This window comes from Poeciliopsis prolifica, unplaced genomic scaffold (assembly GCF_027474105.1).
Source record: "Poeciliopsis prolifica strain line A6 unplaced genomic scaffold, Auburn_PproV2 SCAFFOLD017, whole genome shotgun sequence".
In the NCBI taxonomy this organism is placed as follows: Eukaryota; Metazoa; Chordata; class Actinopteri; order Cyprinodontiformes; family Poeciliidae; genus Poeciliopsis; species Poeciliopsis prolifica.
This window is the reverse complement of record NW_026562392.1, coordinates 1,821,412-1,893,500: the sequence shown is the minus strand read 5'-3', so window position 1 is coordinate 1,893,500 and position 72,089 is coordinate 1,821,412. Positions and strand designations below refer to the sequence as shown.

Sequence of the window (72,089 nt, the reverse complement as noted above, 5' to 3'; positions counted from 1 at the left end):
TGTTTATATTGTTGTTAATGAGCCCAAAGGCAAGCGAGCTGCACTCATCCAAATTACACTCATGAGGCACGGAGCCAAGAAAAGGTCCAAACCGGAGCGCCTCCTGCTAAATATTCCCCGGGTCTTCCTGGTGAAGAGACAACTGAGAAACTGCCGGTGTTGCACTCCAAACTTCCCATTTCCCACAGAATGCGTCTGTCTCATTAACGCGTGTAATTAGATTTTAAGGAACTCATTTTAAACCATTTGTTTTGAAAAGAGAGAGAGAGAAATAAGGGCCTCTTCTGAACTCTGAACAAGCTGGAGTTTAGTGGGGGAACACAGAGAGTCTTCAGATCCCGGTCCCTCTCCTGATTTTATTTAGTCAGGAATCCTGTCTCAGCTTTTACCTTCCTGTCCGTCAAAATTTGCTCTGACATTTTCTGGCTGCATCCCGCCAGTGTTCCTGCATTTCATCGGGCGCTACAGTTATCTGAAGCACAATGGCCGCGCTGCTATAATAGAAAGGTCTCATTGTAAATATGATAATTCCATCAGTCGGGGTAATCAGGTTGGGATTGAGTGACATGCGCGCAAATCACAGCCTGAGGAACGCCTTGTCCTTTTGTTTTGTTTTTATGAGTGAAAATGTCAAAGCGGTTGAAATGAAACGGTGGAAAACTTTGGCTTCAAAATTCTTTTATTATCCATACGCTTTGGTACTTGCTGAAACATTAACCTTGAAATTTACTGGAATTTTTAAAACTCTGTTTCTGTGTTTGTTGACATTTTAGTTCAGAGCTACAACTAAACAGTGTTATTCTTGGATGATTCAAAGAATTACCGTAAACCCCATGTAAAGCAAATGTCATCACATAAAGTTAATATGCTTAACCTCTGGCATAGCACTGTGACCTTTAATTGAACCCCAGAAGGAGCGCTATCTGTGCAGAGTTTGCATGATCTCCTTGTACATGCATGGGTTCTCTGGCTTCCTCCCCCAGTCCAAAGACATGACTGTGAATTGATTTATTGGTTACTCTTCATTGTCTTTATGTGTGTGTGTGTGTGTGTGTGATTTGTATTTTTTTTATCTTATAAGGACAATGTAAAACCTAGTATATCATGAGAACTTATAGAGTTCAAAACCCAGACTGTTTTTGGGGTTAGGGATTAAGTTCAGGACTAAGGTGTCAGTTGAGTTTATGTCAGGTTTAAGATCAGGCTTGTACTGGTAATGGTTAAGTTTATGGAAAGGGTCAACATGAATGAAATGAATGAAAAATGCATGAATGTAAGTCAGTTCAAAGCCCATGTGTGTGTGTATATTTGTCTACATTTGTGGCATATTTTCTATCCTTCTGAAGGCCAAAGAGCCTTATAGGGTCCCTACTATGGTTGTGCTGGGCGAGGGGTTGAGTTCAAAGGTCTGGTGTGAATTCGGTTTGGGTTTAGGTTCAGTATAGCAAGGGATAAGGTCAGATAAAACAGCTGGGTTAGCCATAAATGCAATTACTGTGATAAATAGAACACAATACAAAATCCTAATATGGGTAGAAATACAAACTTGTGTGAGCGTGTGTTGCCCTGTGATATTTTATTTCAGCAGCAAAGCAGTGCTTTACATGGTGTTCAAATTTTAAAGATGATGCTTTATAAAAGGAGGTGAATATCTGGTTTATTTCTCTTTGAAAATCTTTATCTTTATTTCTTTAAATAAAACCAGATGATGTATAAATGCCGTGTTCATTCTGCACCTAAAAGGGTGAAAGGACCACATTAGGTCACTGGAAAACAAATTTAGTCTCGGACGGCTGTAAAATGAGTCATTTGCTTTCGCTGCTCCTGCTACGCCATGTTGGAATGAAAAGCATGGAATCCAAAGGCAGGATGATTCCTGGGAGCAAATATATTCAACAAAGCCAGACAAAGATCTGCAGAGAAGGGGAAGTGGGAAGCATCAGGAGACTCAAACAGACTGGCTCCACATCTTGTATCTTTTGTTTCTGCAGCAGAGAGACAGAATAATGTTCCACCTGAGTTTGCAGGGGGTCATCTAGCATTTATCAATTCTCTCAGTTTTTTTCTTTTTCTCTGGAAAAAAAAAACATAGAAAGGAAAAAAAAAAGGTTTCTGTTGCCTTGGTTACCATTATGCTACCCCCTACCTGCAACACACACAGACACACGCGAACACTTCCGAACTTGTCTTGTTCTCTGGCTGCCGACGGTTTCTCTGGGGAGGAACCAGTTCAGAATCTGCTTTAAAGCAACAACGCTAATTATACAGAGCAGGGTATGTTTATTGGCACCCCTGGTAAAAGATGTGTACAAATAAAAAAAAACCCTGCGGATCAAGTCCCATTTATTATTAAAATAGTATGTCGCCCTGAAAATACTAGAATAATCCATTTCTTGATTTGAGAAAATGTTTTAGGAATTAATATCTCAAATTTTTTAAACAAAAACACAGAATGCATTTTAATACAACGTGTCTGTTAGGTGTTTGAGTCTGAGTCGCAGAAGCACACCAGAGAAACATCTTAGGATCATGCGTCTCTACAACAACCACTAGGGTAAACATTGCTAAGTCCTTTATTGGTGATTAAGAAAAAAAAAAAGAGAGTGTTTTCTGTTCAGCCATCACAATCATAAACCTGTAGAGTTTATCTATTCGCAACATATCCAATCTACTGGAATTTTAATTGGAAACTCAGGCATTTGTGAGATAAGACGAAGATTGAGACAAACATTCAAGCGACAAACAGCCAAGGTTTGCCCTGATATCGAACAAAGGATAAATATATGAAAAGCACCTCTGTCTGGTGAGATAAACAAAAATGCTCCCACTGTGATTAGATGAACAGTACATAAAAAAGTAAACCTACTGAAACCCCAACTTGCAAATAAAACAAAAGGAGTAAACCATGAAAAAACATGAAAGCAAACATAAAAGAAAAAATAAGCACAGTTAACAAAATATCAATCTGTTATGAAGTGAATAACAAAGATTAATGTATCTTAAAGATTAAAGATTAATGTAACCAAAACAGAGCAATTGAAAAAAATTACATTTCTCATCTAAAAAAAACCTGAGACACTGATTAATTTCTGAGATTATAGGCACACGAGATACAACAAAGATATTTACTGTTTTTAATCTGTTATTCAGATTATTTTACCATCAAATTGGTTCAAAGCGATATTTTACCCATTCAGCTTTCCAGTGTTTCAGGATCATCCATGGAACTTCTCTGAAGAATGACCTCTGAACTGTGGGTGCTGACATTAGTGTTATGGACATCAGCATTGTTGATTGTGTGTCAGATTTACGGGTGATACAGTTAGCCGTGTTAAAATATTTGATGAGTTAAAATCAATTTAATAATTAATGTCAAAAACAATTATTTCTTTATTTTACCCCAAACCCTCCTCCACTTAATAAATACATTTTAATTAAGGTTCCACAAGAAGCTGGGTGATGGAGTTGATTGGCTCATTTCTGGATTTATTTATTCCACAAATGTCACTGATGTTAGCTGGAATCATTGGTTGATGATGACCTTTATCTTGTATGGGCTGATATTTAATGTTGTGTCAGCACACTGCATTGTTCCTCATTTTTAGAACTTTGATCGTACGTCTCTTAGTTTTTATTTCATTTTTCTTTCTTTTTGTGACATTAATTGCCATTTGGGACTCACACAAACCTGGACCTGGACCTGAACCAGTCCATTTCAGTTCATACAGCCCGTCCTGCCGGGTGCGTCAGCTGGAAGCACTTTACGAAACAACAAAAACCGGAACTGTGATTGCAAATTAAAAGTGACGGATTTTGTCCTATTCGATTATATTTACCAGTTGTGAAAATGATAGAAAAACTTCCCAAATGTCCACTCAAAGTTGCATTCCACCCATACAGAGGTGACATTTATTAAGAAACATACTAAGAAGAATCACATCCGAGTATTTTCCTGTTGCATATTTATAAGTTCCCCTGCACCTCCTTCTCTCTCAGACATTTATCTAAATAGACTCTCTAATTAATGTGTCTGGCGGCCTTATTATTCTTTGAGGGTGATATTTTCCTCTGATGAAAGGCAGAGAAGGTCAATTTTAACAGAGACCCATGGGAAAGAAGAGGACGAGCACAGACCACGTGTGTGTGAGGTCAGTGTGTATGCGTGTGTGTTTGATTAGGTGTGTGCATGTGTGTGTGTGGGCTTCAACCAAAGAGAGAGAGTTCAGCATGTTTTGTGGTTCGGTCTTTGTGATCATGTCAAGTTGTAACACCACTCTGCTTCAGTTCAGAACCTGTTGAAAGGACATTTAATATTAGCAATATATTAGCTATATTAGCAGTCAGGCAGCAAATTACTCACTTGGTTATACTAAGGTGGTAGCTGAGGATCAAAAGCGCGTTCGCAGTCGATGACATACTAAAATCACAGCGCCGTCTAGTTGCCTGGCAGAACAACTACAGTTGGCTCAATATGTCTCAGCTGTGCTGACTGAATGAGGATCTTTTCCCCATCAGTATCCAAAAATGTCGATGTCTGTGTCACTGAATTGAAATAGTTTTTATAAAGTGCCTTGAGATGACATTTATGAGTTAACACTACATAAATAAAAGTGAACTGAATTGAAATCATAACAAAAGAATACCAGTGTGGTGACTAACTTGGTGCAAAACCAGAGCAGGACAAAACCTGAACAGAGTTCTAAATATTCTGTAGGGCTTGATATGAAACTTTTTTTTGTTGTTGTCTATTCATCTGCAACCAGCTCATATTATTGCACAGTGAATCTGGCCTGGTCGAAGTTAAGCATCTTTCTGCGACTGTTTTTATTTTCTGAAAGAGCTCCTTATAAACACCTGAATAAACAATAGTTGCTCAATGTCGTTAAAGCTGTACTTATCCTGCCAAGTTCAGGAAGACACAAATCGAGGTTTACCTCTGAACACTGAGGCTTTGGTATTGCGATTGGCTGAAACCTCCAGTAATGAGATCTGCAATTAGCACTGGCCAATCAATGGGGTAAATGCAGAGCAAGACTGATGGACCGAGCGCAGAAGGGAGGGGTCTGCTTCATATTGATTTCCCCCCCCCCAAACCAATTAGATGGTTTCAACCACTTTGGCTTGCTAGTCCCCAGCCATCTGCTTGCAGCACGCAGGGAGAAGGAACACAGAGTTATGAAGAACTATGAGGACAGACCACTGCCTCCCAGTCTGGATCCAAACATTTGTCAGAAAGTTGATCAAATTTTGACTTTCACAACATATTATATGCATTGCGTTGATTGTTATAGACCAGATCTGGCAGGAAAATTCCAAAACAAAGACAGAAAACAGAAAAACAAACATTTTTAACACAGAAATACAAGCTTAGTGAAAAGTATGTTAATCAAAGGTTATTGTCAAAAGGTACTTTTAATCCAATAAACAAACCTCATTTGGACTAATTAATGGATTCTTCTAATGACTTAGAAGAATCCATTGTATCCCTGGCTACCAGTGTAGCTGTTAGCAGATTTTCACACTTCTCTGTAACGGCTTGAAAAATGCATGTTTTTTTCTAATGTATTGTAAAGCCTCTTTCTCTCTCTTGTTGAAGTCACAGTGTCCTCATCATGGCCCTATGATGATATGAACACACAGCCCCATACAGGTCCAGTATGGATTTACAACATGTCTTTTTTCCATTCAGGAACTCCTAATGTGCAAAAGACCAGCCTCTTCCCAAGGTAAGAACCATTAATGTGTGCAACCTGTCCACCCAACCAGAATAATAACAACAGCAGCATATTTTCTTTTTCTTTTTTGTCTTCCTTTTCTTTCGGAGACCAAAATAAAAAAAACCCCACAGTTTTTCTTTTCTTCACAGAAACACTAAATGGACCTCTCTAATTACAACAACCTCCTCTGAAAAGGTTGAGCCGTAATTGGAAAACAGCCTCAGAGTGCAGGCCATCTTCAGCACAAGTGGCTGAAATAAAGGGGAGAGATGAGAGATATTCAAGGCAACCGAATTCGAAGCAAAATGGAAGGAGTGATGGAAAATAAAATAACTCTTCTTCTTCTTCCTTATTCAGGGGAGGTGTCTTTTAGTTAAAGCACAGTTTGATTATTTCAGCAAGGTTTTTATTCATATTTATGCTCCTATTATCAATGCAGAGAAAAAGCGTTGTTTTGAAAAAATTGGGGGAAGGTCGTGTGACTGTGAGTCTGAAGATTATGTTTTGATAGGTGGCGATTTTAATTGTACTGAAATTGAGTTTTTAGACCGTAATCATGTAGAGTCACATCCTGCGGCCCAACATGCTCTGCGGCAGCTGGTCTCGTCTCATGGCCTGGTGGACATATGGAGGAGGATGGTACACATGGTCCCACATTACGGAAAACCGAATCTTTTTACCACGTCTTGATTATATTTATTGTTTTAAACACCATTTTAACGTGTTTAAAACATGCCAGATTTTACAGGTGACTTTTACAGATCACTAGTTGCTTTTAGGTAGAGTTTTTATTAGAAACGTTTTAAATAGAAGCAACTACATTTCGTTGCTTGTACATGTGACAGTGCAATGACAATAAAGTTGAATTCTATTCTATTCTATTTTAAATTGAGAGCACATTGAAGCTCTCAAATCTAAAAGGCTAGTTTTAGCAAACCTGTTAACGTCCAAGGTGTATCAGTTAGGTCCTGGGTCCAAACCATCATGGAGATGCATGCTCCCTCTTCTCTTTTTTTCAGCTTGGAGAGGAAACACGGGCAGAGGAAGCTGATCCAGTCCTTTATGAGAGGCGTTCAACAGGGCTGCGCGCTCCCAGGGATGCTCTCTACGCACTCTCCCTGGAAACCCTCCTTCAGAAAATATGCTCCAGTGTTCATGGTCTGGTTTTACCTGGTTTTAAGAACAATCTGGTTTTATCTACCTACGCTGATGATGTTGTTTTTATAAAAGATCAGCAAGATGTCAGTATTTTAACCAAGATCACAGAAAAGTTTTCTTTCTTGTCTGCTGCAAGCGTGAACTGGGGAAAGAGCGGAGCCTTGGCCGTCGGCGAGTGGTCCGTTGAACTCCCAGTTCTCCCTCAAGGTCTTGTATGGAAGAAAGACGGTTTTAAATATCTTGGTGTGCTTTTAGGCAGTAAAGATATTGTGAGTAAAAACTGGGAGAACATCGAGCAAAAAATGAAAAACAAGTTGGCAAAATGAAACTGGCTGCACTCACAAATGTCCTGTAGGGGGACGATGCTGGTTTTAAACAACCTTATTGCATCACAGCTGTGGCACAAACTCTCCATTTTAGACCCACCATCTGGTTTACTTGTAAAAATACAATCAGAGATGGTCAACTTGTTTTGGAACGACCTACTCTGGCTGCCACAGTCTGTCTTGATTTTACCAATCTATATTTTAAAATAATGTAGAATTCTAGTTTAAAAATGTCTCTGTCAACACTAATGTTTTGAAGTTTCAAAACTATTCAGAAATATTTCAAGTTATTAAAACATACTCATATAGCAATGTTATAAAACCACAGTTCCAGAATTGTTTGTTGATTAAAAATAATTACGTAATAAAACTGATCAGTTCTCATTGATCCGGGTATACTATACGTGACAGTTTATCAGCAACACAGAATTATGAATTTTGAAATAACTTCATATTCACTTATATCACTGTTACAGTATCCAACAGAAAATATAGTGATAAGATAAAGTTTGTTTCATATAAATCCTATAATTTAACTGATGTTTCATTTTAAATAAAAGGAAGTGTATTATATTATACAGTACTATAAAAATAATCTATTCTGACCTTTGGGATCAGTCCTTGGTTTTGGTGGTTAAAACTCCTTCAGGAAGGTTCATCACAGTTTGATGTTTTCTCCATTTCTGGATTTTTGTTCTCACTCAGGTCTTGGAAATTGCTTCGTAACCTTGGAGACAGAAAGATGTGAATGGCTTTTTTCTTGAATTTCATTAGTTTGTACAGAAGTGTTTCTTTTTGAGACCTTTTCGCCGACTTGGCATCATCAGAAAAGCTCAGTTGAAGTGGTTTCTTGATTGTTCAGGTATGGCGGTAATCAGGCTTGGGTGTGTCTGCTGAAACTGAACTCTGTTTTCCAAACGACATCAATCACACGTGATTCATGTTTTACCAAGGGGATTAATTACATTTTCATACATGACAGCTTTTTCTCTTATAAATGAGATTCGATATTGTTTTCTTTGGCTGAATATGAAATGTGTTTGGTCATTTAAAACTTGACAAAAAAGGCAAAAAAGAAAAAAAAAAAAAAGAAAACATGGATTTTTTTTCCAGAACCAATGCAAGTGCAAATTTGGACAAAAAAAAAAGACAATTCAGTTACTGTTATTTGTTATATTTGTGCGCTTACATTTCTCCCTTCCTTTGCTGTGAAAATTTCCAGAGTAGCTGCGTTTTCACTGATGACTGAAAATGCTCAATTTTCAAAAACGAATTCACTTCATGGAAACGTGGCAATTTCAAAAGCAAAAGGCTTGTCACTATTTTTTATTTTTTAATTTGGCCTTATCAAAATTGGTTTATTTCACGACACTTTTTTCGCATCACATGAGTCACATGATTAACAACTGGATGTTGCCACTGGCGTGAACAAAGAAGAAGAAGAAGACAACAGGAAGTATGTTTTGTTGCAGCTTTTTTTTACTGTCTTATCACATGAACAAACGCATTGATTTGATTTTAACCTTATTTCCTACTTGATGGAAACACAGCAATTGTGGTTTTTGCCCACATTTCTAAGAAAAAATGTCTGTTAAGAGTCAAAGGATTTTTCTATTCTATTCTAAATCTGAGTAGCTTTGCTTAAGATTATCATTAAAATCTCATTCCAAGTCCAGGCCTCCAATATGCTTGACTTTTTGCCTGTTGTCTGGAGCTCATGATGCTTTTTTTTATTATTCAAAAGACTAATTTAAAGCATATCTGCCAAATCACTTTCTGTAAAGTGTGCAATACAAACTGTAGCGCTCTCTGAGGGAGCAGAATTGAGGCAGGAAAAGATGGTAATTGCAGTAGGAAATTAAAAAGTACTTTTAGATAAGTTAGAGGTTTTTATTTCCAGTCTGTTTTCATTCCCATAAGGTATCCAAATGTGTTTTTTTATTTCAGCAGCCAAATTAGCATATGCTATACCTGCGTCCGCTCTTTTCATTACCAAACTAATCGATTGTAATGTATTGTTTTTTGTTTTTTTTTGACATTCATTTCACCCAGTAGACTTACACACACACACACACGCACACACACCCACACACATTCACGCACACACATACACACTAGCATAGACACACAAACTGCACTGTCTGTCTATGCTACTCATCCTTCTCTTTCCTCTGATTTTCTTCCTCGGAAATCGTCACAATGGCGCTGCCAGCGAGAACAGAAAACTGCTTCCTTAAGCACACTCTCTCGGCTCTTTTTTGTCTTCAACAAAGCCGGTTTATTAATCCAAAGGAGGACGTGAAGAGAAGGGAAGTGGAGAGGCAGAAAAAAAGGGAGAGGGTGGTGAGGGAGAAGAGAGCGAGCACAAAAGCAAGTCAAAGCAGTTTTGAATTTCATCTCATTTCCCCCCCCCCCCTTTCTTGAGAACTGAGGTGAAGTGGAAAAAAAGAAATCAATTATGGAGCACACCTGAATATTATTTCGAGCACCCAGCCACCCACTCGCTGCCTGTCCCCTAGAAAACCAAATTACTCAGCAAACTTATCGCTTGCTGTAGCAGGTTTGGTATTAAAGAAAACAATCAAGCGGGCTCGGATTAATCTCTGACGGGTGCCTTATCTTTAACTTGCACCTTTGTTATTTTCTGATGAGTTGCTTTTTTCCCCCCCGCCGCACCCGCCACATTGTACCATACCTCACTGCCCCTTTTCATTTTCTCTATGGGCCACGGCGGAGGACCTTTCAGTTTATTAAAAAACCCTTTATTTGTGAAGAACAAAGAGGAGGCAAAGGCAAACAATAAGGTCAGGCAATCTCCTTTCTGCCAGCAGTCGCTCACCTGTTAGGTGGAGTGTTATCAGTGCTGGGGAGGGAATCGCTGTAGGTGAGGGAGACGGGCAGGACGGCGGAATGTGCTGCTGTTGCACAGGAGGGAAAAAAGGCTGATTGACACGTATCAGCCTGCAGCCTTGGACCTGTTGGCTGCTTCATATCAGAGGAAACAGCCCGCCGCTGCACACCTGCAGGAAGCAGGAGTTCCACCAGCACCAGTTCCCTACACTGTAAAACACAATGAGTGTACTACACAAAAAGAAATGTATGCAAACTCTTTGCTCCCCTGCAAGACAACCAAAAAAAATCAAAACAAACAAAAAAAACACCAGGTTTTCAAACCATAAAATGTTTGCATGTGAAAGCTGTACGTCTTCAGTTTACACAACTCGGCTAACTTGATCATTCTGAGTCCTTTAACTCTTCTGTTGGACCTGAAATGTTTTTAGTTTTCATTGACTTAACGATGCCCTGTGAGGCCGAAGCTCGGAAACTGTTGCTTAGAGGAGGAGCCTCAACATCGAAGGCGGAGCTAGGTCCACCCAGGCGTTTTTCTCAAGCATGCATGAAATAATCATGGCAACACACCAGGTATGTTTATGATGAGGGAATTAACATGACCTAAAATTAAAAAAAAATCAGCCTAAGTTATTATGCTGTGATCAATAGTCCACAGCGGTAATTGGCTAAAAACTATAAAACTACAAAAAAACTCTTTAGGGGAAATAACACGTCTTGAATGGAAGTGAACATGAATGGTGAAACGTCTTCTACAAAAATGTTGACATTGAAGGTTTGAACAGTAAACCCAGAGTGAAGGAGAACCAGAGCGGATGGTGAGTACCGTTTTCCTCGTAGGTTGGTGGCTTTGTGGACGGTCTCAAGCTAAAAGTAGCAACTTTTTGAGGCGAACCAATGAGCAGAATGCAGATAATGTCTCTCATGAAGGTCAGTTTCAGGTGAGAAACTGGTGATTGTTCAGGAAGATACCAGAGATTGTACAAGAGGCAACTTAAGTTGAGTTTAGTAGAGAACAGAGACACCTGAGATCAGCAGCTTGGAATGATGAACGACAGGGCTTAAAAATAAAGAATATATACATTCATTTATTGTCTTTACTTGCTTTTCCATGAAGGATAGTGTCTATATCCAGACGGATTAGGGTGATGGGTGGAGAAAAGTCACTTGTCCATCACAGGAAGAAATTAATATAGAATATATGTTTTTCTATTTTTTTTAAATATAATTTTGTGACATAAACTGTGAAATATTCTGTGGTCATAGTTTTTGTCCAACAGCTGCACCACCTTTGATTGATTCAGTTGGGCTACATGGAAACTCAGTTAAATGAGGACATTAAAATTTTATTAGAAATATTCAGACAATGGAAAACAGCCCAAACATTTTAATGAAGAAAACTCTTCATTGAGTGACACAGGGTCAGAACAACTCTCATTAGTGTTTCATCATTTCAGGCAATGCCAGAAAACAACGGGAGCAGACTTGGTTCAGCGACGTTGTGAACGCAGCCGTTTCTTCACCCTCAACCAATCCCAATTGTGCCGCGATTCCATTAAATTCTAACCGCCTGAATCTGAAGCAACATCGGCCGTGACAAGTGTTGCTGTTTACTCCTTCCGCGTTATCTTCCCCCTACCACATAGGCCTCTCTCCTCTTTTTCTTATCACATTTCCCTCTTCTTCTGCAACCCTCTAAAGCGAAAAGAAGAAAGACAACATGCATACCCGCCCAGATGCACAGAACACTCGCAGATTTAGAATTGCAGAGCGCAACTTGTTAATTAAGATTAAAAGATCCAAACTAAATGGTGTACACTCCACGGTTCGCAAGGTTCTGACTGAAATGCGCGTGAAAATGATGGCGGAAGAATTCTTGCATTTACAGCACAGGTCTAAAGCACCACATTTTCTGTATCGTTTTTTTTTAAAGATCTAAGTGGATAATGAATTTATAATTACGTTGGGAAGAAAATCAACTTTTTTGTATGTACCTTAAATTATTTGAGGCAAAATAGATAATAACTCAATGACTCCTTCGCTAATGTAGCTAATGAAACTAAAATAGATGTTAAAAGTCTGACTGTTGGATGCAACTTTTGATGCTGTTCCAGACGAGCTAGTCTATTAAAGATCAAATCATTTTGGAGACTAGATTTTAGATCGGGTCTAAAACATCCAAGCAGACCCGGCCTGACCCCATTGGCCGATCCGACCTCACTGTAGATTAACATAACTTTATATCAAACATTGTCATTGTGTTGTAAGTGTTGCAGTTTCATTAAAACGCTCCAAAGAAGTCGCAGCCTGACCCGATCACCGAGTAAATAATCCAGGTCGGGTTCTGTTAATCAAACTAAACTTTTGCATAGACGGTGAAATCCTTTACACACTGAGCAGATTTCTTCATGTCATTTTTAAAAACTTCACAACATATGTTTGGAAGCTGGCAAACAGTGGAAAAATGTGATTTCCCCCAAATAAACAAGGATGTTTAAAGATCTAATCCCCAAAACTGAGGACAAACTGCAAACAATTCAACTTGGCTTAGCAGAGCAAACTGGGAAACAACAAGGTGCAGGATCTTAATCATCTCCAAACTTTTACATGCAGACATGTTTGACATATCAATCATCCAGCTAATTATTCCAGTACCTCTAAATATATATATATAAATATGTAGACTTTTGGTTGATTCTGACATTTACTGAAAACAGCATAAATCCTGTTTTATTTCTTACTTCTGTGAGCGTTATGCATGTCTTGTTTGCCAATGTTCATTTTTAAAAAAATTATTTATCTCCATCTATTTGCATTTCAGTCTCATGTAGAACTCTTTTCCCCTCCCTTTCAATTTGACCCGTTGAAGGAACCCCCATGTGTTTCAGTGTTCATGTGAAAACACCTCGAATTGACTAAAACAGAAACTGGAAGCGAAAGAAACGGCTAAACAAGGCTCAAAGTGAGTTCTTCCTCTCCTGGCTTTGCTCCAAAGAAAACCTGCAGTGGACACCGTGTCGTCCCCACAGCGCTGCTGACACGCAGCTTGTTCTCAGTAGAGCGAGGACCTGATGGGGATGCAGCGGAGGGCGCGCGCCTCCCCTTCTTCCTCCTCCTCCCGTCATCCTCCACTGGTGTTGTAGCCCGGCGTGTGCATTGTTTGATGTTTTGCTCGAGAAGTAAATAGGCGCAGTGAACACTTGACACAGTTGTTGAACACGAAGCCTCTAAATGTCTCCTAACTCGACATCAAACGCTATGCTAATGTCTGTTGCATTAGTGATAGGGAGCACAGTGGAGCGGAGGAGAGAGGAGTCAACGCAACATAACACAACACGACGGCACACCTAGCCTAGCGCACCAAGGAGAAAAGATAACCAAGGCGACAGAGTGGCGTGAAGAGGCCCTTTGTTCGTGGCAAGGGTGCGTTGAAGGGGCTCCTCTGTGAATCAGAGCGGCAGACAACTAGTTAGTCTGCAGCTACGGAATGGCTGCACCTCACAAATGAATTTTCTCACTTCGTCTTAACGTTTGACATTTGTCTCACCAATTCGGCATGAGTTCAGGCGGACTGGTAATTAGATGATTATTCTCCTCGGCAGAGCACTCATTAAGGGAACGCTGTTGCTGCTTTTCTAATTTTTATAATCCCTTTACCTTGGATTTCTTCATAATTGTTTCGAACCAAACGCCACCTCAGGCACATTGACTTTCCCTTTAAGTACTGATTTTGAATTGTTATTGAGGCCCCAGACACTGATATTTATCTGAATTCTGTCTTTTCTGCGTGGAAGAACGTTGAAACAATGACTATTGCTAAAACTTTGAAACAAAGACCCGAGTTATAGTTGATACATTTGTATAAAATGAAGGAACATAGTGACTTGATGGTGCTATGAAGTGGCGCCGTGTGCCTGGACAGTACATAATGCCGCCCCTTTAAGAATAAAACTACAAGGGAAAGTTGGCGGCGTCTTCTCTTCAGGTGCTTCTCTTTGTGAGTTTTGTTTATGATATCGTGTCTGCCGGTCTCTCTTGACCCTGCTTTATCTCTGAGTCTCCACTGAGCTTTTGACTGTGTATGTGAAACACAGAGAGATTTCCTGACATCTAGAATGATGATTTAAAACCGGCGTGATGCTCTTAGAAGGCCAGCGCTTTCATTCCCCTCTCCTCTCTCCTGCTCCTCTTCTTCAGAGGGAATGGAGAGAAACGCTCCTTCCCACCACCCACCTCGTCTTTCTTCTCTTCTCTGCCTCTCCTCTCTTGCTATCTCTCCTTGGCTTCTTTCACTGCGTCTGTTTGGCCCTGCTCTTTGCTATTTTCCTCTCTTTTCTCTCTTTGGCAAGGATGCTCTGTCAAAATCGATTCGCCCTCAGAGAAATTGATCTTTTTCTTTTCCTCTTTTCATCACCGAAAATAGGAAAGTGAGGCGCAGCACACCAAGGTGGAGACAACTTGGCAATCGGTGAAAATCACTGCAAACCTAATGGCGAAAGAACTGTTTTGATATTCGTATAAATAATTCCAGCTCGATTGTAGCATTTTTAAATGAACGATATTTACTGCAAAGAGCTTGATCTCTCTTCAGTGAAGGTGTTCGGATGAAGAATTGCAGTGTGCCGCGCCATGCTGTCGTTCTTGTGCTAAATGATGTTTTGCACATGGACTCGCCCCAGTATCGACTCTCTCTCAGTTCTGCACTCTCGGTTTTCTCGCGTGCTCCTGAAGCCACCCTGGAGGAAGCCGACTAATAAATTACCCAGTGCCCCCTCCAGCCCCCCTCTATCCTGACGCTCCAAACTGAAAGTGATGGATGTGAATAAATGGGCCATGTAGAAGCGATGGGACTCATCCAGTCGGCTCGGTCCGTCCTCTGTGCCGTATTAGATCTCTCTCTGTTACGATGGCATGTTTTATGAAAATATAGGACACATCCATGCAGGCTATAGATGGAAAATTTGAATATTCTATTTTTTTTCAAAAGTGCAAAGAAACAATGACAATCAAACTTTTAGTGATTTACATTTTCATAACCACAGAGGTTACAGTATGATCTCATCTGGCATTTGTATTTTATGAGCCAGTCATCCAAAGAAAGTTCTGGGTTGTATTTATATATTATGAGTGTTTACTGTAGTGTGTGTGTGTGTGTGTGTGTGTGTTTGTGGTGGGGAGTGAGGGTATTGATGTGGCGTATTTGTTCGTTTTCTGCTATATTCAGTCCTTTATTATTTTACTTTGATCTTGGATCCTCATATTGTATATTTTAAATGTTGTTTCTCTCAGTGTGGATTGTTTTTTGTTTAGTTGCAGTTTTTTTGCATGTACTCTTACCAGGATTGCACAGATTCCAGATTCTTTAAAGCCCAGCACAAGTACTTAGATGTAGTTACTTGTTGATACCATCAGTACACACTTACAAAAAACTTCTACATTGTTATGTTTAATTTTCAGGATTCGACTAAATATTAACTTCTTAGTTAAATACTTCGTTTGCAAGCTAAATATTTAGGATTCAAAGAATCATGGATTTTTTTTTTTTTGTCAAACCACCTTGCTTGTTTGTGGTACAATCTGTATTAATCTGGGAGTCTGGCCCCAGATTAATAAATGTACTACACAATATATAAATAAATAAAGTAAATATTATTTATTTTATTTTATTGCATTACTATTATAATAAATTATTTATTTTTTATTCAGCTCATACCAAAAAATGAACACCCATTTCCTTTCTGTCTGTGACAAACTAAAAAGCTCAAATTATTGCTTTTTAATCAACTTCACTTTTTATCACAACCCACCAGAGCAGAAGAGGAGCAGGTGATTCTCTTTTAGGATGATCTTCAGTTTTCCCCATTTTGCTTCACTTTGCATCATTTCAGTTTCTGTCGAGTGAATGAAAATGCGTACATCTGAAACAAAACCATAATTTTTTTGCACAAGATTACTTTCACTATGACAGTTGCTGTCAGGGTGAAAATCAAGCAGACGTAAATAGGGACACAAAAATGTCAAATAATAATTACAACCGCCTCCCACACACATGCACACAGACGCACACGCTTTCTTTCATTTGACATCAGTCCTGTTTCAGTTTGGGGAATATGCAGGGGCAATCACTGCCGCTGCAGGCTGCAAGAAAGGATGCAGGCGAGACAAAAGGAAGAGGAGAAAGCAGCAGAAGGTGAAAACAGAGGCCAGTTATGAACCATTAAAGCAGATGGAAAGAGCAGACGTGAAAATAAACGGACAAGGCAAGGAGAGCCAGCTGGGCAGACACAGCCAGGAAAACAGAGATACTTATTACAGACAGAGACTAATTACAACGCTCTTACCAATGCTAACAGGCGCACGTCTCAACCACAGCACTCACACCTGAGACCTGCCATTGGCCGAGAGGAAGCCTAATTTCAGCCAACGGGAGGTCTACAGAGATCCTTTAATAAATAACGATGCCCCCGGATTCAGACGTGTGCACCTGCGCCAATTAACAGGTTGCTAATTGGCTCGTTCAGAGCCGGATGCAACCAAAGTCCCTGTTCCTCTCAGCGCACTGATTGATCCACAGGGGGAGGAAGTGGATGGTGCTGTGTGCCGGGCGACTGAAATCACAACCGGCTTGTTTTCTTCCATTTCTAAGGTTTTGATTCTCATTAAAGGTCTGCTGTTGTCGCGTCAACCTTGCAGACCTCCCAGTTCGTCTGGTTCTGGTGCTGCTCTGCATCAGAAGCGCTGCCAGACATGGAGAAGCAGCATTCAGCTTCTATGCGCCACAAAATCTGGAACAAACTGCAAAAGAGCCGAAACACCGAGTGCCTTGAAATGAAGGCTGAAAAGCTGCAGCTTCTGAACCATTCTGATGCGTCATGGCAGCACTTGGAAAAATGTCACGTTTCCATTGTTGATTCTTATGTTTTTATGATGTAAAGCACTTTGAATTGCCTTGTTGCTGAAATGTGCTGCAAAAAAAAAAAAAAATCTGATTTGATTTGGTTTGAAATGTGTGCTAAATACACAGGTATGACTTTGGGCGGAGATGAAAAATGGAAAAATGCAAATATGTTACTTCTACATACCTTAAGAATTAGGAGTTCTTAATGTATGTAGGAATAAAAACTAAGACTAACAAATTCAGATTCTATCTTATTGTTTTGTAAAATCTGTATGTTTTAAAGGTAACATCTAGTAGTCGCTCTTGCCAACTGGATGACGACTTTGGAATGGATTGAGCTGAAACAGACAATAAAAACCAACATCATTGCAGACAATACATTAAGGGCCAGAATTATGTTTTCCAAGCACATAGTGCCATTTTATAAACTAATCAAGCCTTATAAAACTTTTATAACTATCTTCTGTTGTTATAAAAATGCTACACATGTAAAATATTACTTAAAAGGCATTTGGCTTTGTAATTTAATGCGTTGAGATAGATAGAGCCTCTGACTCTTTAAAACCTCCTGCTTTTTCTGAAACTCCACCTCGAGGAAGTCGTCACAACATGGCGCCTTTATTAACCTGTCCACAATGTTTCTGTCAGAGTTTCACAGAGCTCACCAGATGCGCAGTTCAACCAGGTGTTTGCTAATTGCTGCTGGCTAGTCTGAAGGAACTGACTGAGGCAGCTGTGGGGAAGGGCTGCTGTGTGAGGTGGGGAAAGAAAGTCACAGGCGTTTTGTACAGCTGAATGGTTGCCATGGGAGATTAAAGTATTTCTCAAGCATGCAGGAGAGAATTCAGGTGTGTTTTTGTTAAGGGAATGACATCATAAAAAATAATTCTGCACCTTTAACAATTGCTTTTAAAAGCTGATCTCGGGAATTAGTCAGGATTCCTGGATCTGTTCTTTCATTCTTCATCGTTGATGATTGTGTACATATTGCGTAAAGTGCAACGGATGTGAATATGCTGGGCGTCATAATGACACTGTGATACATACACACTCATTTTATTAACCCAGAAAGCATTAAGTTCAAGCGACATCCATTTCACAGAGCAGATCCATTTGTCCCAAAAGCGGAAAACCTGCTGCAGCAGCTGCAGTTTCTGCGCCAGCTCTCCTGTATCTGCGGCCATCACAGTTGTTATCCCTGAATCTCTCGATCTGGATGTCCTCTTTCCTTCCCCTGCATCTCTTTATTCCCCCGCCTCATGTTTCACTCTCGCTTCTTTTCATCTGAAGTATTATTTTCCTCCCCGTGTTTTGGCTTTTTACGAGACATTTCACAAACAGTAGTTCTTACTCAGCACCTCAAAGTCTTCTCCCTCGCTCCCTACTGTCTGCCTCGTTTTACCCCTCTCTCTCTTTCTCTCTCTCACGCCCTCGTCTTTCTGGCTGCAGCTGCACACTTAAAGACCCTCGCTGCATTATCCTTTTAATAAAGGCCTGGGCAGGAAGCAGGGAGGCAGAGGACGGAGACAAAGACGAGGCCGCCGCTGCAACAGCAGCCTTCAAACCTCATTAACTTTTGTCTTGTTGCAGCAGTCACACACACTCGTAAGAACATGCACACACACACATACACGTGCACACAAGAAAAGATGTTCCCCCAAACATGTATGTACAAAAACAACGAGCCGCCTACTCGTCGTCGCCGTAGTGAACATACAATCAGCCTCTGAATGAGTGTTTGAGTCACAAACACAGAGTCGTGTAGCCGTCCGTCTCCAGCTCTGTTTTACATTTCAATTAGAATTTTCTGATTAAATCACACATTTGGTCTTTTAATTATTTTGTTTATAATTTTTTTTAATGCTTCTAATGAATGGACATGCATTTACAAAAGTTACAGTAGATAAATATGAGATTCTTTCCAGGTTCTGCTCATACATGTATTTCTTTCAAGGTGTTTGTGTTTTAATATGTATTTTTGCAGATTTATGCCACTTACATAACACTGTCAGTTTACCTATTTTGGGGTCACTTTTATTGTTTTTTAATTGTGCCTTTAAAGCTTCACAGAAGAGCATTTTCCCATTCAAATTCCCATTTTTAGGTGATGTTGGTTTAAAGTCTATCCATGCAGACTGATCTGCTGTTCTCACCTTCCTGATGATTTCGTCGATGGCATTTGACAACATGTGACGTTTCTTGCTAATTCACTGCTTGTCGTGTTTTTTTCTTTTTTCCCATAAAGCCTTCTGAGCTGCCTTGTTTCTGAACTGTGCTGCACAAATAAACTCGACTTGACTCACCTCTGCTCCCTGCTGTTCCCGCCTGTGCTGCTGCTCTCACTCAGTGACAGATCATCTGTCGTCGTTTCCCTTCTTTTCGTTTCTGGATTATGACTACGATCCCTGAACCCAGACCGATTATTCGTTCACGGAGTATTGAATCCTGGACCTCTCTAGCAGTCGCTCCTCCATGGAGAAACCTACTTCCTGTTATTAATGGTGGGAACCGCCTGACATTGTCAAAGCCACCGCTTTTGGAAGAACCTGTCTCCGTGGAGATAAGTGAAGCATCTCCTTCTCTTGACTGTCCTTCTGGTGAATCGGTCCCCAGCAGTACAAATAAACATGATTGATTAAGCCTGTTCACAACATGAAATTGAGAAATCACCTTTGAAGCAGGTTTCTACATATTTGTGTTTAGGAATCACGGCTGGTTGTGTTGATGAGCATAGCACAGAGCTAGTGGAAGTGGGTGAGCATGAGAGTGATTGACAGCGCTAGGACCCTCCTTCTACCTCTGACTGGTGGTTTCTGCAGCATGTACTGGGAGCACTGGGAGAGAAGCTCGATCGTTTTCTGTCTGATGCTGTCACAATATAATGATCATTTTAACAAATATGTCAAAAAAAGTAAAAAAAAGAATAAAACCCAAATATTTTAAAATAAAGCTTCAATGCGGAATCTGAAAGCATATAGAATGGAGACCGACAAAGAAAACAAACAAACAAACCTGTTAAGTCAAATCTTTCCAGCGTAATAATCATGGCGCTGGTTCCTGACTTCGGATCGGGTTTTAATTTGTTCCTTCTGTTGCGTACCGGTCTACTGTGCCTTTGTGTGCTATACGGCAATTACAATTACATAAGGTAAGAACACAGGAGGGGAATTTAAAGGGGGTGCCAGGGTTGTTTATGCCACTCAGTCACTCACTAATGAGTAATCAACTTTCACAGCTTGAGTGTTGGGGCGGTAATTCGGGTTGCACACCATGTTCCCGAACCGTGGAGTAGCGATTCATTATCGTGGAGATCTGTATAATCAAACAATTAGTGGATTTCTTCTCATCAACAAGGCCAGCTCGCTGTCTGATGCTCTCGCTGGTGACAGGAGGCGGCTGGAGGGCGGAGGGGAATGATCAGCGCTGACAAGTGGCCGCCTCCTGATGTTCCCTGGCTGTTTTCCAGTTTGGGGGTGCAGGGGTTGGATGGGGGTATCACGAAGGGTTAAGCAGCTCTGATGTACACCCCACCCTCTCTGCGGATGTGTCAGACTGACGAGGAAAGACCTCTGGGACTGCAATTGACAAGTCAGTAAAAATTTGAGAGAGAGCTGGAGAGACAGAGAGAGACAGGAAAGGTTTTTTTTCTTTTTTGGGAAGATGAAGGCACAAAGAAAAGAGAGGGAGTCGCACAGCGTCAGCCCTCACTGCTTGTTTAAACCTTTTTTTTTTACTCTCGAAGCAGAGCCGTTTAAATCTTTATGGAGCGGGGAAAAGAAAGAAGGCAACATTCAGGCATTTTTAACATCTTGGTATTCCTCTGGCGGCTGGTTTGACGTGAGCTTCTTCTTTCAGAAGGTTTGGGAAGATTCTGTCACTTCAGACGTCATCAAAGAGACATCCACTGTTGAGATCTTTGAAGTAGCAATGGATCAATGTCATGTGGGAACGGCTTGTTTTCCTGCAGCAATTATCCTTCTTAAAACTTGAATTGTTGAAGGAAATGTCTTGTGAGTACAGCGGATAAAGACAGGCTACAGATAACAGTTAACAATGCCAAGATTTTATAATGTGAGAAACATTTAATTTCCCCTTTCCTACCATCTTTCTTTTATTATTCAACAAAAAAAACTTACACAATCTGTTTGGGGATAAAAATTATAGATATATCTATCTATATATATTTATAGATATATATTTGGCTCCTCAGTTCTTGGAGCAACAGGAAAGTGACAGGAAAAGCAGATGCAGTAATTCATGAAATGAGCTGTGACCGCTGTACAAACAGAGATTACACAAAACCAAACCCTGATGACTGAATGTGACATCCATGAATCAGGCCAGAGATATGGACTGATGGAAAACACAAAGACAAGATAAGTTGCTGTAAAAAAACAACAACCAGAATGATAATTGGTAATTGATCCATGGTAACTACAGTAAATTTTTATTGTGTCTGACCTTTGTTCAGTAGTGCAGCGAATCCGGAGAGTTTTCTAAGTGCTTCACGTTTTGACCCAGTCTGCTGCGCTGCTTTCCAAAGTTGGGATATGAAACAGCACATTTTGGAGCACTTCATGTCTCCCTTTGCTAACAATAGTGATAAAGGTGCTGATTTAAATTCTCCTGCAGGACTTGCCCACACTGCCAAAACAACCAGAACCTGATGAAAAGCACACCCTGACCAAGTCCATACAGTGCAGCACAGTCACTTACTTGTCAATAAGTCAGCATTTATGCATTGAAAATCACGTTTTTGCTGGTCTGGTGTAATATTCTGAGTATTATTCTGAAAAAAATAAATTTTGGGGGTTTTATTTGCAAAATCAACAACAACAACAACAAAAAGTCTCTGTGTAATAATTCTCTGCATTGAAAAAGTTTCACTTCTTTAACTCCATAAACTAGCCTTTCAATAACACACTAATCTATTTGTGATCCCTGAGCCCCCGAAACAAAATGTTCTGTGCAACGTGCCACCACCCAGGTTCGGGTCACTGAGTCCTTCACCGTTTAGTTATTTTTGTGGTCCTGCAGCATTAAGTCCCAGAGGACCCACAGCATGCTGGGTAATAATTCAGTCACGAGGCACTGGTGTTATTAACTGCATTCATGGCTCTGATAATGCAATAGAAATCCACATGATGCATCTCTATTGGTTTTGCATGAAAACAATATCAGTCTGCACCAGTGAATATTCCACAGCTGAAAATCAAATTTGTTTGCCTGTGTTGTGATGAATAGTTTTTCATAAAGTGAACAAACCACCCCATTATTCCTACTGCAGAGTGTGTACCAATGACATTACACTGTATATTACTTATCTGGGGAAAATAGGCTAGCAGGGAGACATTATGCATATGATAAATAATGCATTCAGTCACTTACCATATTAGGGGTAAGCCATATGTGGCATATACACTACGAGTGCGTTTGTGTGTGAGAGAAGAGAGCTGGAGGAGACGAAGTTTGCTGGTGTGATCCATGTGTGTTCCAGTGGGCTAGCGAGGGAGCAAATGAAACACAGCGAGCGCAGAAGGGGGAGCCAAATGGAAACAGAAAAATAGCCCATAAAAAGACGCAGCGTGTGCCGACACGAGGAGACAAATGACATTTATATGTTGCTTTACGTGGCAGAGGTTCCCCCCCCGGAGAGAACGGGAATTACATTCTTTCATTTAAAAAGGAGAAATGCAGAAAAAGCTCCACTCTGAATAACCTCAAAACCGTCACATAAACATTTTGGCTCTAAAAGTTGCATCTTTGTTTGAATGCAGATCGATCAGTGAAAACCGAAACGCTATAAAGCTCAGAGGAAGATGCTGAGAGTGTGGAAGAGTTTCCCAGCGTAACAGTGGTTGCATTTGCATCACCGATGTACAAAAGTTTATTGATTTTGAAAAAATCTTGATCATGTGACTCGTGTGATGTGAGTTTTGTGAAATAAGCACATTTTGACACAGCACCAAAAGAATGTCCCACTTCATCATAGTGCCAAAACCTTTGATCAATTTTTATCTTAATTTCTGTGTTTTCATGAATCAAAGTTATTTTCAACATGTCAGATTGGGATGAAATGAAATCACAGCTATTTTAGATCCTGAGATTTTTACGTTTTTGCAGGTTTTACATGTTTCTGCTGTGTTTTATTTTTATGTTGTATAATTTGTTTCTCTATGAAAGAATAGTACATTTTCATTGGGTTTTGCAGTTTTATTTACCAGACTGCAAAGCACTTTGAGTAATTTTGGTTGATTTTAAACATGCCCAATAAAAATGAATCTGTTACTGACAGAAAAATAGCAAAACTACGATTTGTATTGTTCAAAACTGCTACGAAGCTTGAAATGAGAAAAGTCCTCCGTTAGGATGCATTTCAATATTACTCACACCCTGAATCAGATAGTGAAAAACAGTGAAAGTTTGGGAAATCCAGTTTTATCGTCCAGCTAAGTCAGAGGTTGCTATGCAGACGACAGAGCAACCTTTACCAAGATCTGATCTGGCTGGAAGACAGGAAATGAAAATGTAGGAGATAGTATTTTTTTTCGTCTGAGTAAAAAAACAACAACATTCAAATAGAACAAATAAACCAACAAATACGAATTTTAAAAGGTACCTAATATCTTCTATGAAGGAAACAATTAAAGATGAATTGCTGACATTGACAGTCAAATTATCTTATACAACATGGCATCTAATTATTCCACTTTTATTCTCAGAAGTTGGTCTGTAAAACAGGATGACACAGATCTTGACAGCAAAAACATGTTTGTGGTTTTTTTTTGCACACGATATGATTGAAAAGTTTATAAATATTCCTTGACTTGATCCTGACATCACACCAGAATGATGATGAATAATAATGGCTTTAAGCAGTCACCTTGGCCTCAGTGCAGAGTAGACCTCTGCAGCAGACTCAAGGAGACATCCTCAATAAATGGCCGTATGTTTGCGTGTGTGCGTGCGTGTGTGTGTTTTATCTCCTTTTCCCCCTCATCTCAATAAAAGTTTTGGTTGTATCAGCACAAATTAGCATTGATGGTACCTAGCTAATCTCACACAGCTGCAGAATGGAGCATTAGGGAGAGGGTGCAGGGCCCCGGCCCATCTGTGGAGGGACCGACTCACGGTCCCCTGGAAGCAACATCGCTTTGGCCTTGTCAGATGGTCCCTCCTGTGTGACTCTGCATGTGTGCGTGTGTGTGTGTGTGTGTGTGTGGGTGTGGAAGAGGAGGAAGGAAGTAGCGTATTGTTTGTTTGCTTGCGTCGCAGTTCCTCTCAGGGAACTTGTGGTGTGAAAATGCTAACTTGAATGTGGTGAGTTGCTGTAATTGTGGATAAGCAATTCTCCAAAGAAGCAACCTCTCTCTCCTCTCCCCCTGCAGACCTTAACATCTGTGATGGAATTATTTCACTGTAAAAAATTTCCATGAATTATAGCCTTCCTGTTCCTGTTGGCTCTGGTGTTATCACATTTCTCCCTCATCAGCTCCCTCATGCAAGATATTGTTCCCCTCAGCACCATTCCTCTCCTCTTCCTCTTCCTCCGCCTCTGCCCTCTCCCTCCACGCCAAGCAACGGAGATCCGACATCAGCCTTGTGCTCGGGTGTGCCGGTCTCCGTCTCTTTCATCCTGCACATCAGCAGCTGCTCCGTCCTTCAGACTGCGGCGCAGTGAAAGAGGGAGACATCTTTACTGAATGGATGTGTTAGACTCCACGCTCAGTTGGCACTTGGAAGCAGGGCTGGAACGATTAGTCGAATTAATTATGATGAATCAATTTCTGAAATAATTGTCAACTGACTTAGTAATCGATTAATCGTCGTATGAAGCAAACAGACTCTAATAAGGGTCAGTGCCTGAAAGAACAACTTTTTCGTTGCCGAAATGAAGTCAAAACTGTAGAAAACATAAATGCATTTTTATCATTTAGCTTTTAAAAAGAGTTTTAAACGTTAAATGATACCCAAAAGTCATCAAGAGACAGTTTTTGTCCACCTGGTTCAAATTCTGTGAAATAGGAAATTGATCTCTTGCTAAGCAACTTTTGTTGGTCAGTTATCAATCCATTGATCAGCCCTCCATTGTGTAGTATTTCATTTTCACATATTTGTTAAAAACTGTCACCATGCTGTGACAGAATAATATGAGACAGATAATCTGTGGGGTGAGGGAGTGAAGGAAAATCAAGCTCCTCTGCAGAAATGCACAGCTCCTGGTCAAAAACAACCAATCAGAGGCAGGAGGAGGGTTTTTTTGTGCTGTCAACCAATCTCATGTAGTTGTTGCTTGATAATGACAGAGAAAAAACTCACCATTTCAGGAAGACCATTTATCCGCTGTCATCAGTGGCAATGTTACATTCTGCAGCTGTAAGTCCAGCAGAAAGGGCTGAGCTTTTCACATGATGTTAGAAATATGTTATTAACTGCAGATTCTACAAATGATCAAGTGCGAGGTAAAGAAATGCTGTTACTACATTGCAGGAAATAATTTTTTTTTTCCCCTGAAATAAAAGCCTAATCATTTATTCATCTGGATCGTCTAATGTATTACTGTATTATCATTACTGTTTGAAAAGGCTTAAATGAAAAACAACTAACATGATTGTCGGCCGTAAAAATGAGCCGTAATTGAAAATAGTGAAATGCGACTTATTTTCCGTCGTCATTGTAGCCGAACACACTCCAGCGTTTCCTTCGGATCCAAAGTGCTGGTGCTGGCAGCTGGTGGTTCTGGCCCATCTACTTTTACATCCCCAGCAGCGGTCCTCTTAAAGCTATCTGAGCGTCTGGAGGCCCGAGTCCAGGTGGTGCTGAAGGCCCTGCCAGCGTGGCGCCGGCAGCCGGACGGTACCAGACGATAGCGGCTGACGCCCTGTCAACGCTGACGGCTGTGTCACGCACACAAAGGGCTGCTGAGTGCTGCTCATGGAAGCCAGGAAGTGCTTTGCTCCGACTCAGCCAAGCAGACAGATACAGAAATTAATTATTTCTGTAACTCTGACATAAATTCAGTCTTCTGTGTGTTATAACCACATCTATTCACAGAGATGCAAAGCAAAAGCTGTCATTAACCCAATTCCTTCAGTTTTTAAAATGTATTTTATTCGTAAGAGTCGCTCAGCGTTCTCTGGTTCAGTTTTCACAAATGTTCATATTACCTCATTGTTGCTATTTGACTTTTGTACGTCACACAGAAGAGGCCAGTCAAGGTGTATGAGAGAAATAGTTTCTCAAACCCTTTAGGTGAGAATGTCAATTCACCTGATAATATGTTTATACCACAAAAAGCTGGAATTGTAAATCAGTCAAGGTTCTATTCGCATGACCTTTTACCTTTGGGCTGCTGTTTTGAAAACAGTTTGAACAAATTTGAAGCTGTGACAAAAAACCTTGAAAGCTTCGTAGAAGTTAGCAACATTGGTTGTAAATGCATCACATCATAAATTTACTCTATCCAAAGATTATGGAGAAGATATCCCCCCTGAGCTCCAGGTCCCAGCTGGAGGGGAAAAAGCTGCTCACTGACGATGGCTACCATTGCCTTTAGCTCTCAAGTTGTCAACATAACGCATTAAATCTTAAATGTGCGGGTGATCTATAAAAGCAAAAAGGATCCAGTGACTTGTTACTAATTGTCAACACTACAACGTCTAGGTAAGAAGATCAGAAAAGGTCAGAACGGTTTTTAAAAATAATTTGAGGGGAGTAGGTCAACTCTGCTAGCTTGACTTTGACACACTTAACATGTAGATGTTGGTGTGTTTCAGTGCAGTCAAAAAAAAGGCGAGCCACACACCAACTTTCAGACAAGTCATCACAAGTCATTAGCTAATCATTTACCGCTGCGTTCAGGCGATCACTTATCAATAATCACAAAACTAACATCAAACCTGAAAACATCAAACTGTAACGGACTGAATGTTCTGATCTCTGAGGGGGAAATGTCTGGATGTTTCTCGATGTTGAATCCTGACACATAAACAGAGCTATTGTCAGCCAGTTGCTATAGCAACAGGACTGTGTACAGTATAGCCGACTCAACAAAGAGCGAGAAAAAGGAAAACTGGTGAGTTTACTGGTGGTTTTGAGTTGCTCTACAATGCATTTTCTGCCATTTTTGCCTTTGCTTTGGCGCTCTGCAATCAGCTCTTAAAACCAAGATAAGCAGAAAGTGTATGCATATTTTTGCCTTTGTCTGTCCATCAAAACTAAAATAACAATAAATAATTGCTGTATGAAGCAGAATTTGGAGTAATTGGTGCTTTTCTATTTAAATAATATAAGTTAGATCATGGTTGTGTACAAATCAGATTATTTAATAGCCTATTTACTTGATCACTACATAAATCACCTCGTATTGATTAAATACACACACATGGATATTTGAAAGCCTTTCCTTCTGATACTTATGATGATTTCCTGCTTAAGGATAATAAAAACATGATATTTAAATATAGACTATGACACCAAGCTAAAAAATAATGATCTATTCTTAAAATATAAATGTGAGGTTAATGAAACAAATTTCAATCAAACCTGTGGCATCTTGACTTAAATTTTACACATTTAGATGAATTACCAAAAGTATGAATATTTTTTTATTTCAATTCACCATGTATTGCTCATCATAAACGTGTTAGCAGCTGTTTCCAGCCTTTTCATCTCACAGTTATATTCTGTTTGGTCTTAATTTACGTGCGCTCAGATAGCAAATAGAAACAACGAGAAAAAAAACTGTCAAAGTTTATCAAAAGGATCAGAAAGAACATTTGGAGACGTTTTTAGTTTCTCCACACTGATGTGGCGTCATTTCACTTTAGAGCCACAGTGGTAACCTGACCACCAGGACCAAGAACAGACAACGTGCAATAATAGAAGTTTTTGCAGCCAAATTAAAACAAAATGCAGCCCCCCAATCCAAACTGCCGCCTCCATCCCTCCGTCGGCCCTTCTTCTCCATCCAGAAACCATTAACTTAATGAGAAGTGAGATAGCAGTGGTTGCTGCAGGATGCTTCCTTTCTGCTGTCCCTTCCCATCGCTCTTATCGCTCCTCGCTATAATCTGTCATATTCCTGCTCTCCTGCCCCAGCCACCTTCTCTCCTTCCCTGTCCTGCTCTTTCTCTCTCTCTCTCTCTCTCTCTCTCTCTCTCCAGTTTCTTTTCTTTTTTTTATTTTTATTGTTGGACATCCTTTTGAAAATCACCTAACTTGTGCCACAGCAGCACAACAGCTCTGCTTCTCAGGGCGGCTCTGGGGACAGACATTTCATTTCCGCCCTCTTAACGAGCTGCTGGTGAGTGTGCGTTAATAAGAGTGTGTGCGTGGGTGTTTGTGTGTGTGTGTGTGTGTGTGAAGGGAGCTATGAGGGGAGATGGTTGGTGTGGGGATGAGGATGGGGAGGGGTTGCCTTCACCGCTGGCCTCCCCTTCTTCCTCCTCCACACTCTCAGACAGAGATAATGGGGGAGCTGATAGCAGCCTTGGAGACTGCTGTGGCTCCAAGCACAGATATGGACCGATAACGCCTCCACCACCTCGCCTGCTGCTGCTGCTGCTGCTGCTGCTGCTGCTGCTGCTTCTACACTACGCGTGTGTGTGTGTGCGTGTGTTTTGTTCCTAGGTGTTGGTGTGTGCACAAAAAATTTGATCCATGACTTCAGATTTTCTCCAGATGTGTTGGATTTTTTGCATGTTAAAGTGTGAGTTTAGAGAATAGTTACACATCTGTGTTGTGGGAGTTCTTCTACGCACGTGTGTGTCTCTGTGTGTGTGTAAGACTTCTGCACTTGCTCTGCATGTTCACATCTATTGTGTTTGTGGTGTGTGTGTGTGGGTGCGTGCATGTGTAGGTGTGTGTGTGTGTTTGTGTGTCCCACATCTGCTGCTCCAAAAGAAGCAATGTGTGGCTCTCTTGGAGTCTCTGCATCCTCCTTCATCCCACCAGACATTCCTGCCTCGTTTTTATGGCACCAGAACAGCTGGCCACCCCAGTAGGGCATTTTCACAATGAGACAATCACAATATACAGCCTTCTGCCACACATTCACACACCATGCACACAGACACACACCACGCACACACACACGCAGAGAAGAAGCATGCAGCATCCAGAGACCCACCGCCTCCTGAATTTTGCTAATATGTTTCCTGTTGCGATGTTATGTTACAAGCGCTGTCAGAGCGGGTTACTGGTCCAAGAGCCTTCCTCCATGGCCCCGCCCCTTTGCTTAATGTGTGTATTTATTTATTTATCTTCAGGCGCCTCCCGGTCAGCCCTGCCTCGCTCTTTCTCTCCTCGTCTGACTTTGATCAATAGGAAAAAGGCCCATCTTCTCGTTGTTCATCTCCTCGCGCGACAATCACACCCTGATGGTTCAAATGAGAAAATGATTAATAGGGCTCGTGATTAACATAATGAGTTATTATCCCGGACAGGTAGAGAAATGATTTCATCAAGCCGGGCTGTGTTTATCTTGGTTCACCTGTTCGGCTCATTTCAGAGGTTTTTATTGCTGGAGATTACAGTGTTTTATTTTATTTATTTATTTATTATTTCTCCCATTTTGTGGCCCAGCGCTGATTAGTTTTCAACTGTGGGAAACGCAAGTGGCTAAAAACAATTTCCTTTTTTTGCACGTGAGAATGCATATTTATGATTTTACGAGAGGCCTTGTGAGACTGAGAGGCAGGATTTTTGGAGCACCATCGTTTAGGGAACACTCTGAAGAATACATTTCGTCTCACACTGGTGTTTAAGATCACCGAACAAACAATGTTCAGTCAGGTTTAACCTTCGTGAGTTCAAAGTTTGGCCTTCAAATGATTATTTTGCTTACAAAGGATCAAAAGCCAGCATGGACACAAGCGGCGTTCAGCAGCGCAAATCTGAAACAAACTTACGAAAAACTGCGAAACAGCGGAAACCCTGAGTTCCTCCAAGTCGAGGCTAAAACCCCGCCTGTGCAGAGCGGCAGTGTTTCATCCAGCCATACTAGATGAAACACTGATACATATTTGACGTGCATTGATTATTTCAACGATGGGGCTTGACAAAATGTAATCTCTTATTGGCTTCCACAACTGTTCAATCAAGCAAACAAATTTTATTTGTGTAGCACATTTCAGCAGCAAGGCATTTCAGAGTTCTTTACATCATAACAAACACAAAAACACAAAATCATCAACTGTTGACTACATGACGGTCGCTCTTATCTCATCTCATTCTTATAACTTTTGGTTGTTTTCCCCTCTTTGGTTAGGCATGTTAAAGTTTACATATTGTTATATTTTTCATTAGCTTTAATCTTTCTGCCTGAAATGATATTCCAATAACAAAAATGAAGATAACCAGCGTCCTTCTGTCGGTCTCCTCATAAAGCCTCCAAGGTGTGCGCTGATCTCTGCCTGAATCGGTCAGTTGTTTATTGTCGCCTTTCTAAAATAAATCACTTGCTACACAAATATGACTTAGGCCTTTGTTTTAGGAAGGTTTTGCTATGAACTTAAACAAATGAGATAAAGAGTGGCAGTACCCAGAATGTCGTGTTCTGGGGCGTCGTGTGCATTTGTGTTTTGCTAATGAGCACATCTAGGGGACATTTTCATGGAGGCAGGAGTACGTGCTCAGACACACACACACACACACACACACACACACACACACACACACACACACACACACACACACACACACACACACACACACACACACACACACACACAGATCTGGAAAGTCACACACTCCTAACTGCACAGGACTGACATTCTCCTCACACAACCGCAGAGAACGTCTCCAGAGAAAGAGTGCTGCCAGGCACAAAAATGGAGCGCTGGATGGAAGAGAGAGAGAGCAGGGAGCAAAAAGGTGAGGGATAGAAGTATGTATGGGGGGAGGATGGGGAGGAAGAGGTGGCTGAAATGGAAATCATGTTTTCTCCTCTTCTTCTCTCCCAGCTGTTTTGTCCCCGGCGCTCGTGCCTTCACTTCGTGTTCCGCTTTGATGGCTTTCGGCACACTTGACTGTATCGACTGTGGCGTTGGCAAGCACGAGGACAAATCAATTAAGCTTCGACTGATACGCCGTCTGAGTCGCCAAGCCCCCACCCAACCACTAACCCGGCCCACCCCACCAGCGTATACCCCATTTTCAATGTCGAATAAGAGCAATTAAAAACCAACTGTAGCTCATGATGTGACAGTAATGGCTATAATGGATAGTCGTCAAGGTTCACACACCAGATAATGTTGTTGTTTATCTAGATGATTGTTGTTTATTCATAAGCCTGGGAATCCTCGACACCCCGCCTCCCCGTTTTGACAGCACCCCCCCTCACCACCGGTACCCAATGCCAAAACACAAACAGACGTCTGGGATATTGAAAGGTGGCCATCTGTCCAATCAGGGAATCAAGTCAATGAGGAGAACCAGTTTAGGGGCGAGACCTGATCTGGAAGACATTAGCATGTGAATTAGTTTTTGACTCTGTGCCAAAGCCAGCAGCCTAATCGCTGCCAACTTGATGACAGCGTTCCTCTAATCGATGGCTTGATATCTATATGGAGACATATGGAAGGGATCAGGAGCCCGGGCGGAGCCGCTTCATTTTCATCCAGCTTCACACAGAATTTCACAGCTTGTGGTTTTCTTCTCTTCACTAACAAGCTGCCGACGATGAGGCGCAAAAAGAAAAAGGAAAAAATTGATTCATATGAGGTTTTACTTAAGAGAACCCTTGTGTGGAGATGAAGTTTTCCTTGCACACTGTGAAGGAATGGAAGACCAGAACCGGACTCTCCAGAATCTCTTTTTGTCTTTTTGTTTCATTGCGTTTCACCACTTGAGAAGTATCAGTTTGAGTTTCTACGTTTTAATAAAGTGTGATTAGAGCACAAGAATAGTCTTTGTCATCTCATCTTTTGGTTTGTTGGGTGACTTGCGTTTTTTGTTTTATGCTTCTTTTGGACACACTCTTTTGGACTTTATTCAAAGTCTAGAAGACTCATGATGGAATTGTTATTAACCTATCATTATGATTTAAAATTAGACCTGATTTTTCTCTGCTGAAAAATGATGAATTCCAATCATTCCTATCATCCCAAAACATAAAACTGAACAATTATTTCAGTTTTATTTTAGCACGACTCTTCAAATCAAAGTCATGAGCTCTTTCCAGGATGAACAGGTTGCTAACACATTCAGTTATTTAATCAAATCAAATTCAATCAGATTTAGTTCAGTTAAAAAAATAAATGCTTTTAGCGACCAAGTTGGCGACCATGCTGGATGTTTGGACTTAGACATTTTTCCATGTCTCATCTCTCTGATGAAGCACAGATCCACCAGTGAATGGCTACGACAGAAATTTTTCTGCAAATGTACTTTCATTTGCTGCATATTTCAGCATTAATGAACTTAAAAAAACATTGTTAAGACAAGTTGTCTTGCGGTGTTTCTTGTTGACTTAAAGTGCAATTTCAAGGCGGCAGGCGGACGTTCGTTTTCAAGTCAAACCAACTGCAAATGTTTTAAAGCGTGGAAACAGAACATTTTTGTAGAGAAGAGCTTCCTCTGCTTTGCTGTCACCACATCAATTTTTATTATTGCAAATGGATCAAAGCAACAAAGACAGGCAGGTGATGGCGAACGTTTCCCTGGCGAAATGCAAAATGAGTTCCATAAAAATGTCTGCACCCAGATGGGCCCTAAGGATCTGAAGCACCGCGCTGCAGAGGAATTAATTTCTCCCTTTTTCAAATCTGATATCAATAATTCTGTTATTCAAGGTCTCCATTTGTCATCTCAGACTCCAATATGATTTTTGTTGGCTTAGATACAGTTCCCCCTCAGGCAGTTGCTAAAATAAAATACCCATTTGACTCTGTCTTACCACTGAGGGGAGATTTCACTTTGTTTCTGTCCGTCCGTCCATCCAATCATTGTATAATTGTTTCTTTTATTTCTCTCATTCTGATTCAGCAGTTTCAGTATCAATTAGTGGCTGATGGCAACGTTGTATATAAAAAAAGAAAAAGACACAAATCAAAATGAGCAGTTCAAAATAATGAAAGAATTGCATATTCTTTGTGTAACTGTACTGGGTGTATAGCTGATAAATGAGATCTCTGTGTTGCTGAAGTTAAGACTAAGCAGGTTTAGAGATTTGATCTTGGCAGAGAACAGAACAGCCTGTCCCAAACGTTTTCAGGATGAATTGCTCAGCAGTTTCACCGATGGAGGGCAGGAAGTGTTTAAACCACGTCACGTCACGTATTCTCTGATAATAATGTGAAGGCTCTGGTGCACTATTACTATAGATTGTATTGTTTTGTTCTAATTCATACTTTCTTAGTTTAATTTCTATATGCTGCTTCTGAAGGAAAGCATCCAGTATGGTGACTGAACCGAGATGTTGCGTTTCCTGTTGTGCACGTTACACTCATTGCCCTCAACTTTGAGCTATTTTTTTTTTTGTTGTTTTTTGTTGCTGCACCTTGTGTTTGGGAATCCGTCACATGACGTTTCTTGGTGTATTTAAAGGGACAGTATTATGTAAAATAGACTGTTTTTCAGCTTTGCATCATCTTATATTATCTCCTCATTCAAAACACATTTGGAGTGTTGCCTTGAATCACTTGTGCATCTTTGAGGAATCCTTCAATCTCCCATGGAAACCATTCAACTGTGCAAAACACCTGGGTGGACCTAGCCCCGCCTTCAAGGACAAAGCTCCTCCTCAGAGCTACAGTTCCCGAACTGTCGCACCTCCACTCCCTCACTCAGTTCCTGCAGACCAGTCAACCCTTTACTCCTGTAACTATAGGAGATACTTAGAACAACTCTTATAAAAGCATAGTTAGAGGGTTAATAGAGAAGCCATGTTGTGATGACTTTCTGAAGGCAGAGTTTTAAAGAAAGCAAAAGTTTTTTTTAAAGAGACAGAGGCCCAATTGCAAAGAGTTAAATTCCAAAGTCCAATTTCTTTTAAGTCATATTTGACATATGGGTTTTTCTAGCATGGTTATTTAATTGTGTTATAAAATGACATTATGTACCTAAAATACTTTAACGGCCATCGGCTTGATTTCAGTGGGGCTCTCTGACTGGTTAGTTTGGCTCTCCTCTCCGCTGGTCTTTGGTGACTGCTCTGCCTCCTTTAACACGGAGGCTGTCAGAATTGAAGGCCTGGCTCCTTGAACAGCCTAGCTAGTAGATAGCCAACCGCCATTAGCCGGCGCCTGCTGTGAGAAGCGTGTGGATGGATTCCAAAGCAGGTTTGATTCCTGTCACACTGAAAATAAAGCAAATAGGCTCAGTGAAAGTCTGTGCTTATTCTAGCATTCAACTTCTAGAAATATTGTTGGTAATTCTAACTGACTCTAACAGGGGGGGGGGGGGGGGGAATATCTGATTTAATGTCAGGGGGTTAGAAATATAAGGCCATTTTCTTGTACAGTGGATGGAAATATGTTGTTTCTGCTGTATTTCTTTATTCATGGTGGGAAAAAAACAAAACCAACCAACCCGCTGCACCTTGGCTAAATTCAGCCGGTTCGTTCCTCTGAGGCAAAATCGTGTAAACTAAGCCTCGTTAATTTAGCTCATTAGGTGAGCAGAAACCTGTTTGATTGGAGGCAGTTGGAGCCCTTCCGCTCTGATGCAGCAGTGGTATTTAACTCACCATATTGGCTGTTTGATGGCTGCACCTCAGGGTCATGTTCTGTGACATGGTTGTTGTCCCAATGCCACCCCTCCACACACGCACACACACGCAGCCTGTAAGGGGCTTGGCAGACCCCTGCTTCCCCCCTCTCTAATCATGTGTTCTCCAGGGGGCGTGCAGCCATTCTCGCTGCTCTTTGCGAAAGCTTGGCATTTGTCTGAGATCTCATTTCTGTAATTCATCGCTCGTCTCCTGGGAGCCAAGGTTGGCACCGGCGATGCCAAGTCCTCCCTCCTCCTTCATACGCTCTCGCACTCTTTTAAAGCCCCTTCCTCCCCACTCGCTGTGTCGGCCTTTCTTGCTGTTTAGCCTCTGTTGTTGTTTGTTGTTGCCCTGGAAGTGGCTCTGACTGCAGCTAAACCGGTGGGTGTACACACATTAAAACACACGCGTTTGAGCCCAAGGAAGTCCTTCTCGTGCAAATGTCTCGAGAAAAAGACTCAAATGAGGCTCCAAGGACCGGACAGATCACTGAGGGTGTTCTTTTGTCTTTTCTTTTGTTGGAACAAATAGTCTTATAAGAAGTACTTGCTTATGTCTAAATTTTTCAGCTCATCTAGGAAATTTCCTGTCCCACAAAAATCACCTGAGAAAGATTATGCTTTCAAATGATTTCATTTATTAAACCGACTTAGTTCTTTGTGAGAAATGAGTTGCCCCTATATGAAGTCAAGTCAAGTTTATTTGTGCAACAAGGCAGGTCGAGATGCTTTGCATGAATAAAACATAAAAATAAACAACCGGAGCAAAAAACAGAGGCATTACATTACATTACCAAATGACAAGTTGCAGTCCACCATAATTATTAATCTGGTTTCCAGATCAACAATAATCTTTTGTTTTGAGTTCTTCACAGGAACTCTAAACAAATGAGTTTTTAGTCTTGATTTGAGGAAACTCAGTTTTTGAGCAGTTTTGCTGTTTTCTGTAAGATTGTTTCAGATTAGAGGAGCGTAAAGACTTAATGTTGCCCCTCCATGTTTGCTTCTGGTTGTGGGCACAGAGAGTAGACTGAACCAGAAGATATAACTAGAAGGCAACAATTTGGCTTTACCAAAGGCCTGGGTAGACGTAGCTCCGCCTTCATGGCACAGCTCCTCCTCTCAGCTCATATTTCTAAGCTTCTGAGCTTCCACCTCACAGAGCAGCCCCTCCCCCTCAATGAACTCCTTCAGACTAGCCATCAGCAATTAGCAAGCACCTGGTGGAACTGCACATCAGCTGAGCTCATCATAGGAGCTACTCTCAGTCAACTCTGGTAAAAATTTTGTTAAAGGGTTAATAGATGAGAGACGTTGTGATAACTTCTTGAAGGTGAAGCTTCAGAAGTTTTTAAAGTGACAGAGCCCCAATTTTAAGGTATTAATTTACTAAGTTATATGTCTTTTAAGTCACATTTGATGTACTTTTTTTTAAACAGCTGTAGTTGAGATAGTTCCTGGATTGTGCTGCAATCCAGGAACTATCTAGACAGACATGTGTCTAGACAGCATGAAATTCTGCCCCTTTAATAAATGAAATCATAAGTGTTTTTTTTTTTTTTTTTTTTTTTTTTGCATTTACTCTGTTTTTTGTAATATTAGATTTGACCCAACTGTGAAAAAAACAAAACAAAAAAAAATAATCTGAAATAAATCTTTGAGGGGGCAAATACTTTTTCAACAGCCCTGCATTATTGTGACTAGTCGGCCAAGAATTAAAAAAATAAGTAAAAAGATCCCTCACACCTGCTTGTTGGAGTTTGAAACATCACTTGTTTTTCTAAGTTAATGTGTCGGAGTGAGCTTTAACGAGGAGGATTCTTCCTCGAAGTGTGGCGGCCTTTAAATCTGATGGCACAGGTTGAATTGCTGCATCTCCCATTTTGTTTATGAGTAAACGGCTGTTGGTGGCAGAGATTTGAAGCTAATAGCTGCTTTAAATAGCTGCAATTAGAGAGTAGCATGAGATATTTAATCACTCCAGACCAATTAGTCTGTAATCAAGCAGTGTCCAAGAGCGAGCACGTTTTTGTCCTCTACTGTTCCTCTGCAAGCGCCCGCCATATATTTCTCTGTGCGGCGGGAAGAGCAGTGATTAACACGTGGGGATATAGGCCCCTGTGGAACGCAGTAATGTGGAGTTAAATCAGGGAGAGAAGGAGGCGAGACATCGCGGCTAAACCTGTTATTGCAGTTTAACATATGTGGAAGGTTAATTTAAAGCAGAGGCGACGGTGAGCGTCCCCGCTTTATGTGTTTGTGTTAAATTTGCCGAAAGCAGAGGGGCTGGGTGTCTCTGTTTCTGCAAGGAAAACAACTGATATGTTTTTCTTCCTCCCAGCAACTCCAGGGGAGGAGGAGGCTTAAGGTTAACGAGCGCCTGTGATTTATTCAGTAAGCCTCACAGATTTTATATTGTGTTAATATCAGGCAAAGCCAAGGAGGAAAACCCGACTGATGCACGCGTTTGAAGCCACGGTGCGCGTACTCACACCTGTGCAAACAACTGGCTCCACTGGTGCCCCTGTTGTGTTAGTAATAGTGCTGTGTTCATAATGACATTTCCGATTGACTGGTCCTGGGGCCGGCCTGTCTACTCCCTCTGTCCAGGACGGAAAGTCGGCCGACCAGTTTGGTTTGGTTTGGACGCTCTTATCAAACAGGATGTGATGCTTTCCCACGATCTGCAGCCGAGGGGCCCACACACCAGGAAGAGAAAGCACCAGGTAATCATGTCTGCCGGAATTAAAGAAAGAAAAAACAAAAACAAAAAAACACAAGAATGACAAAGAGAAAAAATTGTCTTATTTTTTCAAATGCAACTTGGCTTTAAATACATTATCAGTCAAACCTTTTTTTTTCATGGCAGGACTACTTTAGGTTTTTTCTTGTGGTACTTTTCTGTCAGGCAAAAGTTTGAGTGGCAGCAAACATCTTGATGTCGTTGTATAACTTGATGTGAATGAGGCGACTAGCTGCTAATACACCATTGTTAGCTGGATGACTCGCTAGAGTTTTTTGAGTATCTGGGTAAGTGACAATGTATCGCCTGTCTGTCTTTGCCACTGGCTCACTTCTGTTTCCATTCCTTCCCAGGCCAGGTTCAAAATGTTTCCACTCGCCACTCGGGGGGTTTAAGGCTGTAGAGAACCATGTTGTGTGAAAAGCACAGCGCTGTTGGCAAAGGCACAATTAGATTTCCGAGGTTTCACAGTTTTTGGGATAGTTGATTGTGATGCAGCAGGATCTGCCAACCGTCCCTGATCGCCACGCTTTTTCTTTCAAGGGTTTTGAATTTTGTTCATGATGGCATTAAAAATATCTTTAGAATTATTACATTTGAATTGCTGAAACCTCCATATTCCCTGATTTATTATGTAAGTACATCAAGAGTCCTTATCAACCATGGTGTTTCATCTCTGCTGGAAAACAGAAACAAAGCAAAAGTTAGAATGATGCACTATGTGAACATCATATAAACTCAGCATTCGCTTAAATGTTTGTTCACCCTTGTTGACTTGCACATGGAGATTGGTTCTTCACCCAGGCGGTGTGATCATTTCTGACTGAAAATCCAGAATTTCTTAAACCTGTTTGTTGTTGGCAGGTGTGATGATCTCTGCGACCAGACAAAAAACACAAACAAATAAACATCAGGTGAAGAATTGTTGTTTCAGGAAATTTTCTATCTTCATTCTTCCTTTTGGCAGAAACATGATCCTCTTTAGATTTTTTTTTAAACTTTTTGACCAGTGATTAGGATAGATGACACAAGATAAACTCAATGGAAGTTGAGACGAATCAACAGAGATACATTTGACACATTTTGATCAACGTGATAAAAGCAAAATAAAATGGGGGGAAAAGCAGAGAAGTGCACATAACCAGTCGCATGATCTATAAAAGCATTTGCAACTTGCTCAAAGGAATGAGAAACTCCTTTTTTGATGTGCAGGAATGACACAATAATTTGAAGTTAACAATAACTTTAACCAAACGCAGTATAAATAATATCTATACAGAAACATTAATGGAAGTGTTGCGTTTGGAAAAATTAGCAATAAATGTTCCACATAGCAAAAATGTCTGGCTGCAGTGCATGTACACAAACAGCATGGCTCGGAAATTACAGGAACATTTCTTTATCGGTTGGTTAAAGTTATCTAACTTCAGTTAAACCTGTGAAAGTAGCTCACCTGTGTTGTTCTTCTACTTCTTCTCCTCAACGCCCAAAAATAGCAGAAACTTGATCTCAAAGACAGTAGCCACGTCCTGATAAGGACCAGGCCTGCTGGGCTCTCAGCACCATGAAGCTTTAGTTAGTGCACTGGGACTGTTGATAGAGTCTGGTTCACGGTTAATACGCCCAGAGCCGCCGCTCAGCTGCCGGATCACTTAAAAGAATCTTGCTGCTGATGCTGCTGGATCAAGCAGAAATACAAACTAGAGAACTCTGTGAACTACATGACAAATAACAGTTACTACATTAACTGTAAACCCTGCTGTTTGACACAATAACAAAACGAACAGCTCTCTTGACTATTATAGCATAATATTTAAAACTTCAATGAGGGGCGGCTACGCAACTTTTATGCCTCTGGATCACACTAGAACTGCTCATTATTGAAGTTTCACAAATCAGATAAAGGTTTCACAAATCCCACACTTGGTTTTAAAAAATCTGCTATTAGTTGAGAATTATGTAGCCCAGGTATTAAGAGTCTAGGTGATGTAGTTTTTTTTAGCTAGAGTAAATTAAAGATGCTGACGGTAGTGTAATATTAGGTGGAATCGCCCTTTAGCCAGTTCCCAAATTGAAAGCAGGTTGCATTTGGAAACCGACTTCAGCTTCATCCAAGCAGCAGGGGGTAACAATAAAAGTCTCTCATAAATGATGGTTGCATCGGCTGTAGGAGTTTGCCTTGCAATCGGAGGATCGCTAGTTCAATTCCTGGTCTACCTTTGAGGTTTCAGTTTGGTGTATATAAGGCATTATTAACTCAGAATCCTACATGTCACACCAGCAGTCTATTCTTTGTAAAAATCGCTTTTACAGTCTGGTTCACGGTTTTTCATTGTAGATATAAATGTCAGCAAAATTTGTCATTTCGACCAATTAGTACCGTTAATTTTAGGGTAATTAACAGCTGTCAATATTACAATATTTTTCTATGAATTTTATAATTACTTATATTTTTACAATATATTTCTGAGTTTTCTACATTTTATGACTATGAAAATTACTTGAAATATATGTTTGTTGAGTTATTATAATTCCATGTATTTTCTACGGTAATAAATTGTTTTGGATATTACTGTCAGTAACTTGGTATTTCATTGTTTTTTACCGTACATGTACTGACTTTTTTTGTTTTTACAGTGTGGCCATCTTCACTTGATATGTTAATCTTTTCTTTTTTTTTTGCACTTATTTTTTTTGAAGTGTGGCACAGCATTGGAGAAGGTTTACACCTATTTCAGTTTGACAGTTTTTGAATGCAGAACTTGCGAAATCTCCATTTGCTCTCACTGCATTCTGCTGTGAATTAGTTGCAGCATTAAGTTATAACTCTTCTTATGTAAGAATCAATTATCAAACTTTCACCTCATATGTTTGCACTCAAAGCCTAATTAATTATTTAAAAAGTAAATTCATTCAAATATAATGAATACAAATGTATCCTGAAATATTTCATTAATTTGTGGATTTTTATTTTGCAGGCTCCTCTGCTGCCCTGGTCGCTTTAAGCAGTGATTTCATTTGCTTGTGCCTCGGTCCAGCTCCGTCTGACCCAAGGTTTTCCCCCCTAACTCTTTTCGAAACATGTGTTTTCTGAACAATATGGAGGACAATATGCAGAGCTCCTCTTCAGAGTGGCGTGTCGATCCGAGTCGGTCTGTGAAAAACACGCTCTACTTAAGCGCAGCCTCAGCTCAGGTGAGCGTCAGCCGGCTTCCATTAGATGAGGCCTTTCCTGTGGAAATGCACCGGTGCTGCAGTCAGTTTGAACTGCCGGGCCTCCGTGAGAACCAGAATATCTTTAATCATATCAGGAAGGTCCAACTGTCAAGCTGGCCACCTGTGCTTTAACACACTTTTTTAACCTTTTATCACGCACACACACAGGCAGCCACACACTCACATTTCACATCACAAGGACAGTGCTTGTCAAGGGCATCAAGGCCAGGTTCTCTTACTGTGGGCTGTAAACAGACATACACACACTCGCACACAGGTGGCCTTCTGTTTCTTTTTTTTTTTTTTTTGCGGAGGTTTCTGAAAGGTGGCTGGAGCTCCCACAGCCTGTTGGCGTCAAGCGGCCTCTTTAACCCCCATCGGCCATGTTGACGTGTTGCCGATAGGAGAGAAGGAGAGATTGTCTGTAACGTAGCTAAACGACGCCACATGACTTTTTGTAGAGAAAAGGTAGAAAGGAGTCACTGAAACCTGCCTCGCTGCTTTTTACAGATGTGAGAAAGCATGAACACCCACTTAAAATTTACACAATACCAAAAATACAGCAAAGGAAAAAAATCCATCTGGTTCCAACTGTAAACACATGTTGTCCATCCAGTTGCCTCCTTTTTCTTTAATTAAAGCAGTTATCACCTTTTTTCTTTACTTCTCATGTTCACGTTGCTTTCAGTCGCCCTTCCAAGCGTCCGCCGCGCTGAAACCGATCAGCGGGAGAAGGAGCGCGAATCTGCCTCTGTTTTAGGTGAACTCAGAATAATTTTAGGCAAAAATATTTGCAGAAAGTCAGATAAAATTCCAATTGGCTACTTGCTTCACTCGGCCTGATTGGGTTTCTTTTCCACTTGTATCAAGTTTCTCCACATAAAACGTGTTTAAAGAGCCGGTTTAAGGTCTCAGCAGTTCACAATGTTCTTTTCTGTGAAATAAAACTGAGCCTCAAGCAGCACTGATTTCATCTCCATTTTAATTTTGCAGTGTCGTTGCCAAGACCAGTTATTTTACCAGGCTCTGTGTATTACCCCTTTAATAAACTATTAAAGATTTACAGAAAACAAAGCAGTTGCTCCCACCACCAGAAGCTAAAGATTTGAAATTAAACATCTAAGATTACCTAACTTTAGGAGTACTGCTGCTAAAAAAATATTGTATTTCTAATATTAATGTTACCTATAACATCGTTTTAACTGTTCATTGTGAACATTTGTATTTTTATCTTGATTCTGACACTTAAGAGTTAAAATTTTTTTTAGGACATACACCTATTACATTTTACATGCATTATACTGCAGTGTATAGAGGACAAGATGATTTTCTCATAGTCATGCTAGCTTGCCTGCTGGCAGGCCGCTTATATCTTTCAATTTGCAATCCATGTTCAAGAGTAACTAGCGTATCAGTTTTGGTTTTCACACCCTGACTGTCTTTTTTCTCAATCAGTAATATTTCCAAACATACAAATGTTTTCTCCTTGAAGCTTATTAACCAGCTGACTGGCAACAACAGGTGGGGGAGGGGCAACAATACAGCTGGATATCTCATTAAAAGCAGGTTTAACCTTTCACAACCTTTACCTGGACTTATATATTTCATTCCGTGATGAATTGTTTTTGCTGTTTTTCCATAATAACGTCAGCTTTTGGTATGTACCGGTTACTTTAAGCTAACCATTATAAACTTTTAAAAAATGGACGTTGAATTGTGTAAACATTCGATATTTAAGTCCTTTAAAAAGAGCCACTCTGAATTCCTTCTGCTCCCTCATGCCCAGTTAGCAGAAGCGGCTCTGTGTAAATCCTGGTGAGAAGGAATTTAAGGAAGGGTCGGAAAACAAAAAGGCTGGATTTCTGGATCCTGAAAAGCAAGTTTGAAAGATCACATTAGAGCAACATGTTGACCTAAGGACTTTACCCTGCCTTTCTCTCAGTCAACGCCAGATTATGGGACAAAAACATGACACGACACAGTTCTTCTGGGAAATTTTAATTGTTGCGACAACTCCTCACAAGCCAGTGGTCAAGTCCAACAGTGCAGTAGACCAAAGCGTACAAGTGCCCTCTTGCACTGGCAGGAGGGTGGTGAGGTAAATTCAGTGCTGAACGTCATTAAAAGTTTTTTCCTCCCCTCGTTTAAAGGCCGCCGGCAGAACAATCACTTCAGGTCAACGTAGACACATCGCCTGTTTGTTAAAATATTCCACCAATTTATAACCAAAAGCTTAATGATTCCCTCAAGTAAATCATTTACTGTTTAAGGAGAAACTCAAGAGACGGTGAGCTGCAGGGGGGAGGGGCAGGTGGGGGGTTCTTTCTTTCTTTCTTTTTTTTTTGTTGTTTTTTTGTTGTTGTCGTTTTGTTTTCCTCTTGGAAGTGCTCTTAGGTTTCATTTTAGCATCTGAACAGAATCAAATCAGACAATAAAAAGATCTGAGGAGAAAAGTCGATGGACGATGCGGGGGGGCGGCGGGGGGAGTGGTGGGGGGGGGGGGCTGCTTCAGTGCACATTCAGCATCTCTGTGATGAGCCTGACATGCTACATTTCAAACTATTTCAAACACCGCAAAGAGTTTAATGATATCATCAGGTGAGGACATGACCGGCAGAGCATAAAACACGTTCATTCACTAAAAGTGGAAACACAATATTTACAGAACTGCAAAAAAAAAAAAAAAAAAAAAAAAAAAACAACCAAAGAAACAAACAAAAAAAAAAAACAATGATTTTCAATAAAAAATATCTTATAATAATTACAATAATCTATTTACTCATATAAGTCCTTCCACATACCTTAATAGAACATTTGTGTCTCTGTATTTACAAGCTTAATTGTCTCGAATCAGAATTGTTCTTCTTTACAATATCAAACATGTTTAAGGTACCAGGGACCGGCGTCCCTTTTCAAAACACAAGTCATCTATTTTAAACAATAGATGTGAGGAACGTGTTCAGTGATTTTTTTTTCGTCTTCTTTTTGTTCTTTTTTTTTTCGCAGTTTAGTAAAGCTTTGAACTGGAGTCGCTCTGGCACAATTCACAATCCCTCGCTCTGCGAATCGGTTTCTGACAAGGAAAAGAAAGAAAGAACCTCGGAGAGAAGTTGATGCTTTCGCACCTTTAGAATTTAAAAAACTTAAAAAAAAAAAAAAACATAGTATGAAGGAGGTGAGTCCATTTTTTTCCCTTTCTCAGAATCAACAGTATGAAGGAAAAATATTATTTGAAAAAAAAAAAATAAAAGATTTTATTCGGGTTTATTTCCTCTCAGCGGGTGTGTGTGTGTGTGTGTGTGTGTGTGTGTGTGTGTGTGTGTGTGCGTGTGTGTGTGTTCTTCCCCCCCTCTTGTGACACTGTGCCTCCAGTTGGGTGTGTGAATCCCTGGCGAAGCTTTGCTGACTTTTGGAGCGGCTCTGCGCTGCCTGCACACCTGTGGAGGGGATGAATAGAGGCAGAGGGAAGGGAGGGTGAGCTGCACAACTCCAGACTGACTGGCGCCAACGACAAAACAGAGGCCATGCTTGATCAACAACCCAAAACAAACCGGGTCAAACAGCAACCAGGCTGGCCCGGTCCGAACACACACACACGCACGCACGCACACCCACATGCACTCCGGTCCTTCCCAGATGTGTGTAAAGAAATAATAATAATTAAAAAAAAACACATCCACAGCTAGAACTGCGAGCTGAGATTGAGAGAAACAGCGGGCGGAGTGAGAGAGAGAGAGAGAGAGAGAAAGTGTGTGTTTGTGTGACAGACAGAGAATGAAAGAGAGGGCGAGCGAGCGGAGGCTTTAACCCGCGGTTCTCCTCAGATTGCTACACCGGTGACAGTTATTGCGCAAAGCACAGCTGTCTCTGAGGCTGGTGCCAACTGCATGTTTAACAATTATTATTTTTACCTGACGTCTCTTGGCTTCACTGCTTTACACCATTCACACACACACACACACACACACACACACACACACACACACACACACACACATAGAGCCCACTAATGCTGCTGACTTATTGGGCCTTGGTTTGGATCCACTTTATTATTTACAGAATCCCAAAAAACTAAACTGAACCATTTGAAATATTTTCTTTTATACACCTCCATTAAAATTTGCCAGAGTACATTAAGGCCTGGAAAGTGTGTAATAACTGTTGTGTATGCAGTCTACGTTCCCAGTTGTTTATATGCATTGTATGTGTATTTATTGTCTGTTTCTGTGCATAATATGCAATATTCACCCCAGAGTTTATAATATATTTCCCCTTTAATCACTTTCAACTATATTCTATATTTCAAATGATTTGTATAAAACAAACTAAAATCAATTTCCTTAAAAGAAGAAGAACAAAAATATTTTTATCTAATATGATTTAAGTCCACTTACCAAATGCAGCATCAACGTCTCAGCGGCATAAAACTGAGTCCTCTGGTTTTTTCACTATTGATGTTCTCTGGGAAAAACAGTGAGGAGGGGAAAAAAAGAAAGAAAATGATGTAAAACAAAGAATCTCTCAGAATAAGAGTTATATATATATTTAAAAAAAATAATAAACAGGCCTAAACCAAGCAAATCCCCACATGATATTCAGTTGAGTCTGGTATTAACCAGCTATCTGTGCTGTAATAAATTCTCCTCCAGCCTATTGAATGACAAATTGGCCCTATTGTGCGCAGTGGAGTGGACTGCAGGCTGAGGCACTTCACCAATCCCGGGATGAGGTGGGCCTCTGACACGCTGTCATTATCATGCAAATCAGAAAAGCCCCGCAATCAAGTGTGCAATCTTGAGCCCACGTTTTTCTTTTCTTGTTTTTAATTTTTTTTTTTTTTGTTTGTTGTGTGTGTTTTTTTTTCTGCTCATATTTTTTAAGGCTTTCATAAACAGACGCTGAAAAATTTTCTCTCCTCTCTTCCTGTTTGTTTCTGCAGCGCTGGAAGGACAATGACATCTAACGGTATATGACGCGCTTTGTCTGAGACGGACGGATCCCCCCCCCCATACCCTCTCCACCCTCCCCCCCCCTCCCCACCACGGCCCACAGCTTACCTGGTGGTGGTCGATGTTGAGCACCGTCAGCGGCGTCCTGTTGGGGTTGGAGGCTGCCGGCGGGCAGGTCCGCTGAGGCGGCTGCTTCTGCAGGGAAGGGTGCGTCTCCAGAGCCAGCTGCAGGTCCAGGATGTAGTCTATGACATGCTGGAGGATCTCCACTTTACTCACTTTCTTGTCCTGCGGAATGGTGGGCACCAGGCGCTTCAGGCGGCTGTAGCAGTCGTTCATGTCGTACTGCAAGCAGAACAGATCCTCCTCTTCCATCCGGCACCGGGCGATGTTCAGGCTCTGCTTCGACAGATAGTGCAGGGAGAGCTGGCTGCTGCTGCTGCTGCTGCTGGAGGAGGAGGAGGATGAAGAGGAGGAGGAGGAGGAGGAGTCCTGGGGGTGGACTGGAGTAACAGCCTTCATCTTAAATAACCCGACGGCTCTCGCGCGGAGGCAGCGGCGATAATGAAACAATAAGAAACCCGAGCAGGAGCCGCTTCTGACACGGCAGCGACGACGACGGGAAGCTGCAGGAGACCGAGCGCGAAGCGAACCGAACCCGAAAGGCGGAATTCTGGTCTGTCAACACATCCCGCGAAGCCCCTCCGGTTCCTCTCACTTCAGCAGGCGCGCAGTGAGCGCAGTGAATAGACTTGGTTCATTTATAGAGGAGAGGGGAGGCGCCAAGGCGAGCAGGCTGACAGATCAGGGAGAGGAGCTGGTCAATCACCGGCAGCCCGCTGCCCACCGACCCGACGGCGGAGCCGAGAAAAAGGCGTGTCTCTCTCTCTCTCTCTCTCTCTCTGTTTCTCCTCTATGCGCGCGATGCGGTGGGCTGCCTATCCGCTGGAGGTACGTGCGTGCGTGTGTGTGTGTGTGTGTGTGCGTGCGTGTGTGTGTGTGTGTGTGTGTGTGTGTTGGGGGTGGGGGGTGAGTCAGAGAGCGGGAGAAATGGAAAGGGAGACAGAAAACAAACCGATCCGAGGAGGAGAGAGGAGTGCGGCTGTTCCAAGAGCGCACGACAGATTCTAGGATCGAGTGTAAAGAAAAGCGGAGCTTCGTGTCCGGAGGAATCCTGCAGCACATCGGATGCGTTCACGCCACCACCCCGATGGGATTCAGACCAGCAGCTTTTTAGTGTCCGGACTTATCGATGCGTAATTACGCGCAGCCACGTTCGCATCGATCACTGCGACAATGAAACACCTGCGCGACCAGGCAGGCCGGGTTGGGTCAAGGTAGCGATGGTCCGTCGAGACTAAAAATGACAACAAAAAGAGTCAAATAAACGTTACATTTGTGGCTTGCTGTCCAAAAAGTGAAGTTTTCGGTTATCATGGTGTCAGATTGACGCCATTTTACTCAAGTATATCATTCTGATGAATTAAAAAAATATATATCATGTTTGATTTGGATTTAGTATTGAGTTTTTGAAAATTTAAAATTCTTGACGTTTTGTTGACTTTATATAAAACAACTTAAAATAAAATCAAACAAAACTTAAGTTTTAAATCCTCCATCTCTTCTCCGCCTCTCTGCTTCCCCAGCCGCTCCCTGCTGGCCCTGCCGGCCTGACCGCCTGCATTCACACCAAACTTTTCCTTCTTCCTTTCCTTTTATCTCCCTTCGTTCCTTTCTCTTTCCTCCTTTCCTTCATTTTCCCCCCATCAGGCCGCAGTGCAGTAAAAATGGCACCCAACTCTGCATCCCTTCTGGATTAAATTGGATCCACCACATTCACTGCTGTCATGAGTAGTGAAAGGCCTACATGGCTTTAAACTGGAACTTTATTATTACCATCTTTTTTCCCCCAGCCTTTTCTCCAATGCCTTCCTCTGGCTGTCGCTGTTTTCCGGTTGCCATGGAAAGTCGCCGCTCTGCTCAGTCGTGTGTGTTTGCTGAGAGGAGAACTTCAGAGGAATCAGTGACATGAACGGTTGATGGTGAGGCTTCCACCAGCAGCGAGTTGCTCAGACTCTCTGTGCAGCAGGAGGATGATGGGGGATGAACAGTGGAGTGGATCTGTGGCCGTGACTCACTGAGGCCGTTTGTCTCTCAGCGATAGCGGTGATAAAACATCAGATTTCTATTAGATTCTTCTTGCGATTTTTAGAACGTTACAGCTGACAGGGAGATTTCCCCTTTTTGTGAACTGATTGATTCATGCGGTTAGGTTTGAAAACCTAACCCTGCCCCCTGACCTCTCTGCTGTCTATGCTCTTTGGTCCTCATGATGCCGTTGTTTACTGAATGTTCTCGAACAAACCTCACATGCCCACAGAAAAACAACATTTTTTTTACATCTAGATATATTAGTACATTCAGGAAGTAGTCTACATCGCGTGCACCAGGTTTTATTTGGTGCTTCAGAGTCAAAGGTGGCTGGATAAAAATACTCTTTGTCTGTGTCAAGTGGTAAAAACCGAGGATAATTTTATAATCGTGATGTTTTAAGCCATTGTTTACTTCCAGTCTGTCTTCTTCTAGTGCAAGACGATTGATGCACGTCTCACATCAACGATGTAAACGTGAGATAAAACGCGACGCAACTGGTCAGACCGCAGGAGCCTGGGGAACAATCGGATCAGATCAGACATTCCTCCGTTGTGTGAACGTAGACACCGTCCTGACATCCTCACAGATTTGACTGAAGCTGCTTTTATCTGGCAGCCTCTACTAGAAAAACCTTGGGAAAAATGGAATAGCTTATCAAAACCTAACAAGACAACAGCTGACAAGAGGGAAATTCGTTGTGCCTCGTAGATAACCGGGCCTCAGAGGAACCTTATTTGCTGCATTTGGTGGCATTTTCAAGGTTGATCATAGCCAACCTGGTTGGAAGCACCTTGCTGTGACCTCTGTGAGGCACTTTGACCCTTTGTGCTCAGTGCATCTTCTACTCTTGCTTGTTGTTTTGTGAAATTTTAAGCGGTGATAAATAATGACAAGACGCTGTTCTGCTAGAATAAATGTGTCCTTTTATTCCGCCACAGATTACAGCAAATTCATTCACACAACAAACAATGCGTAATGCTTAGATTCTTTCAATCCACTCTTACTGTGACACAATGAACCGGAGAGTCGAGAGTTCAGGGAAGAGCTGCAGCAACACGTAATTGGGTGTCCGTACTCCGACTCTACTCTGACTCTGACTCAACAATGGGACTTTTCTGCTTTTTATACTCATTACCAAAAAAACCTCAAATGAAAGAAGAGAATGGCCATTTCCCCTCTTCCAGACGGGTTAGCCAATCAGAATGCTACTTCCCTGCCCACGACTTGACCATGAGCTGAGAGAGTGATCAATTAGCATACTGTACTCAGTCTCCTGTTTTCCATGTCTCGACCCCCGTTGTACATGGGCTCCAGAGGCGACGAGCATTCCCTGATTCAATCAACATACAGCACTCAACTTCTTAAAATATGTTGAAAATGTATAAAATGAGCATGAAACATACAGTTTATCAAAGAACATAGAAAATTCTCATATCACTTGTTTTAGCCAAGTCCTCTGTCTCTGGTGTGCAAACCATCCAAAGTTTACCACAAGAAAAAAATTCAGAGCTGCTCAGAACCAAGGTTTTAATCGTGCGTTTGGATTTCTTTCTCTTTTTTCTTTTCTTTGCTCGTGTTCTGTTGCTCTGCTGTGCTTTCTCTCTGTTTACTTCTCCAAACGGGGTTTGTTCCGACCCCACTTCCCCAAAGGCTTACAGTCGCAGTGACATGGGACTCATGCCTGGAAACCAGAACCTCATTAGCTTAGCAGAAAGGTGATAACCTGACAGGTGAAGTTTTCTTTGTTGTGGCTGCACCGGCGGGAGGCTGAAACACAGCCGGCTCCTCTGAGCACACGCCTGGGCCAGAAACTCAGCCGAAGAAAAGCAAGTGTTGCACGAGGCAGGATTTCATCAGGATCCTCTTGTGGTGTGCCTTTAATGCAGCAACTATGAGCAAAGTGGAAATTGCATGATGCGGACATCTGTGTGAGAGGTTTTCCTGGGTGGTGGCATTTCCACACTTTCAGGAGAGCCAGCTCCTCTCAGTCTCATGTGACACCAAAAACATGAGCTCATGCTGGATGCTCTTTTCTTGGGTAAACGCCGTTCAGACGGCAATATTAGTTGGTATTAAAATGAGAACTGAACGCTTTCAGAAGGAGTTTCTGCCTGAAGAGTTAATATTGAAGCGACTGAAGTATCGCTTTGTGCACATCAGTAAGTCTGAAGTGAAACCTGTGTGTCACTAACTGCCATCCATCACAAATGTTTGCCAATCCTTGTCTGAATTCTGCTAATGGAAAAAAAAAACAAACAAAAAAACCACAATTTTGAAATTGTGGCATCTTGTTCAGACATCGGCGCGACGAGTTGTGAGTGACTTCATGTTCAGCATTTTGTTACTGTTGCGTTTACTTGTATAAAGTGTCTGCTTAGCAGGCGCTGAGGAGGAATCGCTCAAATTAAAAAAAGCGAATTTCTGTTTTCTGGCATTTTGTTTGAAGCGGTCTGTCTGTGAAGACGGGGGTCGTATTGAATTGCTGTTGTGGTCCATCTTGCTGAGCACTGACACCTCACAGTAACAAGAAACGTAGAAGAAAACTGATATTAAAGTGGTTGTTCCCCCTGGAATCAAATCTGAGACGATTTGATGCAAGTCGGATTCAGGACGACGTGTGGAAGTGGCTCAAATCTGACTGAAAAGAACCAGATGTGGCCTCATCTTCATACTTATTCTAAAAAGCCTGACCTGGGAACTTGACCTCCTCAAAAAAAAACAAAAAAAACAAACAAACATCAGATTCAGACCTAAGCTGACCGCAGTGTGAATGTAACCAAAGTGTCAAAGCTGATTAGATTTACTGTGTTTCAATCAGTTTTGTTCAGACAGAAATTACACATGCATATTAAAGATAAAGTTCTATCCTGTCTGAAAGCCTGCAGTGCAGATCTTAGGAAAATCTAAAGAAACATAACCGCTATTAGAGTCTGCAACATCTTTGCTTTGGGTGTTGATGATATCCAGCAGTCATGTTATAACAGACTCATATCTGCCGCTGACGGCTTTATCTGCCTGGGCGATTTTGCTGTACAACATAATATCTCTTCAGAAGTGAACAAACTGGTCGTCTGGTTGTGGTTTTGGTGGGAAGGAACCGACTCTCCAGCTTCCATCAGCAGCTGATGCAGTTTAACCAATAGCCTGTAAATAATCCCCAACAGCTGGTCTGTCTGGTTTGTGATGAGTGGTGACAAAGGTTTTTATTATTATTTTTTTATATATCTATATTTTTTTTCATCAAGGACAGTATCAGGTGTCTGAGCGCCGTCTGAAGACAGATTTGTCCACGATCTGTCTCAAGCGAAGCTTTCTGTTGCTCTCTCCAGGTGACACAGTTTGCACAACATGTCTTATTCCCTGATGGCCTCCGAGCTAAACACAACAGCTCTGTGTGTCATTTACACAGGTGCATTCACTGTTTACACTGCACGACCTGAGTAACCATCCACACGCTCACACACCTCCTTGCAAACACACACACGCATACACAGATGCAAGGTGAGTCACCAACAACATATGTTGACATAAATATTAAGAAAACTGAAGGCATTAAGCTCAATTTGAACCGAATGGAAATGTTGTGTTAGAAGAAAAAGCGGTGAACTCCCCTCCCAGGTGGAGCGCGTGCCACTCCACCTGTGGTGATGATCTATTTTCATATTAAGTGCGCTAAAAGTAGGAGCTGTGTTCTGGGCCACACTCATTTAGGTCACCAGCAGTTCAGTCAAGCCTGGAAGCATTATTCACTGCTTTCTCGTCGCAACCAATGGGAGTTTTTTTTTTTTTTCACGAGGCCCCCAGCTGCTGCTTTCACTTCCTCGTTTCCCACCGTGGTCACATCAAACACTCCTGACCTGGCGTTTTGGACACTCACGCACTTCTGCTCCGTCCTGTTTGTACTAATAACTGTGGAGAGACCTAACCGAACAAACGTGTTGTATTGAGTGCGTTGGTGTGTGTGTGTGTGTGGGTGTACGCTCTTTGTGCTGGAGTGTGTACAGGAGTGACAACAGGTGCGGCTTTGTTGCATCCTGTTGTACAGCTGCTGCCCTGCTTGTTGTTTCCTCTGTTAGCATCAGAAGCTAAACCTCTGGCCTGTTTCAGGTGCGTCTCCAACATAGCATGCTACTGGTTATCAGTAGCAGAATCTGATTGATTTTACCGTCAGCTGAACACTCGCTACCTTTGGTGATGATGCTTTGACGGTATACATTTGGGTTAAACCAAAGTTTAAGAGAAGCATAGATTTTTAATTGTAACTTTTTTAAAATTTTATTTTATTTTTTTTTTAACCAGAGTTATGTTTTAACACTGGAAATAATTTAATAGTGCATGACATCCTTTTTTTTTTATGCCTGACCACATTCAAAACCGTCACCAGAACATTAAAATAGACAAATGCACAACGTTCTCCCAGCAGTTTATGAAGGAAGGAAACAGCTGATTCATGTCTAATTAAGGGACATTTTTCACATTTGTCATTTGTCTGTAGGAGGGGAGTTGATGATGCAGCTAAATGTCCTTTGACACCATTTCTTCAGTTCAATCTTCCAGTCTTCAAAACATGTAGGTGCAATTCTGGTTATTCTGTCCTATTCAAAGGGTAAACTCGACATTCCAGGCTGTTTTAGTGATTTAAAACAGCCACAAATTTGAACCACAAAAGACAGTTACTTTCAGGAAAGTTGGTCAAGAAATCACTTATAAGCATCATAGAACATTTAGGAACAGATTTATGTTGAACCAGACAATAAGTGCTCCTTTACAAATTTATTTGACTACAGTGTGTTGGCTAAAAACATTTTCATAACTTGAGGTATCAAACAATTAAATCCAACACCAAAAGCAGGAAGTGCTACTTTTTTTGCAATTACAAAATAAGAGTCTCAAAAATAGATACACGTGGGCGTCGAGCGCTGGAGGCCAACTTCCACATCCAGGATCGTGTGTTGGATCGGATTCTCACGCTGAGGTCAACTGATCAGTTGTTTGTGAGTCGTCAAAAGAATCGTGAGAAAATATATCAAAACAGGGATTTCAACATGAAAGATATGTTTGAAGGAGATGGATACATTAGTTGCCAAGAAGTGTTTGCACTAGGCTTAACTGAGAGACTTGATGAAGGATGTCTTATAAGAATGAAAGTGTTAGATGAGAATAAAAGGTTCATACTCCACAACTGAAGTGTCCTTAGGATGTACGGATGACAGCAGAGGCGTCCGAGTTAATCAGGGACTTGACCTTTGACCTGCAGGGTCATCGGTGACAGCATACAGCTCCTCTGGCAGCATTCTTGTCTTTGGCACATTAAACTGACGTCTCAAGGAATCATCAGATTTATCAGACGAATGAATACTTCAGGATCAGTGTAGGATATTTATATTTTTTTGATACTCTACAAGTGATCTTCATTATAAATTTGGTTCTTAAAACAGCAACAAATAGATTCTATTTGAGACACTAAAAAAAACAAAAGCATATTAATCTACATCCTTTAATAAAAGAAATGTTTTCCTGTTTATTTTTCCCTGTGGAATGAGAAATTCCATCGTAGACCCTTTGGTCCCTTTTGAGTGGGAAAGGTTCCCAGAGCCAGCCTCATAATCTACATGGGCTTTCTTGTCAGAATAAAAGCCCTTCCTTTCACTGGGCCCTTCCTGAAGCCTCCCACTGCAGCTCTCCTCACCGCTCCCCCTCCTCCCAGCTTCTAACCCCCCACTAAACTTTTTTCTTTTGCCTAGAAGAATTTTAAGGAGGAATGTCTTTCAACACATTCGACCACGCGCCCCCGAAGCTCTGCCGCAAACATGTTCCCACTGATTCTCTCAAAGAATTAATTGCTCCAAATAATCTCACCATCTGGTCGCAGAGGTCCGTACTTACAAGGCTGCTTACATAGCAATGGTTAGTGCCTATTCAGATGTCTGCAGTGCTGCTGTGGTACAAAAAAAAAAAAAAAAAAGAGGGAGAGAAACACTGAGAGGGAAAGTGAAGCTCACAAGGAGGCTGAAAAGAGGAGGTGAGGACAAAGACCACCATCTGCTCCTTGTCTTTCTGGACGCCGGTGCAGGCCTGGCATCGCTATGATCCAGCGACAGACTCAGAGCTGGAATGTTTTTCACAGACGAGATGAAGAGACAGAGGAGCAGGTCCAGAGGGAAACAAGGAGTCTTTCCCGTTTATGTTCCACCAGAAATGCTTCGCTTGTCCACACAAGTCCATATTTTGCGCTTGAAATGCAGTGGAAACAATGTGAAAATTCAAATGGCACATAAGCTAAAATATCAACATCTTAATGCTCATGAAGTGACTGAACATTTGTCAACATCAGGGTAGCTGCGTTTTCATTAGTCATGAAACTGCAAAATAAATTTGCTACATGAAAACAGGTATTTTTAAAACAGTTTTTGCATTAGGAGGAGGTGATATTTGGCTGTCGTGAAATAGACGTATTTTGTGAAACTGCAATGGAAACATATGCTTTTGTGTCACAAGAGTCACATGATCAACAGCTGGATGTTACTACTGGAGAAAATGACAAAGAAGGCGACAGGAAGTAATAGAATGATGGCTTCTTTTCGTTTTCTTTTTTTTTTTGGACAATGTGCAGCTGGCTCCACCAGAACTGTTATTATAAAGCGTTGAATCTCTTGCTCTTCCATAAAATCACAGATTTTCCCTAAACTCCACAGGGCTTGGTGCTCCAACGTCTCCCCTGATGGTTAATATATGACGAGCGTTGGCACCATGGTTGAACTATGAATATGTGTCACGTAACAGTTTACACCCGTACTATTATGATTTTTAATGACTTATTGAGTCAACAAGCTCATTCATGTGTGTTTTTTTGTTTTATTTAATTTTTTTAGTTCATGGAAACACTGCAAGTGCAAAATTGTGGTTTTTCAACATGATCAAGAATGTCAGCAAAGATTTGTAATGGAAACTGGGTTGGAAGTTATGGTCCGGTCACATGAGCCATTCCTCCAGCTCTGTGATTCTTATCACCAAGTTAATGTTCATATTCAGGATCTAAAACCAAAATCTAAAAAGAACTCAAAATGTTCTTACCAGAAGGTTTTCCTTCTGGTGGTTCCATGAACAGTGTGTATTTTTCTCTACTTGCTCTCTGAACGGAGAGACGTCTACATGTGTCCCTGTTCATTGTGTCCAATCTTGATCACCGGCTTCATTGGCTCCAGTGACACTTCTGAGAAAAAAATGTCAAGAATGTTGGGGCCAACTACTCCATTAGCATGAGAATTGAACAGGCAGATCAAGTGTATTCACCCCCACACAGATCTGTTTTTACATTTTGCAGTTGAAGGGTCGATGCCCCATAAAGTTCATGGATTTAGAATAAACATTTTGGTTGTGACATGCTCTCAATACAAAAATTAATTTTAGCAGCTTTAGATGTTTTGGTATCACTAATGCCAATGTTTTTTTTTATTTTTTATTTAGTCCCTCAAAGATTTATTAATGAGAAATATTAAATCTCTGAGGGGTTTTGCACAGCCAGGCATTTTGGCACAGGTAAATGGTTGCCATGGGAGATTAAAGTATTCCTCAAACTTGCATGAAAGAATCAAGGCAACACTCCGGGTGAGTTTTTGATGAGGGAATGACATTGTTGCCATAAAATTGCTCAGGACGAGGAAGTCAGTAGCTCCATTTCCGTTACAAATGTGCACAAAACTTTGTTGATATTCTGTTGAAGTCGAAAAAGCACAAAATAGCAATTTCTGTGTTTTCAGTGAATAAGAAACGTGACTTATTCGCATACGAATAAGTTTGTTCACCTGATAAGTCACTGAAAACATGCCGCGCCATCATCCTCCTGCTACATACTGTCGTCTTCACCAGTTGCAACATCTGGTTCTTGATCATGTGACTCGTGTGATGATAAAAATGTGTTTCCATTGAAGTTTTGCAAAAATAAATGGCCAAAAAAGAAAATCACCTCTAACTTTTTTTAATCAAAAAAAAAAAAGTTAGAGGTGTTGGTATTTTTCTATTGGGCAAATTTATTTTTCAAATATCAAATTGTGGAATTATGTGGCCAATGGAAACACAGCCAACGATTCAATGCAACTGATTGGCTTCTGTAGAGAGTTAACTTCTCATCCATTAGCATGGAAACTCTGCTTGACGGCATTTTTATGATAACTAGAATTGAAATGTTCCATAACAATACCATTACATTGAAATGGAATTCGTTCACATGGTTTGATTTGGACTCATTTGAACTTGATTTAGATGTTTACTGTTAGTTTTGAGACTAAACTAAAGGTTTTTTACTCTGTATTTATGGCATTGGGCTCTTCTGTTGATCTGCATGAAGGAATCTGTAACAGAAACTTCTGGGTTAAAGTTTGACTTGTCTTTTAAGGGATTGTTGGCCTTTTTGAACCTTGTTCACTAACTGCATATGGGGTGAAAATCACATGAAATGGCAAACTCCTCAAAGGCTGATGGGAAGATTTTGTTGGGCATTTTGAAAACGTGACTCCAAGTGAAAAGAACAGTTAATGATTGCAAAAACAAAAACCAAGGATTGGTAATGAGGGCTGTAATCCTGATAAAAGTTCAGCTGAAGGAAATAAATTCCAGTAAATGCAAGTCTATCACTAGTTGCAAACCGTAGAATCTATTGGAAAATTGACCAAACTCACATATTTCACACATTTCCTACCAGCTGCAGTGCTTCTTGTCTGATGGACTGAATGCGCAGTGGGACTTGTGATGTATCTTAAATTGTGAATTTTTAAGTCAGGACCTAATCAAATAATGTGTATATTCTTTTTTAAAATTAAAAAAAAAAAATCAAATTCGTCCTGTGTTTACACCACAGACAGTCCACACAGGTAGTGTGTGGAGCCTCCACCCAAAATCACTCAGGAATCTCAGAAAATGTTCTTGGAAGAAAACAACCAGCTTGATCTCCAGTCTGATCTTATATGGAAGGAGCGAAGAGCTGAATCCTATCTGAATGAATAGATGTGGCCTCAGAGAAGCTAATTTTCTAAAGCACAACACAGAGTATAAAGGTATGAGGCAGAGCTAGGCTGGGCTCCGGGCCGTTCACCAAGCCGTGTTTGCAGTGCGGGGAGAGGAGCCAGCGCAGATGGTTAGGTACCAAAGACTGTGGACTTTTTCTCATGCTTTTAAATGGGATTGCTCTCTTTCTTGGCTAATATTTAGCTCCTTCAAATGCTAATGGAGTGGCTTCTCTCTCCAAGGTTAGCATAACAACTATGGGAAAGCCTTTAGATCCCAGACATTTGTTTCCCAGATGAAAGAGACTGCACATCGAGAGAGAGATAGAGGGGGGAAGAGAGAGCGAGCGAGAGCACCAGGCCCCTCAGCACCATTTCCTCTACAGAGCCCAGTCTATTTCAAGTTACATGCACTATTTCTGCCTCTATTTAACACTTACAGTCCCCTCAACACTCGTTTTCCCCTCTGATGAGTTTGAGAAGAAACTGTTGTCATGCTCTTCATGTGAATTGTGTGTGTGTGTGTGTGTGTGTGTGGGTGGGGGTGTGGGTGTGTGTGTGTGTGTGTGTGTGTGTGTGTGTGTGTGTGATTGTGTATTTTGTTTGGAAATTGGATACAGTAGGATAATAAATAAATTCAGGGAGAGTAGATAACTAAATTACTTGAATGGATAAATAAGCCTGCATATATTTCTGTCAATTTCTCAGTAATATTTGGACATGAAGAAAAAAAAGAAAAGAAAAGCAAAGTGCCTGATTCTGTGTATGTTTTGTGATATGAGCAGAGATTATTTATTTCCAAAACCTCTCAAAACATCCAAAGACGTCAACAATGTTCTGCAGGATTTTTGTATTTTTGCTTTATTTTTATATCAGGAGGGATAGATTCACACTCCTGTGATTCTGCTCTATTTTTATTTTTTAAACTTCATCTGACCCATTGTGACGGAGGGAAAAATGATTTATATCGCCATGGAGACCACCATAAAAGGGATAACATCTCTGAAAGACTACAAAAAGAGAAGCAGCACTGCTTTGGTTTTGATCAGAGCTCTTAAACTTTGCGACATGTCCTCATTCTGATGCTGAGGAGGAGAATTTTCCTTTTTGTTTGTGGGAGTTTGTGATTAACGAGACAGATGTACTGCGTTATTAAATATATATCAAAAGACAGAAATGCAGGAAGGCCCATAAAATGATCGTCAGTAAGTTGCAGCATTTCCCCTTGTGAACTGTTTCAGAGGCAAACAACTTAGATTATACTTCAAATCCATAATAAAACACAATCTTCCCTGCATCTCCACAATGCATTATTCACTTTCAGTTGCCAAGAGGGGACTCTAGAGGATAGTTAAGAAGACTCTACAATATTTATATAGCATGCTAAAGTGCTACCGACACACACATCCACACACACACACACACACACACACACACACACACCACACACACACACACACACACACACACACACACACACACACACACACACACACTCACACACAAAACCCCACTGAGCCGTGGAGGTTCCTGCCAAGGATTTGCAACAAATACACAGAGAGGTTCAAACCTCCCTGACAATGTTTGCGTGTTTACTCCTCCTATGCGAGTAATGAAGGAACATATTCTGTGTTTGAAATGATTCCTACTCACATCACACTGTCTGCTTCGCTCCACTTTTGGCCCACATATGCTACGCTGTTTGTCTGTTTTGCGATCCAGGCCAGCCATGACTTCCTTCACCAGGGATTTGTGTAGCCGGCGCACTCTAAGCAGAGATGTATCGGAAAACTAGAAGCAGATCCTCAGAGATGCTCAGAATGTTTTTCTGCAGAGGACAGGAATGTGGTCGAACACTTTATTAAAGAGCGCTGAAAACCTTTATTATTAACAGAGTAAATAAAAATTCAGGACCGCCCCATTCTGTTCTGCTCTTTATATCTTATTAAGTTGTTTTTACTCACATCTATTGCTACAAATCAAAGAAATACATTTCTAGACTGTGGACTATTTAGAGTGGAAGCAAATCAATACTTTAAAGGAGCAGTATTAATTAAAATTGACGTTTTTACTCCACATTATGTTATAATGTTATTCCCTCATTAAAAAAAATACATACCTGGAGTGTTGCCTTGATTCTTTCATGCACATTTGAGAACTCTAGAATCATTCAGCTGAGCAAAACACCTGGGTGGACATAGCCCCGCCTTCAAGATGTAGCTCCTTCTCTGAACTGTATTTTCTGAGTTCCCAAATCACAAAACAGGCAGAAGCTCCTGTCACAGCTCTCCCACTCAACTCCTTCAGACTAGCCAGCAGAAATGAGCAAACACCTGGTGAAACTGCGAATCTGCTGGGCTCATTATACAAGCTACTTCTCAGTCCAGCGTTGTTGAAGGGTTAACTGAGGAGCCGCATTATTGAGTAATTAACAGAATAATCCCGAGTCGGGATTTTTCTCCCAAACTCTCAACTTTACTTTTTTTGTTTATTTTTAAGCAGACACAGCTAACTTCACTCCTGTATACCATCTAATGTGCATAAGTGAATGTTTCAAAGGGTTCTGCCCTCAGTCAATATCATTACATTTTCCTGACAGCAGAGACCACAATGTTTTCAAATGAAGTGTGGTGGTTTGGGCAATTTGGAAGTAACTGGGGTATTAGAAAATCCACCAGGCCTCACAGTCAGAAGCAACAAAAGGATAAAAGCAGCTCTGGGCTGGAATGACGCCTGGCTGAAGGTCTGTGTGGCTATTTTAACTCTAGTGTTGAGCTGAAAGCAAAGCTTCAGGCCCAGACCTCCCCAAGAAAGAGATCTGGAGATTTTGTCCTAATTTTAGCAGCGATATGAAGGAGAGCACCCAAAAGGAAAGAACCCCACCTCCATCTGCTGTCAGGGTTGGGGAGGGGATAGTGCAATCCTGTGGCTTTTTTCCACCTTTCCTGTCAGGCAGGTGATCCTGAATTCACTTTGAGGAAACAGGATTTCCCATTATTATTATTATTATTATTATTATTATTATTATTATTATTATTATTATTATTTTTATTGTTATTATTATTATTATTATTATTATTATTATTATTATTATTATTATTATTATTATTATTATTATTATTATTATTTTGACATTTGGAAAAGTTTGTCCATTTTCAGATTTTTTAAATATCTGTAAATGTTACAAACGTCCTCTGACTTTTAAGGGATTATAAGAGAGTTTTATTTAGGGAAACACGATATATCGACACTAACATCGGTATCGGAGATATTGGTCATTTTATAACATATCGGTAGATGTCCGATACATCAACCTGTGTTACAACAATCTGAGTTATTGCTGTTTGTCTCTGTGGGTCATGTGGTATTTGTTTACTTATGTGGTACTGATAGAGAAACAGCAAAGGATTGTGGGGAGTTTAACTGAAGAAGAGAAGCAGTGGGGAAGTCAGAGGTGTCATTTTGTGAAATATGTTTAATATATACAATATTAGTAAATGTTGGTTATCAACCAGAAACAACTGATAAGAGAGAAATGGTTCCAGGTTTATGACTGGATTTAATTTTCTCCCTGTTTCTGTTTTGCAGCAGAAATGACAGAACACAAACTAAGCAACGCATAATCCCTCTGAAAATGACTCTGTTCTCACATTCCCATGTACAATTCAAAAGAAACAAGTCTAAAAAAAACAGGAAACGTAAAGTTGAAAATAAGCCTGAATATTATGATATTATGAATGTAATTTTTTGAACAGAAGCTATGTGTTGCCAAGTCCAAACTGAGAGCCTTGATAGTTTGTAGCCAGGGACACTATTGTTGTTATTTCAGCATGTTTGAGGTCATGGCATTCAAGGATCTGTCTGCTCTTTACTCAATGAATAAGAGAGTGGGACAGCAACCGAAACAGTATGAGCTAGTGTGTGTGTGTGTGTGTGTGTGTGTGTGTGTGTGTGTGTGTGTGCGTGCACATGAGTGTGTGTAGGTCAGAGATGGAGACAGAAAGCTAGCAGACAGGAACAGAGAGAGAGAGATAGCGCTCTTTGTGCTGATGTGTTCGGTGACCTTGCTCTCTCAGTGATGGGCTTCTATCTCCACTCACACAAAGGAGCAGCAAAATAGAATTCTTAGATACATCAGGAGACGGCGGAGTCAGAAAGTGGATTTTACTGATGCGGTGGGCCCAACACCAAGGCACTGCGCCAGCAGAGTGTGTGTTGGCTGGCTTCTATCATAGGTGTGTGCAGTCCAATAGTAGAAACAGCAGAAGCAGAGAAAAAAGGAATGCCATCTATCACAAAGGCTGAGAGGCCTTGGCAGAGCCCAGGAGGCCTACAGTGTGTGGGTGAAGTGCAAAACGCAGCACATGCATGCAGAGCCAAGGTGTTGTGCTGAATGTAAGGTGCTAATTACATTCCATATCTAATGTAATTATATGGCCATTGTAGCTTTTTGCAAAACCATCAGTTGCAGGTCGACAGCTAACATGATTAAGCTGAGCTCATTTTATGTCCCTAACCCTAATAATCAACAGATCAATAAATATTTTTTTATTTGACAAACTGTTTTAAAGTGGCAGTATTGTGTGTTTTCCAGGCATGTAGTTCCATTATATAATGTAATCAAATAACTATTTTGCTTTCAGTTGTTATGAAAATACTACATGTACAAAATATGTCTTAAAAAAATTTGACTTCAAAATGTAAGGCTTTGAATTTGGCCTCTGTCTCTTTAAAAGCTTCTGTTCTTCCTGAAACTCCGCCTCTATGAATTCTTTAATGATTTTAAAAGCGTTGACCTGAGAAGTAGTTTGGTTAATGAGCTCAGCTAATTTCTTCTGGCTAGTCTGCAGGAGCTGAGCGGCAGAGCTAGGTCCATCCAGCTGAATGGTTACCATGGGTGACTAAAGGACTTTTCATACATGCATGAAATAATCAAGGCAACACTCCAGGTACGTTTTGGATGAGAGAGTAACATTAAAACATTATGTACATTTCAAAAAGTTGATTTTACATTATGTTACCACTGTGACTTGATTCTCAACTGTTTTTTCTTTGAGTGGATCTGACAAACTGAATAAATATTGGAGGAGGAGAAATGTTTTAAACGCTGCACATGTTCATATTTTTAACTCAGCATTGATTCAGACCCTCCACGTTGTTAGAGCTCTACATCTAAAATGGTAATGGGTCGATATGGAAGAGAAAACAGTTTACGTTGCAGAATTTTCACCCTTTTCCTGTTGGGAAATCTGAGAAAACACTCACTGGCTGCTGTGTTAGGTACTCATTTTCAACATGTTAAGATAAATATTGAATCAGCCTATCACATTGCAACAACACATCACATGCAGTCATGGCGACATGATGAAGATGAGTTCATAATTGTAGTGGCGTAGAATGTTGCATGGCTGTTGGTCCCAAAAAGGCTGGGATGAGTATTTCGCTACTAGAACTTTCATTTTCTTAGTGCAATAAAAGAGAAAACATCCAGCAGTTGGAAACCCTGTTCAATAATTGTATTTTTTTTTTATTGTTACAGAATCCAAAAAGTTACAGAATCCAATTAGTCCTATTTAGTATCAAATTAGAAATAAGGATCAAAGTGTGGTTATTAAAAATAAATACTTTATGTTTTACCCTAGATATTAACCAACGTAAGAGTAATTTAATTTATCAGTAAACAAAGTCTCAATTTGGCTAAATTTGTAGTGGCTGCATAAAATCAACCCCAAGGCCCATCAGCAAGATATAAGAGCTTGGTTTAAGTAAATAATTGATTAATATTGATTTAAAAAAATAATAAATAAAAACCACTCCTTTGACAGATTATTTCATTTATAACAAGACATTTTTCCCATGTTATAAGTGAAATGATCTGCCAATGGAACAAATACTTTTTCCACTAATATCAAGAAGTTATTGACTTTAAACAAGCTCTCATATCTGAAAAGTTACTTGCAAGTTTGTTTTGTTACATTTCAAGTAAACTAAGACATTTGCCCTAGAAACTGGTCAAAAATACTTTGTAATATTTTGTGCTTTTGCAGTGGAAACAGCTTCTTTCTCAGTCATGGAATGAGTAGAGTTGGTGATGTACATCTTTAGACTGACAGGTGCTTTAACTATACCATCCTGTCTGTTGATGTATTGAGTATATCTATAAATGTATATTCAGAGGTAGAATCTTTGCTTTTGAACAGAAATCATGGCAGTGTTTTTATCATTTTGTGATTGTGAATCACTCAGAGCATCTCCCCATTGTTCCTTCTGTGTGTTCTCTCTTTCCCCCTGTCATCTGTCCATTTAGCAGGGATGCGATAAGACAGCTTTGGCTACTCCCACTCTGGGTACATCTTGATCCAAGGCAGGCTCCCTGGGGCATAAACCCCAAGGTCTTTGTATACCTCACCTTGCGCAGATCAATCTCCTGGGCAGTTTCCCAGAAGGAACACAAAGCATTACAGCAGAGGCTCCACCATCCCCAGGCAGCAGAGACAGAAAAAAAACCTGCAAAAACAAGAAGAGAATGACAAGGAAGGAGAGAAGGGACATGGTAAATAGGTGGGGGTTTGGGATTTAGTCTTTTCTTCCAGGATGAGAACCTATCTCTGGGAAAAATGGGGGGAAGCCAGGCTGCCTTGGAGGAGGAGGATAAGGTTTGATCCCTTCATTTTCCCCTCCTCCTCCTTTTGACTCTCTTACCACCTCTCTCCTTCCTCCCTCCCTCCTTATCTCTGCTTCTTCCATCTTTTGTGTCCTCCTCTCGCTCAGCGTAATCCAACGTGACACAGTTACAGATGGTCTATCAATGCCACATCCCATCAGAGCCACGTTGAGGGGCCTGCTGGGGGCCAGTGGGGGCTCGTCCAGAAACCTGCCTGTCTTCCCTGTGTGTATGTGTGGGGCTTGATATTCATTACGCATGTCTGTCCACCTCCTGCTAGTCTTCCTTTGCATCTAGAAAACAGCTCAGGAGGTGAAGAGGACATGGATAGTTGACTAAGGCGGAATAAATGTGAGTTTGATATGCAGTTCATTGCTGCAATGTTGTTTTTTTGACAAATATTTCATTGGAGGTAGGGGGGAAAAACCCCCAACAAAAACAATCTAATGCCGCAAAGGATGGATGATTAAAAGAAAGCTCCTCTGTCCTACCTCATCATGGTTATGTCTTTCCCAGTCTATTCTTGTGGCTATTTTGTTACATAACCTCATTCAGAAATTTTCATCTCAGGAAACATTCACCAGGTGAAGCAGGTATTAAAAGACTACACACATGTGATGTTTTTCTCTTTGGTTTAAAGAAACCAAAGATAGCAGCTCAATTTTTACTTTTAAGTACTTTTCATTTTAAATAATTTAATGTAGTATTCAGTCAATGTGTTATGAAGTGTATTGATTCAGTAGAGTGATGGATAACAAATATAATATATTGTCATCTTCCTGAAATAATGGTCTTTGTCATTTTCTTTTTTTTTTTTTGCCAAAAGTGAATTTTTTACCAAAATTACTTTTGGCAAAAATTACTATATTTTATGAAGAAAACAATATCTTTTTCTTTATTATTTTTATCTTTAGATATAGACTTTGCCTGTTTAATATTTAAAATGTGTTATAGATTGTTGATTAACGCTTAGTTTCTCATGGTGCAATGAATTGAATTTAAAGAGAAAGGGTAGACTATATAGTAGTCTTTTCCTTCAAACTACTCTTTTCAAAACTTGAGACATGTTCATGAAGTTACTAATTTGCAAATAAAAAAATAACAAATAAAATGTGTTAGTGAGATCATTTACAACAGGGTGGTGAGAAGTCGTTGTAAAAACCCGAACTGGTTTATAATCATTTTTAAAACCGCAGCAAGACGGTACAATCAACCACAACAACCATCGGTAGAAGACAGACACGACCAAAACGAACAGTTTTCACAAACATCTCACTAATCAACCCTTAGTTTGCCAGTGGAACAGAACAAGGGAGGCACCTACCACAATTTACATCTCACACCATCTTAGTCTATCTCAACATTGCCTCATGTCCACTGAAGGATACCTTGCTAAATGTTGTACGGCTGCAACAACCACAATGTGCCGAGTAATACACTATTGGTCGTTCACCTTCACTCAACTCTTTATCAGAAGGATTCAGATGTAAAATGTTATTTGCCTTGTTCTCAATGACAAAATTGAATATCAAAGTAAAACTTTCCAGCTACAACTCTCGTTGAAACTGAATTTCGCTTTTAACAGAGAAGGTTAAAGTGTTTACAGCTCATGATAAACATTGATAATCTATAAACTGAGCAGTTATAATCAAACTGGATCATTTACATTTAGGATGGTGTAAATACAATTTTTTGGCTCTAGTGGATTTTATTTGAAAGTGCTTGGACGGGAAAGTAGAGCAATGGGAGGACATGCGGCAAAGGTCACCAGGCCAGGAATCGAACCTCTGACCACCGCATCGAAGACTGAGGCCTCCTTATATGAGATGTGCTCAACCCCTGCGCCACTACAGCACCCCGTAAACACAGGTTTTTGGCTAAATTAATGATGAGTTCATTAATTTATCCAAAGTAGAAACTTTGGAAGAAAGCCATCACTAGCTGTGACAAAAAGCCATTGATGTCTCTGGATCTTGGACTGTGAGTGTGTGAGGACAGAAAGGGACAACGGAACTGGACAGTCAACACAACAGCTGCGTCTCATGGTGCTTTGTTCTGACAGAGTTAAAAGTCATTGGACCATCTTGTCTGTGGTTGAGCAAACTCTGGTGCCCTGTAGCAGGTGCTGCTCACTTTTTGCTACTTTGTGATCTGTGCAGGTTTGTGAAACCGCAACTGAGCATCAGAGAGTAATCTAGATCAAAAACATCTTCATGACACCTGTGGTTTGTGGTTCTCGTGCTGCTTAGACAGACTTTGACTTATCTCCCTTCCACACATGGCTTACTCTATCAGACATCTGTGTTTGCTCTAAATAAAAACTGCAGTTCAACGAAGGACTTTTGTTGATGTGTCCTTTTTGTTGTCCACTGTCACTACTTCTGTTTTCTGCTTTCTTTTGACCATCCCTCCACCTGGGACTCTTCTCCACCTGAATAGTACTCTGGTCTTTTCTGCATGATTTGTGGCAGCAGCATCAGACTCCTCCCTGTGTCTGCTCTCGCCTCCGACTCAGTTGATCACACCCTCTTCCATCCACCTGACTTAGAATTTACCAAATGACGTAAAATAATTTTCCTTCCAGTTTAAAGAAAATGCTGAAAATGCCTCAAAATGTCAAAAATAATTTTTGCTATATAGTAGCATAGTTCAAAGAATCTCTTCATAAATGACTAAGGAAGCACCGATCCGATATTAATATCTGCATTGTTTCTAATATTGAAAACAATACAGATATATAGAGTATCAGTGACAATATACCTGATCTATTTTGTATAATTGTATTATTTGTGGTCTGAGTTTGTTATTTACTTTAAATTATATTTAGATTATTTATTTAGAATTCCTGAACCATCTGAAAGGTTTGTTGCAGTTTATTTTTAGATGTTTGATCAAGGCTGTTTTAGTGAGTTTCAGTTTCTTTATCATTTATTTTCCATTATCTGTTTTACTCCTAATTGTTCCGGCTGAACTGATTGAAGTTGTGTTGTTTTTTTACATGTTTATTCAAGCTTGTGAAACTGTTGGTGTATTTAAGTGTGCTGAACTGGTGCAGAGTTATCAAATACATTTGTAATTTACTACCTTTATGTATGTTTAAAAAAAAGGAAAAGAAAGTAACTCAGAACTGTTTGTCTGTATCGGATCGGTCTCGACCGATACCAAACCTTACATACTTGTATCATATCGGAAGTGAACAAAAGAAAGTCAATCGGTGCAGTGATATATTCAAGACATTTTACAAATGTGTCTCAGATCCAGAATGTAACTTGAACTTCATTCAAAGATTATAAAAATTAAAAAAAAAACTTTCAGAGAAGATGATGTTTCCAACAAATGCAAAGGGAGTCGAGTGTACTGACGAGTGAGAAAAGAGTCATAAAAAAGAATTGTGTCGAACTGACACAATCACATGAACTTTTCATAAAGTGTGTATCTGTAACTGTGCGTCTCTGTGCTTGTGTGTTGCACGGAGCCATGGGGTGTTGTCTGCCACTCCGGGCCCCTCTTGTCGACTGCCTGCGTGTCCCAGAATCCTATTAGGAGCAAGTCACACTTGGGTGGCGCATTCATCATGGACCCTGCACATTCAGATTGCTGTTATGAATATAATTAGAGAAGAGCGCAGAGGAGATGTTCGGGGCACTCACACAAACTAGACTTTCATATGTGGCTGCACAAACACACACGTCTGAGTTCACACAAATGTGACTTTTTTCACTATATTGTGCATTCACGATCATCGACTGCTTTGTGCAAATGACACATGAGGCTGTGCATTTTCAGACGACTCGATTTGATCTCTGTTTCTAACAGGTGAAACATGGAAATACAAAGAGAAAAGCCTGCTAACACACACACACACACACTACACACATGCACACACACACACACGCCTACACATGCACGAAAACCTCTGGCGATGTCAGACACTTAATTTTCACCTCGGTGCGCCTTGCTTCATCTCTGCGTGTGGAGGCTGGCCTGCTCATTTGGGACGATCCAGAGTTCTGGTTCTGGTTCTGATTCTGTGGCGTGACTTGTTGGAATATTTCTACAGCGGCAGCATGTGTGAAGCAATAAGGGTGGTTCACTTCGCCCAATAGTGCCACTGTAGCATAAGAACAAAGCTGCGGCCACTGAAATCTAATTTTAATGACTTACTAATAGAATTCCACTTCCTCACATCTATTGCGTACAAGTTTTAATTTGAACTGCAAGCATTTCTTCCTCATTGTCATCTTTCCACATGTGGATTTTAAGACAACTCTACGTCAGCTTATTTTTGTCCTCTTGAAAAATAGGATATGAATACAGTATGTTGTTAAAAAATAAATTCAATTAAAAAATGTTTTATTAATACTAAAAGTAAGTCATGTGTTATTGTTAATCAAGTTACAGAATTCTTCAAAGAGTGATTGTAGAAGCTAATGGCTGTGAGCAGGAGAGACCTCCTGTAGCAGTCTGTGTTACAGCGGTTTGGAAGAAGCAACTCACTAACTGTGTTTCCTAATATTTGAATTGCACAAATTGAAACTATGAAAATAAAATTGCTTAATGAGAAACACTCCCATTTAAAACAAACAAAAAACAAATGTATTTGAATAAATAATTTTTGCTCTAAGATTAGGTGACTTTTCAGCCCAATTGAGATTCATTTATTTTGCAAAACTGCAATGGAAAACCTTTGTCCCCTCACACAGGTCACATGATCAACAACTGGATGTCACTACTGGAGAAACCAATGAAGAAGACGACATAAAGTTGTAGGAAGATGACACCAGAAAAAAATGCAAAAAAAATTGTTTTTTAAAATTATTTTTAATTTTAGCAAAATATAAAAATTCGCTAACATTAACAGAACCACAGCTACTGAAATCCCCTGTGGTCGTATCCTGAAGAGGATGCTCCTGGTTGTCCTTAATGTTCTTTGTCTTATGGAGACAGACGCTTCATGAACACAGCGTCCTGCATCCGCCCTGCATCCTGCATCCGCCCTGCATCCGCCCTGCATCCGCCCTGCATCCGCCCTGCATCCGCCCTGCATCCGCCCTGCATGCGCCCTGCATGCGCCCTGCATCCACCATGCATCCGCCCTGCGTTCAGAGGAAACAACTGGTTTCTACCGAGATGATGTCACACACAGGTTGCCTCTAGTTAGTAACTGTGTGACAAGAGGTGGTTTTTTTTAAAAGGGGATGAAATACAAGTGCACAGCAAAACTATGAACATCACGTGTCCATTTGACTTTTATGCACACATTGTGTTGGTCTTATTAAATTACGATAAAACATGCGGTTTTAATGTCAGGTGATTGAAAGTGCTTTACAGCATAAAATCATCATCAACTTAGAAACAAGCAATAAACTTTACATTTTGCCAAATATCATCAGAATCATCAAGTACATCATCAAATATATTGATCAATTTTATGTTTACCATCAATCAAAGAAAACTAAACAGGTGGATTTAAAGGAAGTCAGTGTTTCGATTGTTTTGCAGTTTTCTGGAAGTTTGCTCCAGATTTGTGGTGCATAGAAGCTCGACGCTGCTTCGCCGTGTTTGGTTCTGGTTCTGGGTATGCAGAGCAGAACCAGAACCAGAAGACCTGAGGATTTATTAATCACTGAAAACATGTTGTAGTATCAACCTTCCAGATCTTAAAGTATTTTAAAATCTACTTTACTTTAGAAGTGGTCTGATCTTCTCTATGTTCCTGGTTTTAGTCAGGACACCAGCAGCAGTGTTCTGGATCAGCTGCAACTGGAGGACTGATGATTTAGTCAGACTCACAAAGTGATCAATGTGACTAGAGATAAATACATTGATGAGTTTCTCTAGATCTTGTTGAAGCGTTAAACTTTTAATCCTGGAAACGTCCTTCAGGCAATGAAAGGCTGACTTTGTAACTGTCTTTCGGTGACTCTGAAGGCTTGGTCCAGAGTTCATCACTACACCCAGATGTCGGGTCTGATCAATAGTTTCTATCTGTTTCTCTTTTGGTCCAAAAGAGTCAAAAGGTTTGAATACCTTCTCTGTAATTCAGTGATTCTTGGCGTTGCCTCTCTCAGTCACCTGAGGGGTAGCATGTTGGACGTGGCGTCGATCTGGCTGAGTGCAAAAAGCTTCATTTGTCCACTTCTGGCATTCCTCATGAGGCCGACGCTGAGCTGTAATTGACTCTGTGAAAGAACTCGACATGTCAGTGATGGAACGCCGGCCATGCCCCGCTGCTCTCTCTCCCCCCTCTCTTCCACCCTGTCACTGAGTGCCACCAGGAAGCCGGCCAAGACTCTTCGAGAGCCAGCATGTGTTTACCACCCTCTGAATGCGTGCCACATCAAGAGCTCTGCCTGCCATCTGAATGCTCTGTAATATCAATAATTGATGCTCTTGAGGAGTAGTAATTAAATTAGTTAATTATGCCGGTAAAATTACATGTAATTACGAGACTGGAGGGTATGTTTAGTAAATTAGTCTCATCCATGCTCAGTGTGTGTACTGCTGCCAAATTTTATTCCTTGATGACTAGGTAATTCTGATATCCTCTCCATGTTTAAACACAAACACGGCGTTTGCTCTGAGACGATGTCTGGTCACGACTTCAGAAGAGGAATATCCTTTAATTAAGCGTTAGGGAAACGGGAGACTCACACAAAGATACCAACAATAGCAAAAACTAAGAGAAACCCAATGAGCAGTGTAACAATCTTTTAAAAATGTGAGAAAAAATATAAACTGAAAGAGCTTGACTCCTGAGAAGCTTTGTGAAGTTTCACTGAACGAAAACACAAACGCAGCACTTTTGTCTTTGCTCCCATTTTTCCTGTGCAGAACTCAAAGATCTGAAACATTTTCTATATTCACAAAATAACCATTTCTCTCAAGCATTGTTCACAGATCTGTGGTTGAGAGCTCTTCTCTTGTGCATAGACAATCCAGGTCCACCTCACAGGTGTGTCTTATCAAGATGCTGATTAGACAGCATGATTACTGCACAGGTTTGCCTTGGGCCGGCCACAATAAAAGGCCTCTCGGAAATGTGCTGCATTGTCGCACAGCACAATGCCACAGATGTGGTAAGTTCTGAGGGAGCGTGCAATTGGCATGCCAACTGCAGGCATGTCCACCAGAGATGTTGCCCGTGAAATAAATATTCCTTCACCACAAGCTGCTTTGAAGGCGTTTCAGAGAATAAGCTGAACATCATCCGGACTCAGAACTGAAGATGTAACCGAACCAACACAGGACGTCCAAGATCGTCTGAGACCAGCCACCCAGCCAGCTGCTGGAACAATCAGTTTGGGCCACCAAAGGATTTCTGCACAAACTGTCAGGGTCTCAACCTGACTGCAGTTCTTTGTCGAAACAGACAGCGTGTGTGGCATTGTGTGGGTGAACGATTTGCTCATGTCATGGTTGTGGGTGGAGTGGCTCATTGTGGCCCTTTGTGGCAGCTGGGTTAAGGACACTGAAAACATTTGGTGTCGGCACGTTGAATCAGAGAACCGGAGGTCTATTGTCCCATTGATCCACAAATGTCTCCTCATGTTGCAGCATGATAATGCAACATGAGGAGATGATGCAGGGATCTGGACACCATTCCTGGAAGCTGAAGGCGTTCCACGTCTTGCATGGTCACCACTTGTCACCTTTGAGCATGTTTGGGATGCTCAGGGTCGGCGTATACGGCAGCTTGATTCAGCTCCTGTCAACATCAACTTTGCTCAACCATTGACGAGAACCTGCTAAATTATGGAACCAGGACAATGGACAGCTGGACAGCTGGACAAAACCAGTAAAGAGGATTCAGGAGGTTATCTTTATCAAAGAATGACATGAATAACTTCAGACTATACACAACAGATCATGTATTTAATGAATTGTGACCCTTTAGATGGCAAATACAAAACTTAGATTTTTCAAAATCTGTACATGCAAATACATTTTAGCTTTTGTGAATTGTGTAATTTGTAAATAAATTGCTCAACGTTGGTTCCTTAGGCACAAAAGCAGGAAGGGTTGCCATAGTTATTACATATGTATATGATTATATTTCACATTTTTGCCAAGGTTACTGTTTTATTTTCCATAATAAATAAGCACCAGTGTTTATGAGTTGCTAGATTGTGTTTGTTTTGTTAAATCTTGTTCTCGCTTTTCGGGGTGTGTTGAGACTTGGTTAGTTTATTAAAGCACATGTGGATACATCTGTAGCTATTTAAGGGAATTTCTACAAAAAAATAACCTGAATTAAAAACTTCCTTTTGACTGGAAGCTAGTTGCACAAATAAAAATGCCAAAGGGATAAAAGAAAAAAATGATTTTTTTTTGTTTAAAGGTGAAAAAGGATAAAACAAAAAAATCTGGTGAAAAATTCAATTGATTTTAATGCAATTTTCCTAAACAGCCAAAGTTATGCAAAAACAGAATTCAAGAGGTTAGGGTGAATGAAAACAAGATGTCATCACTTCAATTATTTTTGAAAATATTTTATGACAAATTAGTTGAGTACATAGGCCATATATTTAGACTTCATAAAATAACATCACAGACTGATGAATGTACAAGTTAAATCAATTGAATCAGTTTAAACAGATCATTGCATTGTTGATCTGCCAGCATGGATCAAAAATATTCACAATGTTACAAACTATCTTCTGGAAAACATTCCCATGAACTTTTCTGATCTACCAGTTA

The 72,089-nt window shown here is 40.7% G+C and overlaps 1 protein-coding gene and 1 long non-coding RNA gene across 3 annotated transcripts; both read right to left on the bottom strand.

The window, feature by feature from the left end:
• Positions 1 to 37,746: 37,746 nt before the first annotated feature.
• LOC129367620 (uncharacterized) lies at positions 37,747 to 38,512 on the bottom strand. 2 transcript variants are annotated; one of them, XR_008606729.1, is made up of 2 exons: positions 38,170 to 38,512; positions 37,747 to 38,083 (listed from the first exon to the last, which is right to left on the bottom strand). It is a non-coding gene; the product is annotated as an uncharacterized LOC129367620 (long non-coding RNA). The 2 variants fall into 2 exon arrangements; XR_008606730.1 differs by having other exon boundaries at positions 37,747 to 38,080.
• Positions 38,513 to 43,096: 4,584 nt separating this feature from the next.
• On the bottom strand, positions 43,097 to 46,446 carry id4 (inhibitor of DNA binding 4). Its single transcript, XM_055042287.1, has 3 exons — positions 45,678 to 46,446; positions 45,015 to 45,081; positions 43,097 to 44,057 (listed from the first exon to the last, which is right to left on the bottom strand). Exons 1-2 carry the CDS (start codon positions 46,089 to 46,091, stop codon positions 45,034 to 45,036), a joined length of 462 nt encoding a protein of 153 aa, XP_054898262.1. The 5' UTR covers positions 46,092 to 46,446; the 3' UTR covers positions 43,097 to 44,057; positions 45,015 to 45,033.
• Between the last annotated feature and the right edge of the window lie 25,643 nt (positions 46,447 to 72,089).

What these genes read in the sequence shown, in the direction of transcription:
- id4 (XM_055042287.1), bottom strand. Translation starts at nt 46,091, where the DNA reads ATGAAGGCTGTTACTCCAGTCCACCCCCAGGACTCCTCCTCCTCCTCC. An exon ending in TCAACATCGACCACCACCAG is followed by an intron (nt 45,082 to 45,677) that starts GTAAGCTGTGGG and finishes TGTTTTTCCCAG; the next exon opens with AGAACATCAATAGTGAAAAA.